We start from the raw sequence: 72089 nt of genomic DNA, 5'->3' as shown, positions 1-72089 counted from the left end.
CTCTAATAGTAACACACGACGATGTCACTGAATCGAACCCAGACAATGCGACGCGCAACTTCAATTGTCACACGCTTTTCCCTGCGTTCGTACAGGGCCAACAATCCCGTCTTTCCCGAGAGCAGCACTCACTTCCCTCTGCCCTACTACGGAACCGTCACCGACTCCCTACGTCCCAGAAGCCGTACACACTACATATAACTCAATACGACAACTTCAATATTTAGTGTTAGTACATGTATCAACATCAATCAATAAATCCAAAAGCCTATGTACAAGCAATTTATCAGATCAAGACAATAATCAAAACCATCATACTGCTACCAGGAAACTGCTGCAGATCAGAGCTTATAAATTCTCCCTACTTCCAGGGACAGAGTAATTTCACAGTCATACGCACATACACTCATCATACGCTGGTGGGGCCCATAACACCAACATTCATTCCATTACTCTATTCACACTGAAAATAAGAAAGAATCCCTAAATCAATCTGCACCTAATTGGAGGTCAATGCAATCAAATTGAATTGTCTCGAGTCATGATTTAAACAATTTAAACACATTTGAGATCTCAATAATATGACAAAGAAATAACCACCCAACACTGGAATTCAAACATAAATTATTTTATCTAAATTAGTTTAAATGGAAAGTCATTCAATTGCAAAATCATTATTCTCATATTTACCTATTCTAGCTAAATGTCATATTCTAGGTCAGGACAGGTCTCTCAGTAAAGAATCAAAGTCTCTCGAGTCGCCGTCCCCTCAATCAGCATCGATCCTCTTGAGCATAAGTTCAGGAAGAAGTGGACTTAGACCCTCTCTAGTCTAGAAATATTTATACTAAAATTTACATACTAAAAGTCACAAACAACCTCTAAAACGTCCGTTGTCCGTTGAGCAGAGCGAGCAGGAAAGGATGTTAGCTTGCAACATTTAGAAAAATCTCCGCTCTCGGATATCTCAAAAATAAAAACACGGAAATAGGAAATCCAAATCCAATTTGAAACATCTATGGATGCTCTTCTCCGGAATTGTTTCACTCGCAGTGAAGCCACCGCAAGTTTATCAAAAATGTTCATTTGTGACAAATGTTCTCCACCAAGGATATTTGGCGACCATCCCAGAGTTGTCGTTTTTTCATAACTTTTAGCTCAGACAGAGGCCGAGGTCATATTCAACCATATTCAGCGAGGCCTCTCTTCATATTTCATCTACTCAAATGCAGGCTGTAGATGTCGGCCATTTTCTCAACAGGCCAAAATGGACAACTTAATTAAAAAGAAACAAAAAACAACGTTACTACATTATATTGATTATACAGTGTTAATTCCCACTAATACCCTTATGTGTATGTATGTATCTAGCCATTGGCGACATAAAGAAGCATTAAAGCATATAATTTAAAAACGCAATCACATAACAAATAGCACATTAGCCACACTTATTTAATTATTTTGCTCACCAACTTAGTTCACTTATTAGTTTAGCCATGCAATTGCATTCCCACGTGTAATTCTTTCATTAGTAAGGATGATTAAAAAAAAAACTCGACAAAACTTTAGTACTTAATAATTAATTATTAGTAATTTTAATTATGACATATAAAAAAATATAAGCTGATGTTTGGGTTTAAATAGAAAACCCTGCTCCAGCATAGGCCTGGGCAGATTCACTAAAGTGAAGTTACCAAAAGACTTTGCCACACTGTGCGGAGTCCTGCAAGCACCGGAGTGCGATACATAGCGCTGCTCATGCTGAGTTTTTAGGAATAGGACACGTTACAATGCAAACTTTTGGAATGCATGCCTTTACAACGCGTTTTTTTTTGTCGCAATATCCATTACAACAAAGGATTTTACAACGCATGCCATCACAACGCATTTTTAGAAACTACACTTACAACGCATTCCATTACAATGCATACCATTACAACACATACCATTACAACGCATAATACTTTTAGGGCAACAGTAGTGTAAGTGTTGGATAGTGTAGAGGTACACATTTCTATTCCCACTCCAGTGAGTGCAACAGTAGGGTAAGTGTTGGATAGTGTAGAGGTAAAAATTACTATTCCCACTCCAGTGAGTGCAACAGTAGGGTAAGTGCTGGATAGTGTAGGGGTAAACATGACTAGTTCCCATTACTTACCTTATAATGCATTGTAATGGCATGTGTTGTAGTAACATGCGTTGTAATGGCTGCATTGTAATGGCATGCGATGTAAAGGATGTAGCGTTGTAATGACTGCATTGTAAAGGTAGTGCGTTTTAATGACTGCATTGTAATGGTTGTTTCCCAGTTTTTAGCAACAGATATTTATCCTGTGCTATAAAATCAGCACGAATGGCACTACGCTCAGCACAAGAGGGTGTTGCTTCTCTCTGCCACTCAAGTAGATGTTCTACTCGAGCAGCAGCTTCCTCAATGCGACTGGAATGTTTCTCAAAGAGAGAAGTAGCGACCAGCTACGATTGCCCACGTTGAGAAATCTTGCTAGGAGGTTGTTTGGAGTAAGATTTTCCTCACTTGCACTCACCAACTTAACATTGGAGAGCCACAGGAGAGGAAAAATTCCACTCTATAGCACTATGCATAGTTTTTCAGAACTCCACAGAGCAAGAAAAACTCTTCAGACTCTGCGAGCGGAGCTGAATTTCTCACCCAGGTCTACTGACAAGGTCATGCATGCAGCCTGGTCGTGTTGTCAAGGGGAAGCTTAGTTGCCACGGTTGCCATGGTAATGCCTAAGGAGGGCTTCTCTCAGTTCTATGGCATCAGCTGAAGCTTTGTCGGTGGTGGTTGTAGTCAGCGCATAGAGCTAAAGTTTGCAGGTCACAGGACTCGAGAGAGCACCAAGTGCTGGCAAAATGTAGTGTTCCATCTTGGGGGACAAAGTCCTTCCCTTCTGCTGAGCGAAGCACTGAGATTGTGCTGGCCCAGAAGGACATCTCTTGTGCAAAAGATATATGTAAAGCACAGAAATTAATTCTTTGATGGTCTTTGGGAACAGGAGGCAAGCCAACAAGCCCTTGGAGAATACTTAAAGTCACAAAGGGAGTGGTAACAGGCAGCAGACCAGTACGGAAATGCAGGTAGCAAAGTGGCAGTCCCGCCTGCAGCTCAACAAGCAGCAGGTCAACACAGCAGACACTTGGCAAAGTGGCAGTTTTTCCTGGCAGCACAGCAGTCCTTCTGGCAATGTGCAGATGAAGAACCAGAAACTTCGGATTACAATTCTTAAAGTGTCTGACTTGATGGGGTCAAAGGCACAATGCTTATCCCCAAAAGTGCTTTTGATGTTGGGTTGACTCTAAAACAAATCCTCTGAAGTGCACAAAGATCCCTTTCAGCCCAGTCCTGTCTGCCAGCCTAGCTGTGGGGGTTGATCAGTGTATTGTGTGTGGACAGGGCCTATTGAAGTGTAAGTGTCAGCCTCCCATTTCTCTCTGCCCAGGAACACCCATCAGTATGCATGTAGATCAACCAGTTATACTTTTCAAACATTGCATTATAATGCATGGAAGTTGGCAACTGCAACTCAGATTAGAGGTTGGTAGCAGAACTTGTGGAAAAGAGCAGCGGCAGAAGCCAAACTACTTCATTGTGCAGGCAAAGAAGAGCTACAATGGGATCAATATGGAACACATTTATTGTGAAATTGGTTTCTAAATCAGATGATAGGCAACCCTGAATGAATTGACGTGAGCCAGATACTCTGTTGATATAACATTGGGGACCAGATGTGTTTGGGTGATGATTGGCAACTATATGTGAGGTAATGGCCATGCACTAATGAAACATAATATGTTGGGAGACATCAGTTGGGTGTTGATTATTCAACATGTTCCTGCAGTTGGTTATTCTTGCAGACAGGGCCTGCCCTGTGCTGCCAGGATATCAATTTCTAATGCCTGGGGTCGATTTTTGCTGCTATTGAATCTTCTTTTGTTTACATCGTAGTTATGCAATTATGCACTTATGTCATATGCATTTCCTGTCTTTGTTGGAAGATACTGTCTTTACTCTGTGCTTGGTCGGCTTACCTGTTTCGTCTTTTCTTGAATGACTTGCTGATGATTAGCAGGGTTCTAGATGGATAACTCTAGCGTGTGATAACATTGTTAGGCTAAAATCAAACATTAAATAAAGAAATATTTTAATTTTAAAAAAATGGCATAGGAATAACCAATAAGCAATCCCTTGTTAAAAAGGTTTTCATAGAAATTCTTTAGGTAACCATCTCCCCATCCCTCAATTCTTCAGTATTTGGTGCTAAACTCTCCTCTTAAAGAGTGCAGCCATTCACTGGGGAGATAGCTTCACAACCTTCATCTTTTGCCAAGACAAACCAAAGGCATTTCAAAATAGATCCCATTGGCTTCACTATTCATATACATAGAGTCCTGCTCTAATTCACTATACTTACAAACACATTTGACATACAAGCATAGATGTAAGTGCGGAGTCTTAGCACCTTATGTAAGCTGAACTTTACATGCATGTGGGCATAGGCTTCACGCTCTCCCCTTGAACAGATGGGCAGGGAAAAGGGTGTGGCTGGACACTACATTATATCCCAGAAAAGATTGCTCCTTTGTATCATGGTACATGCAGTCCATGATTTGCGCTGTCCTGAGTGTTGACTGTATTATCACACTACTGTCAACACTGAGTGGAGCGCAAATCATGTATTGGTCCAAACTGAGGAGAGCGCAAATCATAGATTGCATACCCACTTTCTGTCAAAAGATCTGGATAGAGGGACACTACCAAAACATGTGAACTTCGTTTGGATTGACCTTGTCGCACTTGAGAAACCTCTTCACCGCCTGGGTTCCCAGATTCGAAAGTCGCTGTGGCGTCCAATAGGCCTTATGGACAGTAAAGACATGATTCTTCCTAAGTGGAGCAGACTTTACATCTAGCCATAGCTAAGACATAGATACTTGCCATATCTGGTCGAAAGCCGGCGGTTCCCTCCTCTAGATCGCTACCGGTGAAGCTTGCACCTCCTCAGATACCTGAATCATCATCCAGTACCACTCTGATACCTCTTTCCACAAAAGGGGACGGGAACATATCTTTCACTCCCAAAATTGATTCCCCTTTCGGTCTTTGCTCAGCGTTTTTGCCCAGCTCATTAGCTGGTAGTATTTAAATTTTGGTACTGTCCCTTCCAATATATCCTGCATACGCTGCCAAGAAATTAGATCAGTATCATCTAGGAGTTGACCCATCTGAGGATGCCGCACTCCTTTAGGGAAATTGCTAGAGATCTAGAAGGCAAGCTGGCATACCTGCTAAATTCCAGATAGGTGCGTTATGACTAAAGTAGGGTATTTGTAAAGATAGTCTTATTTGGTGCCAAACCTTGCACACACTCAAAAGGACCTTTAGCCTGACTTTTGTTTTAAAACAAGGGGAGACCAAATTTAAAGAGAGAAAAACCATTGAGGTCTGGGGGACCTGGAAAAGTGGTGACATCTCTGAGCTGTCTCTCAACAGCTTTCTAAAAATCTTCAAATGGAAAGCCTGTCAATACTTAAGGAGGGCTGGGCGGGCTATGCCACTCCGTGCCTTTTTCACTCTGAGTTTCCTCCAAGCGATTCTGGGCCTTTTATTTCCCCAAATAAAACCAGTGCAGTCCCCTTGCACCTTGTTAAGCCACTCTTTCTTAAATTCCAGCGGGATGGTGTTAAACAAAAAAGTGAATTCGGGAAGAACGGACATCTTTATCAAATTGGAGTTTGATCAAGTTGTTTCCGCACGCTAGATCATCGAAATTCGCTTTTGCTTTATAGCACAATTTGGATGCCTAGATTTCTCGTGTTGTGTCTGGTTAAGTCAGTTGGGTAATGAGTATTCCACTGCATTATCTCAGTTTTTGTTGATTTATGGCATAACCCGATGCCTTCCCCAAAACCTTCAAGTGTTTCCCGGATTGCTGGAAGTGACGGAGCTAAGTGACCTGTAAAAAGTCATTAGGTCATCCTCATACAACCCAATGTTTTTCTCCTAACCATTGCATACAAAGGGGGAAATATTCCCACATGATCTTAGTTTAACTGCCAGAGGCTCAATATATAGATTAAAAAGAAGCGGCGATAAGGGACAACCTTGTCTTGTCCCCCTGCCAATGTGTACGTTTTTAGACAAATTCCCATTGACTAACACTGTGGCAGATGGGTTCTTATACAGAGCTTTAACAGCTGCCAGAAAGGTCTCTCCTAAGTTAAAACATTGGATCGCCTCATACAAAAAAGCCCAGACAACCCTGTCAAACGCCTTTGCGGCATCTAAGGTCATAAACTTCAATGGGCTACCAAACTCTTTAGCCAAGTCAATTGCACCGATTTACTCATGGGTCAGTTCATGCAGCTAGTTCCCTTTTATAAAGCCGTTCTGGTCAGTGGCGATCCGAGTTCCCACTAACTTACCTAGGCACTTAGTTAGTATCTGGGAGAAAATCTTATAATCACTATTGAGCAGTGAAATGGGTCTATACGACTCACATGCCCTTGGATTTATGTTTGGTTTAAGAAGGGTGGTTATGATGTCAGAGTCCCACGAAGATGGAAGATCATGGCCAGAGATAAAAATAGAATTACAAAGTTGCAGCAAAATAGGAGCTAAATCTTCTTTTAGTATTGTATATATTTCATTTTGGAGAACATCCGGGCCTGCAGCTTTCCCCTTCTTTAAGCTGCTCATAGCTTTATTAACCTCCTCCAAAAAATAGGACTATTCATTTTTTTCCCTTTAAGCACCCTGGAGGTGTGGGAGGTCTAATTCTTGAAAAACGCTTCAATTTGTTCCTTGCTTGGTGTCATCTCTTCCGTATAAACGTCTTGAAAAAAAAGGCGTTTTCAATTTCGCAGGCTTCTGAAATTATGTTGCCTGAATTCTGGCATTTTAGGTCTTTTATTAAGTTCCTGGACTGATTAGCTTTGATTTTCCAATCTAACAATTTTTCGCACCCCTCCCCATAGTCGTAATGGGATAGCCTGCTGGCCTCCCATTTCTGCCTTACTATAACCTCCAGAAATTCAGCCAGCTTATATTTTGCTAGTCGCAATTCCTGCTCGATTTGGTCTATACTTTAAGGGGCAGGGGCCTTTGCCAGAGTACTTTGAAGATTTTTTATGGAGCCTTCAAGAGTATTAATTTCCTCCCTGATCTTCTTGCTATGAGCAGAACATAAACTGGATAAGATTACTCTAAGGAACGCCTTATATGTGTCCCAATCAATTTTTAAAGGAGCTGAATCGAGGTTAAAAAGAAAAAATTCCTTTGTGGCCGCTCTGAGATTTTCCACAACCAAAGGATCCAAAAGCAACATACGATTTAGTGTCCACATCGCAGAGGAGCTTTATCTCTGAACGTGATCTCGAGAGAAACTGCAGAATGATCCGATAAATGTTCAGGAACATGCAAGACTTTCCTGATGTTTTTACTGATAGTTGAGTCTACCAGAAATCAACCCTTAATGCATGTGGAGTCGAAGCATAGGTCCAGCCGCTGTGAAGGGGTTCGAAAACTAAAGCATTTACAGAAAATTTACATGTTGTTGGTCGAAAACAGGTTGGTCAGGCCATACATAAAGGTACTGTGTTACTACGCAACATAGAGCCACATCTAGTGCGGAGTGATAACTTTGTAATTATAGGTGCTGCCAAGTAGAGCTTAACCTGGTGTCCAAAAGTACAAAGCGACAGCCAAGTACAAGATAATGCTAGAGTTATAAATGCTACAAGGGAGAGATCAACCAGGTGTAAGGAAGTGCATAGAGACGCCAGAATAAAAGTGGCTTAGATGCAAAAAATGGTTATCTGCTTACCAGAAGTAATTAAAGAGAGTCTTCATACTCCAGCACTGAGCACAGCAGCCTAAGGAGAAGTGCCTGTGGTTAACCTTACTGAGCCATCCATGCTTGAAGAGGTGAGACTACAAATCTACTGAGTGGGGCTCAGAACATCTCCATGGTTCTTTGAAGAGTGAAAGTCAGTGAGGGGTTCAGGATAGTGGCAGGCTGTTGTTCCGATGGAGACCAAGAAGAAAATTAAGTTTAGCTCAGTTATCATCATGAAAGATCCAGAGGCCAATAAGTCACAAGGTATCAGAAAGGATAAGCTATAAACCAGGCCAAAAGAACACCATGTCCCACCTCATTAAATTTCAGAATATTCTACAGTGCTGCCCCTTTCGTGAAACTGCCATCATCATTCAATACTGCCACAAAGCAGAAATATTGGTGAACGATGGACTACATGGATGGAGACATTATAAGATTTCAGTGATGCACTTGAAGAGACTGATAACAAAAAAATGATCAAATACCTGAAAAATCTTGCAAGTGATGGCGTAAAATATGTCTTAAAGAAAATGACAAGAACTGATGAAGAAATCATTTATTGTCAAATTTAACAAACCTTGAATCTCTAGTTCAATCCAATGCCAGATTCTGACTATGAAAGATATATTTTTAGACACAAATGACAGAAAGTTAGGAAAACAATTGATACATTTGCAGAAGGACTTGACACACTCATCAAACACGGTAAGTTTAATGCATTTATTTATGAAGAAGCAAGACATCCAAGGGTCATTGTTGGATGCTTGTCTTATTCATTCAGACGGCAAATGCTGAGAGAAACTCTGAGTGTGGAATGAGTGTTAATGGCTGCTAGAGCTGAAGAGCATGCCAATTGACAAGCTGGTGACATGTAGCCTGGGTGTGCCCAGAATGAATCAGCCATGAGTAGGAAAAGCCAGGCTAAGCAAAAGACTGGAGAACGCAAGGTGATGTCTACACGTAAAAAGAAGTTATGTTTTAGATGTGGATTTTTGTTTCCACGCGACGACAAGTGTCCCGCCATTGGAGAGATATGTAAGGGTTGTGGGAAGGGGAACCATTTCAGGGCAGTGTACAAAGCAAATGGAAAACAAGTGCATTGAGGCGCTAAGACAAAATGCCTGCCAGAATGTTCCAGAAGAAACATTTGACATGAACCGACAAGGCCAAGTGGAGACATAAGGAACAACAAAATGACACTAAACGAAGTTGATTGTCATCTAAATCATTGTTAAACAATTCCTCCATATCAGTATCATGTTAAAGTTAAGAAGATGTTTGTGCTATGTTGATGTTTACTTTAGAAAAGCAGGCACATGTTGCACTGGCCGCATGTGAAGAAAAATGTCAGTCAAGTAAAAGTCAACATGCCAAGACACCAAAGTAAATCAAACATTGTCTGAAAATGACACTGAAAGTAAATGGGCTCTGACACATTTCATAGACATTGGTGCATCAATAAATATTATGCTTTAGGTGAAATATAATGAATTGCATCCTTACCACAACCTATGCAGTCGCAAACCAAAGTCTACATGGGTTGCATTGACAAACTTGAAAAGCCAAGGTTCATTTGTAGCAGCAATGAAACACAAGAAAATGAAGGTGCAAGCACCCATCAATGTGCTTCAAGGGACAGTGTCAAGTGCCTATCTACTCAGCTTCAGCACAGCTGCTGATATGGGACTGATTTTAGCAAACTACAACATGAATGTTCACTATGAAATAGTAAGTAAGTTGCCTTTGTTGTTTCATGGTTAGGGAAACCTTAAGACTATGAAAGTAAAGTTGCACATACATAAGGGCTTCCATCCTGTTGTTCAAAGACATAGGTGAATTGCTTTTTGTTTGGAAGATGCTGTTGAAAAAGAACTTGAATTGTTACTTATGCATGATCTTCTTGAGCATTCTACTGGTCCAATGCCATGGGTTTCTCTCATCATGGTAGTGCCCAAAAAAGACAGTGAAGAAGCTCCATGCATATGTGTTGACATATGTCAGGCAAGCAAGGCAATTGAGTGCGGACAACATCCAGGTCCACACATTGCTGATATAATAACAAAATTAAATGGTGCAAAGTTTTTCTCTCGCCTTGAGTTGAATTAAGAAAATCATCAGTTGAAACTCAAAGAAAACTGCAGGTATGTTACAACCTTTTCCACACATGTTGGTCTGTTTCACTACAAAGGGTAAGTGTTGGTGTAGTGCTAGGAGCCTAATATGCTAGAACTAGAACACTAGAACAGCATGTAGACTCCATACTATCAACAGAATAGACCAAAGAACTATTTAAGGTCCTAAATGAGCACACTAAACCACGTGCCTGTACCTCAAAGATTGCTGCCTCTCAATAATTCTGTGAAACTCTCGCTACGGACTTCGAAACTAAAATAGAGAATATCTATGGTAACTTCCACAAGAATTCTAGTTCACCGATATATCTCTGTCCTGCTAACTCTTCTTAGAACAACACTCCAACAGTGTTGGAGATGTTTATGCCTATTGCACAAACTCATTGCTAGATTTACTAGCAAAAAATAAATCTGGCTCTCCTTCTGACCAGTGTCCCCCTCATATCATAGCTATTCTTTCCACCCTTCTTGCTCCGTCAGTTACATCTTTCTGCAACCTATCCCTGTCTTTAGCTGCAGTTCCTCGTTAATGGAAAGCCATCCATGTTATACCTATCCTAAAAAAAACTCATGCTGATCCTATAGATCCTGAAAATTATTGTCCTATCTCTCTCCACGTCCTTCAATAGGCAAGGTGCTTGAGTCTTATGTTAACAAACAGCTTTCCTCCTATTTGGAGAGTCATCATCTGCTGGACGCTTCCCAATCGGTGTTTCAACCCTTCCCTAGCACTGAAACCACCCTCCTAGTGAAAGTAGGCTCACTTAGCCTATCCCTGGGCGTTGGTATGCCAGCTATGCTGGTTCTTCTTGACCTGTCAGCTGTGTTTGATACCCTGTCACATTCCATCTTGATTCAATGCCTCTATGAGATAGGGATCCAGGGCACCACCTGAAACTGGCTCAGAGACTTTCTTAAAGACAGGACTCAAAGGATCATTCTTGGCCTTTTTCAATCTAAGACTTTGTTTCTAAGCAAGGGAGTTCCTCAGGACTCAGCTTTGAGCCCTACCCCTTTTAACATCTATGTTGCTCCCCTAGCTTGCTCAGCTAGTCAAGTCCTGTGGCTTTGAAATATTCTCCTATGCAGATAATACTCAATTAGTCATATCCTTTGGGCAGGACACCCAGAGTGTTAAACATCGTTTTATCGCTTGCTTGAGGAAAATTGGCAAGTGGATGTCCCTGAACTGTCTTCAGCTAAATGGGGACAAAACAGAGATTCTACTGTTCGGCAAAGCACAGCTCCACTGGACAGATACATGGGACCTGCCAAACTTGGTCCTGCTCCTTCTCCCAGGAACACAGAAAGAAAGTTGGGTATCCTGTTAAATAATAAGTAGTCTATGAAGGACCAGGTGACAACCACCTGCAGCATGAGCTTCGGGACAATGCGCCGTCTCAGGAGGATCTTTCAGTGGCTTCCGCAGACCTCTGGGAAAACCCTTATCCAAGCTCTGATAATCAGTCGCCTTGACTATGGAAATGCACTTGTTGTAGGATCCAATGACTCTCTTCTTTCTAAAATGCAGGTGGTACAAAATACTGCAGCTCAATTGGTTAACAAACAGCTGCCTGGCACATCCTCAGTCCCTCTGCTCAAAGCCCTTCATCGGCTCCTCATAAAGAAAAGAGCAGTATTCAAACTGCTCTGCCTGATGCAAAGCTTTGTCAGGCTATGGACCCAAATACCTGCAATACAAACTGGTTCCTTATCTTCCTAGAGTCAACTTCTTTGTCCCTGGTGTATTCGTATGTCTAAGTATGGTGGAGGAGCGTTCTCTTATCTTACTCCTTACCACTGGAACATGCTTCCCTTGTTCATTATGGCATGCACTCAGTTCTCAGGCTTTAAAAAATATCTTAAGACCTGGTTGTTCTAATGACTGCTTTTCTACTTGTTGGTTGCTTCAGCACCGAGATGCCCCTCTGGGGGTGAGTTGTTGCAATATTCCAAGTATCCATTAACATAACATAACATTGGTGTGTCTCCAGCTGCAGAACTTTTTCAAGACATCATCCTACAGCCTATCATGAATGCTTTCAATTATAGTAATAACATATTGGTTTTCGGAGTTACCCAAAAGGAGCACAATAAGGCTTTTCCGCGAAGTATGTTGTTTACTGACTAATGCAGGTTAGAATTTGAATGCAGATAAATGTATGTTCCATAAGACAAATTAAAATGTTTTGGCCATATCCTTTCTGATCGGAGTATGACACCTGATCCTGCTAAACTACAAGCTCTGCCTACAGCTGACCCCCCACAAGATGTTTCAATGGTGCGTTCATTTTTTGGTATGGCCAGCTACTGTTCAAGATATATACAAGACTTTTCCACCGTAAGTTCTCTATTGAGAGAGTTGACGAAAAAGAATGTTACATTTTAGTAGCCACAGTTTTAAGAAATAAAACAAATCATTAAAATGCTACTTATTTCAATCTGGAACTTTGCACAGAGGTTGTTGTGGATGCTAACCTAGTTGGGGTGGGTGGTATCCTTGCAAAGCAGAGCCAACACCTGAATGCTCTAAAGCATATTGTGGCATATGCAAGTAGGAGTTTTCCCAACTAAAGCGTGGTAAATAACAACTTGAGAAAGAAAGTTTAGCTGTGGTATAGGCGTGTTAACACTTCCATGTATTCCTGTACGGAAAGTCTTTTAGGCTGGTAACTGATCATCAAGCTTCACTAATAATATTTGGAAATCCAAAGGCCAAGATGTCTCCTTGCATTGAATGTTGGGGACTACGACTACAAGAGTACAAATATAATATTGTGCATAGTCCAGGAAAGGATCAGAACCCTGATAACTACTTTTCCTGAGTGCCCATTCAAGGTCATGGCACTCCATCTATGCCAGCTGAAGCTAATATCAACTTAATCGTAAAATCAACCAATCGGTCTGCCATTTTGTTAGTCGAGATCGTCACTGCCATGAGTCACGATAGTGACATGCTAAAGTTGAAAGATATGATTACACATCAGCCAAGGAACCAGCTCACTGGCCCTTTCACCAATGAGGGTGAATATGTAAAATACAGAAATGTAAAAAATGAAATCTACATAACTCAAGAGCGAGGTTATATTGTGCAGGTGGAGAATCTTGATTCCGGAGAGTCTATGGCAGAAAATGATTGAAATGGCCAACAAAGGACATAGGGGAATCATTGCCATAAAATGAGCTCTATGGGACCGAGTCCGGTTTCCATATTTCGTCAAGCAAGTTGAGAGTTAATTAAAGGCTTGTCATCTATGCAACTGCACTCTACAAAAGTTACTTAACACACCCTAAACATGTCAGAACTCCCGAAGCATGCCTATAGCCTTTGGCTTTTTTTATCCTCTCAACAACGAACATCACCTAATTTTGATTGTGTTTGAATACTTTTGATTTCCATTAATTGAGGATCTCTCATCCACAACTCAAGAACGAGTAATAGAGAGTTGATGGCATCTTTGCGACATGGGGTGCGCCAGCCATCCTAAAATCTGACAATGGAGCACCTTTCGATAGTCAGGATTTCAAAGTCATTCCAAAACATCTGAGTATAAAGCATCAAAAGAGCACTCCTCTGTGGCTGCAGGCAACTGAATGGTTGAGAGATTTATGATACACTAAAGAAAGCTGTGCAGCGTGCCACACTTAAGATGCTCAACTTACAACCTGTGTTAAACTCTGCACTGAGAGCTTACAGTCCAACCCCTCACTCTAGAACTGCTGAAAGTCGGAAAACATTGTTGTTTGGGAGAGCAATGATACCACAGTGGACCAATCAGGGAGAATGAAATGAGATTCCAGCTAGTACAAGGGTCTTGGTTCAGAAACAAAAGATGAAAACATATTCTCACCAAAGATGACATGCAGAAAATATTGTCTTTCAGAGACAAGACAGAGCTCTCACAGGTCAGATGCGGAAAAGAAAATCTGATGCTCCCTTTGATGCAGAACCTTTCCATGTGGTGTTAACCAAAGGACACATAGTGACTGCCCAGCACCCTGGGAAGTCTATTACCAGAGACTCTTCCTACTTTCAGCATTTGATTCCTAGTTCACAAGATCTCCATGGTGAAGGAGAGACTGATTCTGAAGCACGAGTGACTGCTGATGCCTTTTCACCATCCCAACAGATCTTGAATCATGACGGTGGCAGGTCTGAGCTCCACATGACACGTTCAGGTCAAAAAATTACAGCGCCAAAGAGATTAGTTGAAAAGATTTAAATGTTTATGATCCTTATTATGAGTACAGCGGTTCTAGAACTGCCACACTCGTGGTGGGGGTCTGACCACCACCACCATTGCAGGTCTGCCTGCCATATTTCGAGTGTGGCAGTCGGCCCGCCAGAGGACCGACTGCTGACAGGATCCCGTGGTGGTGACACAGCGGAAAGGGGTAGGAATATGTTATAGGTGCCTCTGCAGCACCGCTGAGCATATTCTGAGTTGCATTTTCACCACCCATTTCATGTCGGTGAGCCCGTCATGAAAAAGGTGGTGGACATGCAACCAACGGAGCCCCAACAGGCCCCCCTGCCGCTTCTGGGCCTGGGGAGGCATGTGTGGGAGCACATGTTGTGCCTCCCTAGAATTGCACCCATGGTCCTGCATGGTGCAGCATGCATGACATTGTGCATACCACACAGTGCATGAACGTGTTGCATGTGCTGTGAAGGCGACGGTGTGCTGCCAAGGCTCTCCTATGAGCCTAACACAGTTGCTGGCGTGGGACAGCTGCAGCACTGTCTGCTCTCCCTGCTTGGATTCAACTCAGAATCTGGCAGCCCAGCGCACCACTGGCTCGACAGTCCTCCTGCAAACTCAGCAGTGTCGGGGATGCAGGAGGACCTCCAAACCTGTAATAAGGCCCTATGTGTGTATATATTTTGTAAAATTTGTAATTTTCATTCAACAGAGGGAGGATGTAGTTACTTGAAATTTAACAATGACTGAACCCTTTTGACTCCTGATGAACTCAGTAGAGCTATGACAAAAATGATTGAGTGTATTTCCGCGAAGGTTGCTTTAGAATGTTGAGTTTGCAGTTACACACAGACAAATAAAGATGTGTGATGCCAAGCTCTGTATGCGGCATAGTCATTGTTGGGTACCCCTGCTGGAAAGATGCTACAACCAGTACTGAAGCTCGGCTTCACTAAGGCCTCAGAGATACTCGCCAGACATGCAGGGATCTCGAAATAGGGCAGATGGTCATCAGCCAGACAAGCAGACGTGATGGCCTCCGGTGACTTGACAAACTGGCAGGTGATCAACCACTGTGTTAGAAATGGGATTTCTGGTTGGCAAGGGCTTGCGCCCAAGCCAGGCACAAACCACCACTCTAGTCAGGGCTGGGGAGTTACACGCCAAAGATATCCCCTGCTCACCCCCTTGGTAGCTTGGCACGAGCAGTCAGGCTTATCCCGGAGGCAATGTGTAAAGCGTTTGTGCGTGCACCCAGCAACAACACCCAAGGCCCACCAAAAAGGAAACTCCACACAAGGTATTATATAAAAATAGCCTTTGTATTATACCAAAACACATTAGATAAAAACACACACTTCACAATGTGCCAACAGGCACGGGCAGAATTTACAAGGGATTATATGTACAAGGGACAGGGCCACATGGACCACTGTCAGGAATTAGCACTTTGTAGAAATTAGCACTTAGAACATAGGATATGAAATTACTGTAGCACAAAATAACACATGTAGCACACAACCAGTAACTACTGGTAACAGGTAAGTATCACCTACGCAACCCTAACCACCTTAGGAAAGTATTGCGCAGGGAACCAGGCCCACACTAGCATAATTACTACTACTAAAACAATCTCCAATGCATAAACACAGTTTAGGAAGGAAAATATCATGAAGACATTGCGCAGGCGCAAAAGTACATATATAAAAAAAATCACCAGGTACCCTAGGCGAGGGCACAATACAAGATAACTGTCCCCAGGCCAACTGGCCTCTCAGGGGTGCAGAAATGCCCAATATCCAGCAATGTCAGGGCGCGACTGCGCAGGCTGTGCAAGCCAAAACGCGGAGGGCCACAACCTAAACGTTGCAGCTGCCCACTAAGTGCTGGGCATCTGTGGGGACTGAGCGGGGGCACCACTGTACCTTGTAAAACAAATATAGCCGTTGTTGGAGCCACTCCGGGACTCTAGACAAATGAAATGCCCCCCAGAGCCTTCGTGGCTCAAGAGCAATGTGCCTCCGTCGTTGGAGCCTCGTGGGCTCTGGAAGCAACCCTGTACAACGGGGGAGCCGCACAAGGGCTTTCAAACAACCCGGCTCCTCTTGGGTAAGGGGCGGCCCACTGCCAGACGGGGCCGCCCTGACTCCGTGCCTCCGCTACCACAGAGCTCAAGCCCCACTCACCTGGGCTCTTCAGCAGGACTTCTCCGGTAGCGGTGGGGCTCTCTCCCTTGCCGGCGGCATTTCTCTCTCAGCGCGGGGCTTCCCTCGATCTGGAAGTCCCGCCCACGGAGTCCCTGCCTTCTGGGTCGCGCTGGTCAGTGGCCCGGAGGGGAATCCTATGCGCGGCTCGGGCCGCGGCGGTGACTCCTTCACGGCTCAGGTGCGGGGTGGGCTCCCGCAATGAAAAGCAGGGCAATAAGCGGGGTGGGCACCCGCGATGACACCAATGAGCGGGGTGGGAACCAGCGATCGAGCACAATACGGGGTAGGCTCCCGTGATTTGATTAAAGGCAAAATCCAGCGGGGTAGGCACCCGCGAGGGTCGCAAAGCGGGGGAATCCCTACGTCGGGGTTCCCCTGTAAAGGATCGCAGCTCAGCGCTGCTGGTCACAATTAAGGCGCTCCTTAGTCCAGACAAGGCACTTCTCCCCCACGGAAAGAAGGGCAAGTAACAGCGCTTCTTCTACTCACTAGTTTTTTACTGGCACATTTTTCCACAATCTTGACCGGGTACAGACGTTGAGAGATTGTGCGGTAGTTACTAGGGTCATTAACATTGGCCAGAGGTTTTTCTAATAAAGGTGTAACTAGTGCTTTACTCAAGGCAGATGGTACCTTACCGTACCAGGGCTTAATTAAAGATTTTCGGTAGGTCTCAGTAGAGTTCGGTTGATCTATCTTTCCAAAGCCTAGAAGGAGCTGAATCCAATAAGGAGACTGAAGAAATTGACATAGCAAGCATTCTGAACTTTTCTTCTTTTATCACTTCCATTTTGTTTAGTTTCCTGTGGGTCCCCTCCCGTTGCCTGCTACCACTAGGTATTGAGGTGAGACTCATAAGTATACCATTGCTCTTAGATTTCTTTCCCTGCTGAGGACTGTTATCCTTTTTTATGACATTTATGATCAAATCAATATTGTTTTGGAACAATAAGGATAAATTATTCCTCAGTTCTTGTGATTGATCTACCGTTTGCTTTATGCAGTCCGGGTTTGCTAATTCTTTCACTATATCAAATACTTTTTTTATCTGTAACTGCTTCAGTGATGTTTCTCGTAGAGAAGCTTTCTTTAGCTATCCTTTTCTGTTTTCAATTGTGACTTATCTTTATCTGAATAGGATCTATGCAATTGCCTCTCCAGCTTCCTACAGTCGTTTTTTCTTTCCTCCTGAATTTCAGTAAACAATGGAACAAAAGGTCTTGATTTCGGCGTCAACAAATTCACTGAGATTAGTTAATCTAGGGTGTCTGAATTTGACTTTTGTAGGTGTTTATAATTTGCGTCCACTGTATCGCCCTCATGATATAAATGTGAGATAATTAATATCTTTCTCACTTCCAAGTTTTTTAGTGTATCCCAGGCTCTTCCATGTATTGTTTTATTTGATGTTTTTGTATCTATCTTTAATTTGGGCCTTATCAGTTAGAATGTCACTAATAGGTGATCAGAGCAGCTTACTGGGCTCAAGTCCCCGACTACGAACATATCTGGTGGTGCAAGTAGTAAATCAAGAGTGTTACTTCCTTGATGTGTGGAACCCTTAACCTGTTGCTGTATAACTATAGTTTCACAAGAGCTTAACATGTCTCTCTTTGGCTATGTGAACTATCCTTGGCCCAGATGTTAAAATCTTCTCATGCCATATTATTTTAATGGGTCAGGGCCAGCTTTAAGACCAATTTCAGAAATAGTTGCAAAAAGTCCTGTAGGGTTCCTGATGGCCTATAGCATCAAATCCCCGACAGGGCTGTCCCTCTCCACTCCTTTACGGAGAATCCTAGCAATTCTGCTCCCTGAAGTTTCTCAACTTGGAGAGTCACGAGTCCCTACTCTTTCTTGAAAATAATTGCAACCCTTCCTTCTCTTTTATCTGTTCTGGGTTATTTTATTACTTTATACTCAGATGGACAGGTGAAGCCCAAGTCTATCCCTGAATCTGGGGATCCAGGTCTCTGTTTTAAAAAAAAAAATCATAGTCCTTGGACTCCAACAGTAAGTTTAGTTCTGGAGCATGTTTCAACAGCGAGCATGCATTGAATAGCCCATATTTAAGTGCTTTAGCATCTGTCCTCCCATCCTCATCTCCCTCCCTAGGGGTAGCTGGTCAACTCCCATATTTTCCTCTTGATAACCAAGCCTAGTTCCAGAAGCTCCTTACTGAATCGTTATTCTATTAATTTGTTGCTTCCCGTCTGGCTCAAAATAGGCAGCATTACTGGCACTGAACACTTTCGGGATGCTGACAGGCACAGATGGGCTTGCCTTCGGCGTGTCTTTGGCGCACCAGCTGCACAGTCGTGCAAGGTTGCTACTTAAGATGCCCTCCCTGCCTCTGACAAAAAACACTAGCCCGCTCACTTTATTGCCGAAGAATGGCTATAGTTTAACAATGATAAGAAGCACTCTGAGCAACGATTAGTATTCACGATAAACACGGTAAACACATTAAAAAACTTCAAAAAACAACGCCCCCATAAAAAAAAACAATTTGGTGCAAATTGCCAACTTAATAGCATTGTTTATAGTACTTGCATGGTTGTAAGAGGTCCCTGCATAAGTAGCCCTAACTGCCACTGACAATACCAAATAGTGCCACTCACTTCAGTGCTGAAAGTGGCGGCTGTCAAACGATTTTGCAAAAATAGAATGACAATAGTTTAATGTCAACTGATCACTCTATTCAATGCATTTTTTATTAGTAGAAAGCATTTTTACAACAATTTCCCCATTCAACTGTCTGCCTTTCACATACACAGCACTAAGGGGCATATTAACAAGCCAGGCGATAAAGGGCTTGATAATATGGTCTATGAAATTCCAATTGAAGCTCAGGTTAGACACCCTTCACATGTAACATGGGCTTCAATTGGAATTCCATAGAGCATATTATCAAGCCCATTATCGCCGTTTTAGCGGCAGTTTTCTGCCGCTAAATCGGCGATAATTTTATCGCCTGGCTTGTTAAAATGCCCCCAAATGAGATGTGCCTGGTGTGGCCTTTTTGTGCTTCCACAACACATCCGGTCATGCTGGAGAAGTAAATTATAACGCTCATTGCCCGGGTTTTGACTGCAAAAGTGAGTCTGTGACCACTGAAGAGGTTTGATTACATGTTACAACACTTTCATATCTTTATCAGCTATGCTGTTGCTTGTCTCTTTGTGGTCAAGCTAATGTGTAAGAATAAGTACACATTAGAATTCGGTGCTATCGATTCTTTGAAAAATAGCGGGAAACAAATTATTTTGTCACAGATTTTGTTATCCTCTACAGAGGCAAGGGGTTGAACTGTGTCCTTCCAGCCTCTTGGGTGTCCTCACGTATGGATTTCACCATAAAATTAACTCTTTTTCAGATATCTGGTTTTTGCTATTTTTTTACTATGTTGTTTTTTTATTGTTTTTATAGCCATTTATTAGTGTTACATGCTCTATTGTACATAGTAGAAGAAACACCTTATTCTCCTGCCTAGCTTTTAGAGTTATTTTAAGACACATTCAGAGAAAGAGGATTTTGCAGGAATGGCAAGCATTTGAACTTTTAACCAGCTCAGTTGGAAATAGCAATTCAGATGCCTATGTTGATTGTTTTGGTTTGTTCCCTTTTACTGTCCAGGGAAGTTGATTGAATATTGTGCAAAGAAAAGTCGTAAGAGGCCAGGCATTTGAAATCTTATTGTGCAGGCCATTCTTGCTTCGAGAGGGTCTTAAGAGACGGTAATCCGGAAGTCCTCTGCACAAGTACATGCTGACCTTTGGCGGCATGTTTTCATTATAACACAGCTGAAAAATGGGGAAAAAGTCTCCTTGGATGTCTTGCGTGAATGTGTGCTGTTCCGAACTATGACCCCCTGTACACTTTCATCTGTACAATGTAACGCAGGTGCAGTTTCCCTCGCGCTCTGTGCCCTTCTTCCAGGGCGTCTGTCACCTGTTTTCCTTCACGCATCAACCTGGATGCTTTGGCATTAACGAATACATCTACGCCGTCAAATGTGCTGCAGAGTTCAGCCTTTCTGGAATGTTGTGGATCAATTTAGTAACATTTTCATCTCGGCTGCTTACAGAAAATATCAAAAAAACAACTGAGAAGGATGGAAAATTCATGGTCCGAGAAAGCAAAGGCCGATATTCTGCACTCGTTTTGCAAATGAGATTTTGCAAATGAAACGTGGCGCCCAGATGCATTTGTGAATAATTTTCTGCAAAAGCGCTATAAACCTTGGGACTTATCTGCAAGTGGCCTGTGCCACAGGAGCGTCACTTTTTTTGACTCTCCGCTGACGTAGGCCTCTGAATCATATCTATGAGGGGACGCAAAGCCACCCTGCATGGCTTTGCCTGGCCTCATGGATATGGAAGGCAAGGTAGCGCATAGCGCTGCGTTGCCTCACTCTGTGTGAAGGAGGCATACCATGGGCATTGCAGAGGATGTTCCCACACAACACCCATGGATGTTGACCCTGCCCCAGATTTACAAAATAAGGTAGACCTGGGGCAAGGCCAAACCCTTACGCCTCCCAGAGCAGGCGTAACAAGGATTTCTCCTCATTTTTCCCTCTTTCCATAGAACAGGGAAAACGCCTCTCAGGATTGCTTTTGTGCAGGACGGTCTCCCTTCCTGTACAAAAACAATCCTGTCTGCAATGGACGCACCCTTGCACCATGGAAGGTGCCTAGGTCGGCGCTAAGCAGCAAATTGTGCACCAGTGCAGGGAGAAAGGACAGGAATTCACCATATTTCAGCAAGAAGACTTCGGTGGTGCCCTATGCCAATTCCTCATGAATGAGGCCCCTTGGATTCAAACCCTTGAGTTGTTTATAATCATTGTCAGTTAAGCCAAGTAAAATATATAGCATTGTGCATTGTGAGGTTGCCTTTGTACACGGTACAGATGTATTTTATTCTCGAAGTCAATTTCATACTGCACCCTTGTAAACATCGTTCTTCAACTTTCTCCTATTTGTGTCAGTAGTACCTATCCTAGATATCACTTTTTTGTCACAGGGATTTCTTGATAAACTTTCTTTCTCCCTGCGCTTACTTCGGTATTGGCATGGGATATAGGAGATGTGTTTTGGGTTTGAACAAGTTGGATCAACTAGATATAGACCTTGCTATTTCCATTACTTCTCTCCAGCAGGTCTCCAGCAATAGTCAGGTCCATATCATGTGAAAAAACATGTCATCCGTACCACATCTAGGACATTGCCTGATGTATTAGGGAACATTTTTTGATGTTATTATAGGTTGGGTAGTATTAGAGGTTAAAAATAGGCTGTAGATTCTTACAGTGAACCTTTATAGTTATTCTTGTTGCATAAAATTGATCTGATCTTAGGTGTTACTGGGGAGTTTTGATTCTAGCCCTGTACAGAATCATCTGCTGCTTTCAAAATTGCTTATACTTGTGTTATGGCCTTCCTTCCCTTTCATACAGTTATATTTAGTGGTAGCATTACATGGACTAGAGCCTCATTATTGTTGCTGTTTCAGGAGTGGGGCAACACAGCGGCAAGATGAATAAAAGTCTTGGATGCTTCAAGCAGGAGACCATATACCTGGGTAAATTTTTCCAACATAATCTGGGAAACACTTTCTTGCAAGTCTCCTAAATAGTTAATCCACATTCTTGATAAAATGTCCTGTTCAACTTTAGAGCAGCCTGGCTCAACCATGGAAGTGACCATAGTGGAATAGTTGGAGCTGGTGCATGTTTGCAGCCTAAATGCACAAGATATCTTTTCAATCAATTTCAAGCAGTGAACATAAGCAAAGAAATGGGACATCAACCCATGTGGCATCCGGCATAGTAAGTGGACTTAAGTCCCTCTGTAAATTTCTCATATCATCGTTCCAATCCTCAGCCAACCAATGTGCAAATCACTGCATTGGTACAAAATAATTCTATTTCAATGCAGTTATTTCTAACACGCATTTTGATAATGGTATCATTAGCTTTTTCAAAAGCTATTCTTCTCCTCTCACCATCAGAAATCAGTTCTGAAATTCAGGATAATCTGAAAAAACTGCTGAACAAATTGCTGATAATCTGAAAAAAAAACACCCAGACACAGTACAAATTGAAGATTGGCAAATAATAAATTAGGCATGTGAGTGTAATCATTTTGCCTAATGCCATTTGTCCCATAACAGAGTATCGTTAAACAATGGTAGAAGGCTATGCTATCTCTAACCAGTGATATGGGTTGGTAACAGGTTCCACTCCTAAACTTATTTCTCTGATAGCTGAATAATCCCATTGGCGCCCACTGAAATGGAATATTAAGTGGTTAACAAGTAATCCATCAAAACCCAGGTAAAGTGAAAACGAGTAGAATTTGCCTCAGTTGATCCTAAATCTGAAAGGCCCCCAAAGCATTCAAAAAGCCATTTTATCAAGGGCAGATCTGGAAGAGGATTATTCACGTAAAGGAGCATGTCTTGGGCATTGAGTGGAATTACATGAGTCATTCGATGTACCACAAATCCCTTAAATCTATAATGAAAGACTCCACAGCAAGTGCAACTAACAGCAGTGGAAGCAAGCAACTGTGCCATATGGCCACTGCACCTGCCAGTTGCAACAAATCACCCGACTCATACAGACACCTGCCACAGAGATGCTGCACAATAATTTAAACCAAATAAATGTTTGCACTCTAAGATGCAGAGTCTGTTATACATCATACAGATACTTCCATATTAAGGTGTTAAACGTTTTTTCAATATCCAAGGATGCCACATAAGCCGTGCATCCTTATCGGTCAAACTCTCAGTGACATTGATAAATTATGTAATAATAGGGGATGTACTATGGCTATTTCAGTGTAGATTCTGCACAGAAGAGTCTTCACATGATATACTGAGAAGCTGTATTGATTTGTGGAAATAAACTCTAGTAAAGCACCGCCCACATCTGCCCTTGTTTGCTTTCTGTCCAACACTCATATTCTTCATGTCACAACATTTCAAGAATGTGGTGACACAATAGAATGTGATGACATGAAATAATATGCACAACATATCTCCCTCCTTAACAATGCCCAAAACAAACACAGAGACCATTACATCCATCTACCATGTACAAAACAAATCACCAGTGAGTATATAAAGAATAACACCAAAAAACAATAATACCTAGAACAACTCATAAAATATTATAAATACTGAGTGAAATAAAATATTACTTTAAGGGCTTTTGTAGGATGACGAACGGGCCGTCAACAAGCCGTTGGAGGTGGTCCGCCCAACATCCAAGGCATCGGTCAGACTGCCAGATAATGATGCTGGTAGTCGGAGCAATGTCATCGGGGGACCGGCTGCTGCCTCTGACAGGATCAAGGATCCTGTTGGAGGCCTAATCCCTTCAATCGAGGGGGTGCCTGCATAGGCACTGCCGTTGGGATTTGGATGTACCTTTCCGACAGCCTTTCCATGCCGGCCTTTCCGACATGGAAAGGCTGTCAGAAAGTGACTTGGGGGCCCATAGCAGGGCCCCTGTACCCTCTAGGCCTCTGCTGTGTAGCCTGGGAGCACTTGTGGGGCCACCAAACATCTATGCACCATGTGTGGGCATCACATTTTGCATGGAACACGGTCCTCAGATGTTTAGAAACATACCCTTTACCATTGCAGCTTGTGCTGCGGCCCTTTTCTGGGCCGCAGTACAAGCTGCAATGGTAAAGGCTATTGTTCTGACTGGTGTGCTGGCGGTCAAATCAGAATATTGGGAGTGGAACCGCCAACTACTTGTCGGGCAGTACCACATCCGTAACGATGTCGGTCGGATGCTCGTCTCACTGGCATTGTAATCAGACCCTAAATAACTAGAAAATCAATAGTGAAGACGACCCACAGGTTTACCTCACAACATAATCCTTCCATTTGTGAGAAGTGTGAACCAGGCGCTTCCCTCTAGTGGAATGCACTGATTTACCTGCCATACCCTATAAACCTGAGAGAGAGGTACTTGTTACACCATCATTTTCTCCAATTCCAGATACACTGCATTGATACTCTTCCCTACTTTCAATATTCACGTTCATCACCCAAGGATTGCATACTCTGCCATACAGTCTTTAACAGCCAATTGAATATTATCCATTAATTCTCTATTAAAACGCTCCTCGACACCTTTGCTGGAAGGATACATACTGAGATGAGCTTCCACAAATTTTATTTATGGCTACAAATGTTTGCAATACATTTGAAATAAATTGAGGACCACATGGTGCCTGGCACACAGTGCAGGGATGTTTTTAAACATGTGTATACATAGAAAACAATGGCATATATACATTTTGGAAAAACTGCCCACACTCACAAAATTGTGACATGCTTCATCATAGGGCATGCCCTATGATGAAGCATGTCACAATTTTGTGAGTGAGTTTTTCCACAATGTACATGTGCCAATGTTTTCTATGTATTCACATTTATGTACACTTCGTGCTCTCCCTGAAACCTCTGTGCAATATTCAGTGATTGGACGGGGAGGCTGGAGTAGGGAGATATCCTCTCCCATTTTCTTATTGTGGACATTATGGTGCCGATTAGGATCCTGGAAAAAAAATTTGTAAAATGTGTAAGTTTTCATTTTACAGAGGGAGGATGTAGTTACTTGCGAGTTAACAATGACGGAACCCTTTTGGCTCCTGATGAACCCGGTAGAGCTATGACATAAAGGATAGAGTGTATTTCCGCGAAGGTTGCTTTAGAAGGTTGAGTTTCCAGTTACACACAGACAAATAAAGATGTGTGATGCCAAGCTCTGTATGTGGCATAGTCATTGTTGGGTACCCTGGCTGGAAAAATGCTACAACCAGCACTGAAGCTCGACTTCACTAAGGCTTCAGAGATACTTGCCAGACATGCAGGGATCTCGAAATAGGGCAGATGGTCATCATTCAGACAAGCAGACCTGATGGCCTCCGGTGACTTGACAAACTGACAGGTGATCAACCACTGCCATTTAAATATATTCAAACACCACCAGGCAGTCCAGTTACCTAAAAGATCTTCCGTCTGAGTAATGTCTCTGCTACTAAGCCCCTCCCCCGCCCTGCCTCACTGCCCCAGCGAACTCCCTCCATGGACCGCTACTGCTGGTGGTGCAAGTGGTAAATCAAGAGTGTTACTTCCTTGATGTGTGGAACCCTTAACCTGTTGCTGTATAACTATAGTTTCACAAGAGCTTAAGATGTCTCTGCTTTGGCTATGTGAGCTATCCTTGGCCCAGATGTTAAAATGTTCTCATCACATATTATTTTAATGGGTCAGGGCCAGCTTTAAGGCCAATTTCAGAAATAGTTGCAAAAAGTCCAGTAGGGTTCCTGGTGGCCTATAGCATGAAATCCCCGACAGGGCTGTCCCTCTCCTTTCCTTTAGGGAGAATCCAAGCAATTCCGCTCCCTGAAGTTTCTCAACTTGGAGAGTCACGAGTCCCTACTCTTTCTTGAAAATAATTGCAACCCTTCCTCCTCTTTTATCTGTTCTGGGTTATTGTATTACTTTATACTCAAATGGACAGGTGAAGCCCAAGTCTATCCCTGAATCCGGGGATCCAGGTCTCTGTTTTAAAAAAAAAATCATAGTCCTTGGACTCCAACAGTAAGTTTAGTTCTGGAGCATGTTTCAACAGCGAGCATGCATTGAATAGCCCATATTTAAGTGCTTTAGCATCTGTCCTCCCATCCTCATCTCCCTCCCTAGGGGTAGCTGGTCAACTCCCATATTTTCCTCTTGATAACCAAGCCTAGTTCCAGAAGCTCCTTACTGAATCGTTATTCCATGAATTTGTTGCTTCCCGTCTGGCTCAAAACAGGCAGCATTACTGGCACTGAACACTTCCGGGATGCTGACAGGCACAGATGGGCTTGCCTTCGGCGTGTCTTTGGCGCACCAGCTGCACAGTCGTGCAAGGTTGCTACTTAAGATGCCCTCCCTGCCTCTGACAAAAAACACTAGCCCGCTCACTTTATTGCCAAAGAATGGCTATAGTTTAACAATGATAAGAAGCACTCTGAGCAACAATTAGTATTCACGATAAACACGGTAAACACATTAAAAAACTTCAAAAAACAACGCCCCCATAAAAAAAAAAACAATTTGGTGCAAATTGCCAACTTAATAGCATTGTTTATAGTACTTGCATGGTTGTAAGAGGTCTCTGCATAAGTAGCCCTAACTGCCACTGACAATACCAAATAGTGCCACTCACTTCAGTGCTGAAAGTGGCGGCTGTCAAACGATTTTGCAAAAATAGAATGACAATAGTTTAATGTCAACTGATCACTCTATTCAATGCATTTTTTATTAGTAGAAAGCATTTTTACAACAATTTCCCCATTCAACTGTCTGCCTTTCACATACACAGCACTAAGGGGCATATTAACAAGCCAGGCGATAAAATTATCGCCGCTTTAGCGGCAGAAAACTGCTGCTAAAACGGCGATAATGGGCTTGATAATATGGTCTATGAAATTCCAATTGAAGCTCAGGTTAGACACCCTTCACATGTAACATGGGCTTCAATTGGAATTCCATAGAGCATATTATCAAGCCCATTATCGCCGTTTTAGCGGCAGTTTTCTGCCGCTAAATCGGCGATAATTTTATCGCCTGGCTTGTTAAAATGCCCCCAAATGAGATGTGCCTGGTGTGGCCTTTTTGTGCTTCCACAACACATCCGGTCATGCTGGAGAAGTAAATTATAACGCTCATTGCCCGGGTTTTGACTGCAAAAGTGAGTCTGTGACCACTGAACAGGTTTGATTACATGTTACAACACTTTCATATCTTTATCAGCTATGCTGTTGCTTGTCTCTTTGTGGTCAAGCTAATGTGTAAGAATAAGTACACATTAGAATTCGGTGCTATTGATTCTTTGAAAAATAGCGGGAAACAAATTATTTTGTCACAGATTTTGTTATCCTCTACAGAGGCAAGGGGTTGAACTGTGTCCTTCCAGCCTCTTGGGTGTCCTCACGTATGGATTTCACCATAAAATTAACTCTTTTTCAGATATCTGGTTTTTGCTGTTTTTTTACTATGTTTTTTTAAAATTGTTTTTATAGCCATTTATTAGTGTTACATGCTCTATTGTACATAGTAGAAGAAACACCTTATTCTCCAGTTATTTTAAGACACATTCAGAGAAAGAGGATTTTGCAGGAATCGCAAGCATTTGAACTTTTAACCAGCTGAGTTGGAAATACCAATTCAGATGCCTATGTTGATTGTTTTGGTTTGTTCCCTTTTACTGTCCAGGGAAGTTGATTGAATATTGTGCAAAGAAAAGTCGTAAAAGGCTAGGCATTTGAAATCTTATTGTGCTGGCCATTCTTGCTTCGAGAGGGTCTTAAGAGACGGTAATCCGGAAGTCTTTCTCTGCACAGCTCTATAAGTACATGCTGACCTTTGGCGGCATGTTTTCATTATGACACAGCTGAAAAATGGGGAAAAAGTCTCCTTGGATGTCTTGCGTGAATGTGTGCTGTTCCGAACTATGACCCTCTGTACACTTTCATCTGTACAATGTAACGCAGGTGCAGTTTCCCTCGCGCTCTGTGCCCTTCTTCCAGGGCGTCTGTCACCTGTTTTCCTTCACGCATCAACCTGGATGCTTTGGCATTAACGAATACATCTACGCCGTCAAATGTGCTGCAGAGTTCAGCCTTTCTGGAATGTTGTGGATCAATTTAGTAACATTTTCATCCCGGCTGCTTACAGAAAATATCAAAAAAACAACTGAGAAGGATGGAAAATTCATGGTCCGAGAAAGCAAAGGCCTATATTCTGCACCCTGAGTTTTGCAAATGAGATTTTGCAAATGGAACGTGGCGCCCAGATGCATTTGTGAATAATGTTCTGCAAAAGCGCTGTAAACCTTGGGACTTATCTGCAAGGGGCCTGTGCCGCAGGAGCGTCACTTTTTTTGACTCTCCGCTGACGTAGGCCTCTGAATCATATCTATGAGGGGACGCAAAGCCACCCTGCATGGCCTCATGGGTATGGAGTAAGGCAAGGTAGCGCATAGCGCTGCGTTGCCTCACTCTGTGTGAAGTAGGCATTCTATGGGCATTGCAGAGGATGTTCCCACACAACACCCATGGATTTTGACCCTGCCCCAGATTTACAAAATAAGGTAAACCTGGGGCAAGGCCAAACCCTTACGCCTCCCAGAGCAGGCGTAACAAGGATTTCTCCTCATTTTTCCCTCTTTCCATAGAACAGGGAAAACGCCTCTCAGGATTGCTCACCCCAAACCCCCCCAGCGCTGCGGCGGAATTCGCGCCGCAGCGATGGGGTTAAACATAAACACTATAACAAATAAACTGGAAAAAACAACGTTCCCAATTTAATTATACATAAAAAGAAAACAATAGAAAAATATGTTTTTTCTAAAAATACCATATATAAGATACATTTCTTAATAAAAAAATATAAAATTACATACACAAACACATAATAATAATAATACATATTAAAACAATATAGGCAAAACGATTACATTTTAGAAATAATAAATATAATATTCCCACTCCAGCCGGTGCAACAGTAGGGAAAGCATTGGAATCAGGAGGGGTCAAATTTACTAATCCAACTCACTTGGTGCATCAGTAGGGAAAGCGTTGGATGGGAGGGGGGAAATTTACTATTCCTACTCCAATCGGTGCAATAGGAGGAAAAGCATTGGACTCAAGAGGGGTAAAACTTACTATTCCCACTCCAGTCAGTGCAACGGTAGGTAAAGCGTTGGACTCCAGAGGTGTAAAATGTACTATTCCCACTCCAGTCAGTGCAACAGTAGGGAAAAATTTGGACTCGAGAGAGGCAAAATTTACTATTTCCACTCCAGTCTGTGCAGCAGTAGTGAAAGCGTTGGACTGGGGAGGGGTAACATTTGTTATTCCCACTCCACTTGGTGCAACAGTGGAGAAAGTGTTGAGCTTGGAGGGGTAAAATTTACTATCCCACTCCCATTTGTGCAACAGTAGGGAAACCGTTGGACTAAGGAGGGGTAAAATTTACTATTCCCTCCACAGTCAGTGAAATAGTAGGGAAAGTGTTGGACTTGAGAGGGGTAAAAGTTACTATTCCCAATCCAGTCTGTGCAGCAGTAGGTAAAGTACTTCACTTTAGGGCTGGGCCCAAAAGTTGTGGATCTGTTCTACAGACACAATTAAAGGATTCTTTTTAGCAGCATGAAAGCATTGAGGCGAGAAAAATTGTCATTATGCCAATGAATTACCCAAGAATCTTCTCAATGCATTAGATCACAAAATGTGCCTCGTTATGCAGCATAATTTGCCTTTTTTATAACCATATTTAGCCAACTCTCCGCATAATTTGGTTCCCCCTGTGGCTTAATTTTAAGTGACTCTGAGTATAAATAACACCAACAATCAAATAGCACATGGTAAAACAGCTGAGTAGGTTAACCGTTTGCTGCAGAGATCTGCAGTGTCACAAATTGAGATATTTGCACAGTCTACTCAGCCTATCTTTCCAAGTTAAAAAGGAGTGTTTATTTGACCTATTATGTAAGCCCCGAGGCATAATTTAATTAACGATGTATATTTTGTAAGTGGGCGTATAGAGCACAAACGCAGCCGTAGAACATCACAGCACGGTACAATATTTGCCTGGGTACATTTGAGTGGTAAATCATATAGAGCTGCCAAACTGACTCTAGAACCAGGTGGACTGGAGAGTCTCGCTATATGATTTTATTCATACAGGTCAAATATCACATGCTTCATATCTAGCTGCCGCTGATATGTCTCGCATAAATAGTGACAAACAACCCCAAAAGCTAAAGCGCAGGAGGCAGAGCACAATGTGAACTTGTTTTTATTGCAGGTTAGAAAATAAATTATGGCTATTCATCTTTTTTTTTCACTATTTCCAGACCATAATAAGACCGGAACCTGTATTTTGGGGTGAATAAACTAATTTCAGATTAACATGATGGAAAAAATAAGCCTCTTGGGCCTCATATATGTTTTTATGTGTGGCGTGCTATTAGCCACCTGTTTGCACTGCTTAGAAACAAATCAAATTCGTGAATTATAAACCAATTACCTGACACAGTTATTTTATTTCCCAGGCACCAGAGCAGCCGACACAAACAGTCTGCCCCCCCGCGCCGAGAGAGAGGGTGGTGTGACGTGCGAGACGCAGTCACCATCACTGGCTGCTGCATAAAGCACCGCTCAGGGACTGGCCAAAAAATTATGCCCAGGGCCGTCATTGGTAGCGCTTTCCCGCGCTACAAGATTGACGGCCCTGGGGACCCACACACTGGTACCGCCGGCCCGCTCCACGCACCACTATGCTAGGGTGCGCTGTGCAGCATGTACAGGTAGGTGCACTTGCACGCTCATACAGGTGCTGCTGCCTGACCACGAGGCAAAAAAGTTGCATAGTGCAGTACTACAAGGTTTTTATGATGCAGCCCATCTCTGAATGACTTTTTGTGAATCTAGGCCCAGATTCCCTACTGCTCATACAGATTGAGTCTCCCAATAAGTTGCAGTGATCTACGACATGGATTCTGGGAAGAAATTCAGTTTGACACTTTAAGAAAGAGCTTATTGTGCTGTATGATGTGCACCTTTTCACTTTGTTATCTCTTATGACCCCCTTTATCTCCACTTCACCACATTTTTCTCTCTATTTTACTTTCCCATTTGTCACTTGAAACACTGCAAACAATTTATAACACAATTTACATAATTGTATTTTTTAATAATAAATATCAAATACAAAATGCCAGTAAACGATTATTTAGTTAAATTCCCGCATTATACTTCAAAATATCTAGCAGCCCAAATTTAAAATACAATTAAAATAAAAAATTCTAACACAATTAACATATTAAGTAATAAATAAAATAATTAATAATACATAAATAAATAATTGTTAATTATTTATACCTAAATAATTTCCCACCCTACCCCCTAAAACAGAACACACACCTAGTATATAACAAAACAATTTTTTTTACATAATTATAAATAAATTACATATTTTAATTAATAATTAATTAACATTTAATATTTACTTGATTAACATCCCACCCTGTATCCCATAAACCAAACAATCCACATCTAAAATGTAACTTAAAAAATATAGTATTTACACAATTTACATAATTAATTATCAATTAACCAATTCATAAAAAATAATTAATGACCAATTAATTATTGCATAACTAACTTACCACCCTATGCCTCTACAAGCCCAAAATTCTGCGCCTAAAATACAAATTTAAAAAACCAATAATTACACGTTACATAATTAGTTATCAATTAGATAATTTAAATTAATTGCAATATAAATTATTATTAACAATGACATTAAAATTATAAATACCTTAAAATTACAAAGTATATTTAAAAAAGATACAAAGTATATTTAAAAAACATTAACAATTATACACACAATATTTCTAATACACAGTTACAAGAGTATTTAAAACACATAAGATAATTAAAAAACAATATTTTTGAAAATATTATGGTAAACAATGTTCACAATGATTTTCTTGAAAATGATATTACTAACCTTAAGAAAGTGATATTCTTGTTCCAATATTTCTGCATCATGATATTTCTGTGACACAATATTAAAAACTCAATAATGGGGGCTGATTGCGATAGTGGTCAGACACTCATCCAACCACCAGTGTTTCGGGATCGGGACTGCCTGACAAGTAGTTGGGGGTACCGACCGCCGAATGACGATCCAAAGGCAGTGTAGTCGGTCAGAAACATGCGTTTTTTTCATTGAGGCTTGTGCTGCAGAACATGCCTCAATGCAAAAAGGCATGTTTAGAAACATAATGTCCACAATAAGAAAATGGGAGAGGATATCTCCCTACTCCCGCCTCTCCGTCCAATCACTGAATATCGCACAGAGGTTTCAGGGAGAGCACAAAGTGTACATAAATGTGAATACATAGAAAACATTGGCACATGTACAATGTGGAAAAACTGCCCTCACTCTAGGCATGCCCTATGATGAAGCATGTCACAATTTTGTGAGTGTGGGCAGATTTTCCAAAATGTATATGTGCCATTGTTTTCTATGTATACACATGTTTAGAAACATCCCTGCACTGTGTGCCAGGCACCATGTGGTCCTCAATTTATTTCAAATGTATTGCAACCATTTGTAGCCATAAATAAAATTTGTGGAAGCTCATCTCAGTATGTATCCTTGCAGCAATGGTGTCGAGGAGCGTTTTAATAGAGAATTAATGGATAATATTCAATTGGCTGTTAAAGACTGTATGGCAGAGTATGCAATCCTTGGTTGATGAACGTGAATATTGAAAGTAGGGAAGAGTATCAATGCAGTGTATCTGGAATTGGAGAAAATGATGGTGTAACAAGTACCTCTCTCTCAGGTTTATAGGGTATGGCAGGTAAATCAGTGCATTCCACTAGAGGGAAAGGCCTGGTTCACAAATGGAAGGATTATGTTGTGAGGTAAACCTGTTGGTCGTCTTCACTATTGTTTTTCTAGTTATTTAGGGTCTGATTACAATGCCAGTGAGACGAGCATCCGACCGACATCGTTACGGAAGTGGAACTGCCCGACAAGTAGTTGGCGGTTCCACTCCCAATATTCTGATTTGACCGCCAGCACACCAGTCAGAACAATAGCCTTTACCATTGCAGCTTGTACTGCGGCCCAGAAAAGGGCTGCAGCACAAGCTGCAATGGTAAAGGGTATGTTTCTAAACATCTGAGGACCGTGTACCATGCAAAATGTGATGCCCGCACATGGTGCATAGATGCTATGGGCCCCCAAGTCACTTTCTGACAGCCTTTCTATGTCGGAAAGGCCGGCATGGAAAGGCTGTCGGAAAGGTACATCCAAATCCCAACGGCAGTGCCTATGCAGGCACCCCCTCGATTGAAGGGATTAGGCCTCCAACAGGATCCTTGATCCTGTCAGAGGCAGCAGCCGGTCCCCCGATGAGATTGCTCCGACTACCAGCATCATTATCTGGCAGTCTGACCGATGCCTTGGATGTTGGATGGACCACCTCCAACGGCTTGTTGACGGCCCGTCCGACATCCTACAAAAGCCCTTAAAGTAATATTTTATTTCACTCAGTATTTATAATATTTTATGAGTTGTTCTAGGTATTATTGTTTTTTGGTGTTATTCTTTATATACTCACTGGTGATTTGTTTTGTACATGGTAGATAGATGTAATGGTCTCTGTGTTTGTTTTGGGCATTGTTAAGGAGGGAGATATGTTGTGCATATTATTTCATGTCATCACATTCTATTGTGTCACCACATTCTTGAAATGTTGTGACATGAAGAATATGAGTGTTGGACAGAAAGCAAACAAGGGCAGATGTGGGCGGTGCTTTACTAGAGTTTATTTCCACAAATAAATACAGCTTGTCAGCATATCATGTGAAGAATCTACACTGAAATAGCCATAGTACATCCCCTATTATTACATAATTTATCAATGTCACTGAGAGTTTGACCGATAAGGATGCACGGCTTATGTGGCATCCTTGGATATTGAAAAAACGTTTAACACCTTAATATGGAAGTATCTGTATGATGTACACCTGACTCTGCATCTTAGAGTGCAAATATTTAGTTGGTTTAAATTATTGTGCAGCATCTCTGTGGCAGGTGTCTGTATGAGTCGGGTGATTTGTTGCAACTGGCAGTTGCTGTGGCCATATGGCAGAGTTGCTTGCTTCCACTGCTGTTAGTTGCCCTTGCTATGGAGTCTTTCATTATAGATTTAAGGGATTTGTGGTACATCGAATGACTCATGTAATTCCACTCAATGCCCAAGACATGCTCCTTTACGTGAATAATCCTCTTCCAGATCTGCCCTTGATAAAGTGGCTTTTTGAATGCTTTGGGGGGCCTTTCAGATTTAGGATCAACTGAGGCAAATTCTACTCGTTTTCACTTTATCTGGGCTTTGATGGATTACTTTGTAAATCACTTAATATTCCATTTCAGTGGGCGCCAATGGGATTATTCAGCTATCAGAGAAATAAATTTAGGAGTGGAACCTGTTACCAACCCATATCACTGGTTAGAGATAGCATAGCCTTCTACCATTGTTTAACGATACTCTGTTATGGGACAAATGGCATTAGGCAAAATGATTACACTCACATGTAAGGGTGGGCGTAGTTCGCGAAGTAGCACTTCGCGAAGCTACGCAAAGTGAAGTTCGCACTACGCGAGCTACGCGTAGCACTTCGCGAACTGCGAAGTAACATGTTCGCACTGTGCAAGATGTTGTTTTCAATGATTGCACAGTGCGGGCAAGCAACCGGCACTGTGCAATCATTGAAAATGGCATCTTGCACAGTGCGAGCTGTAGTTTTCTGCTGCTCGAGTAGATTTTTACTCGAGCTGCAGCTTTCTCAAAGCGAACTGGTAGTTTCTCATCGCGAGCGGTCGCGAGCATACGCGACCCCTCGCAATGAGAAACCTGACCTTCTCGCGTTGGGAATCTCGCCGGGAGGTTTATTTTCCATGCTCGCGATCGCGAACAAGGAAAAAGTCTCGCCAGGATGTCATTTTGCTTGCTCGCGGTCGCCAACTTGACGTTGAGGACCGCGAGCAAGCAAAAAATGACCGCAGCACTACACAACACTACGCTACGCGTTTTCGCACTGTGCTACGTGCAGTTCGCGTAGTGCGAAGTAGCGCGAACTTCGCAAACTACGCGAGCGTAGCGTAGTGCTTCGCCCAGGCCTACTCACATGCCTAATTTATTATTTGCCAATCTTCAGTTTGTACTGTGTCTGGGTGTTTTTTTTTCAGATTATCAGCAATTTGTTCAGCAGTTTTTTCAGCTTATCCTGAATTTCAGAACTGATTTCTGGTGGTGAGAGGAGAAGAATAGCTTTTGAAAAAGCTAATGATACCATTATCAAAATGCGTGTTAGAAATAATTGCATTGCAATAGAATTATTTTGTACCAATGCAGTGATTTGCACATTGGGTGGCTGAGGATTGGAACGATGATATGAGAAATTTACAGAGGGACTTAAGTCCACTTACTATGCCGGATGCCACATGGGTTGATGTCCCATTTCTTTGCTTATGCTCACTGCTTGCAATTGATTGAAAATATATCTTGTGCAGATAGGCTGCAAACATGCACCAGCTCCAACTATTCCACTATGGTCACTTCCATGGTTGAGCCAGGCTGCTCTAAAGCTGAACAGGACATTTTATCAAGAATGTGGATTAACTATTTAGGAGACTTGCAAGAAAGTGTTTCGCAGATTATGTTGGAAAAATTTACCCAGGTATATGGTCTCCTGCTTGAAGCATCCAAGACTTTTATTCATCTTGCCGCTGTGTTGCCCCAATCCTGAAACAGCAAAAAGAATGAGGCTCTAGTCCATGTAATGCTACCACTAAATATAACTGTATGAAAGGGAAGGAAGGCCATAACACAAGTATAAGCAATTTTGAGAGCAGCAGATGATTCTGTACAGGGCTAGAATCAAAACTCCCTAGTAACACCTAAGATCAGATCAATTTTATGCAACAAGAATAACTATAAAGGTTCACTGTAAGAATCTACAGCCTATTTTTAACCTCTAATACTACCCAACCTATAATAACATCAAAAAATGTTCCCTAATACATCAGGCAATGTCCTATATGTGGTACGGATGACATGTTTTTTCACATGATATGGACTTGACTATTGCTGGGGACCTGCTGGAGAGAAGTAATGGAAATAGCAAGGTCTATATCTAGTTGATCCAACTTGTTCAAACCCAAAACACGTCTCCTATATCCCATGCCAATACCGAAGTAAGCGCAGGGAGAAAGAAAGTTTATCAAGAAATCCCTGTGACAAAAAAGTGATATCTAGGATAGGTACTACTGACACAAATAGGAGAAAGTTGAAGAAAGATGTTTACAAGGGTGCAGTATGAAATTAACTTCGAGAATAAAATACATCTGTACCATGTACAAAGGCAACCTCACAATGCACAATGCTATATATTTTACTTGGCTTAACTGACAATGATTATAAACAACTCAAGGGTTTGAATCCAAGGGGCCTCATTTATGAGGAATTGGCATAGGACACCACCGAAGTCTTCTTGCTGAAATATGGTGAATTCCTGTCCTTTCTCTCTGCACTGGTGCACAATTTGCTGCTTAGCGCCGACCTAGGCACCTTCCATGGTGCAAGGGTGCGTCCATTGCAGACAGGATTGTTTTTGTACAGGAAGGATTCCCCCGTTATAGTTAGTTCAGATAACTATAACTCACGCGCCCGCAATCCACTGCTCATGACGTCACATATTACATCACTCATGACATGGTCAGTGGCATCACTCATGACATCACTGATGACATCATCCTTGTGATAGAGTGGCGGTCGCGCGAGTTATAGTTATCTGAACTAACTATAACGGGGGAATTTCAATGGTTTTTTACGAGTGAAATGTCCAGCTAACTATAACATGTGTGAAACCTATGGTTTTTTAAGTGAATTTGCAAGGTTTTTTAAATGCTAATTCCTAACTGTAACGTGTGTGAAACATATGGTTTTTTAAGTGAAATTTGCAAGGTTTTTTAAATGCTAATTCCTAACTGTAACGTGTGTGAAACCTATGGTTTTTTAAGTGAATTTGTAAGGTTTTTTTAAATGCTAAGTTATGTATGTATTAGTATATATTTTATATATTTATTTTACAATAAACTACCTATGTATATAGTTATAGATTGAGTGTATCCTGCAATATAGAATGGCTTGTTTAAAATGTTTTTTTTTTTTTAGGTTTTTCACCGTGCGCGCACCCCGCGATTTTTTGAAAAAAAAAATCAAATGTTTTTTTCACCCTTCGGGGTCCTACAGGGACCCCTGACAAAGGCTAGGGGGTCAGGAACTCTCCACCCTGCCCCCTTTTCACGTTCTCCACCTTTGTTTTTCTCTGTCACACTGCAAACATACAAAATGGCGGCCGACACTTCCTGATTTCTACCGATTCTAATGTTGACTGACATGTAACCACCAATCAGAATTACGCTCGCGCACGTTAGGGTGCGCGCACGGTGCGCGCACGGTGCGCGCCTATAGATATTTATGTACTTTTATCTGCAATTTTCTCAGGAACTACTGAACAAATTGACACCATATATGCAAAAGGCACATGCCTGACCTGAGGACTACCTCTTTTCCAAATTTCAAGTAATTCTGTTCAGCCGTTCGGGCTGTACTTTCGACTAAAGGTCCTATGGGAAAATGCATGGGGAAAACGTGTTTGGGACCCCCCTTTTTTCTCAGCCCCCGCTTGACAAATCACCCCCAGACTTTCTGGATAGGAGCTGAGCGGAGAGCCCCATTAGTTTTGAAAATTTCACGAGTATTCGTCCACCGGCGCCAAAGTTATTCAAAATAGAATTTTCAGATTTCCTATGGAAACTCGGTCCTAACTATAACTATCTACTGGCGACCGCCAGTAGATAATATGTATATATATATGTATATATATGCATGGGGAAAACGCGTTTTGGGCCCCCCCCTTTTTTCTCAGCCCCCGCTTGACGAATCACCCCGAGACTTTCAGGGTAGGAGCTGAGCGGAGCGCCCCATTAGTTTTGAATATTTCACGAAGATAAGTCAACCGGCGCCAAAGTTATTCAAAATAGAATTTTCAGATTTCCTATGGGAACTCGGTCCTAACTATAACTATCTACTGGCGACCGCCAGTAGATAATATGTATTTATATATCTGAAAATTCTATTTTCTATTCTATTTTTGGAGCAGGGTTTTTACTTTTGAACCAAATACCTGTTTTATTTTCGTATGTCATTATTAAAAGTACTACTGATTAATTAGTAATTACTAAAGAATTGTCGAGTCTTGTCTAACCAACCTTATTAACAGAAGAATTACACGTGGGAATGCTATTGCATGGCTAAAATAATAAGTGAACTAAGTTGGTGACCGTATTGACAGTATAGATGTTGCTTATGTAATGTTATTGTGTTTTGCGCTTTTGATTAAAATGCATTAATGGCTTTTGATGTCGCAAATGGCTAGATAAATACATAAACATAAGGGTATTAGCAGGGGAATAACACTGTATAATCATTTCCATGTAGTAATTGTGATTTTGTGTTTCCTTCGCTTAAAGTTGACCATTGTGGCCTGCTGTAAAATGGCCACCACCCGCAGCCTGCATTCGAGTAGATGGAAATATGAATAGAGGCTTTGCGCTGACTGCGACCCTGTCCTCTGATTGAACTGAAAAGCCATGAACATGACGACAAATCTGGGAGTATTGCCAGATGCACCTGAACGTGAAGAATTGTTTCAACTTTAAATCCGACCTGATGAACTTATAATGGTCCCATGAATGAGATACATTTTATCCTAAAGAGACATCCGTAGAAGTAACAAATTAGTTATGGACTTCTAATTTCTATTCAGAATTTGAAACTATCAATACATGAGAAAATTCATCGTTGTAACCTAATGTACCAAGACGACATAATTTCCGCCATTCGACTGTTTTGAAAGATATGTTTGCAACATTTGGAATGTAAATTTTGGTATAAAAGTAGACTAGAGAGGTCTAGCGCCACTTCTTCCCGAACCAATGATCAGAGGTCCCGTTGCTGACGGAGAGGACGGTGATTCTACATGACGGCTAGAGAACTTTAACTATTTGCTGAGGACCAGTTCTGACTTAGAAAACGACTTTTAGCCAGAATAGGTAAATATGGAGAAAAATGATCCTGCATTTAATTGGCTTTTCTAATAATTTTAGATAAACAAATATTCTGTTTGAATTACTGTGTTGGGTGGTTATTTCATTGTCATGTTTATTGAATACTTAGAGTGTTAAGATGTATCACCAAATCTATAGCAACTAGTTGATGCCATTGACCTCAGGGTACATGCAGACTGGTTAGGTATTGAAAAGTGTTTCCCCTTATACATGGCACGGATAGAGTGGTAGGATGAATGTTGGTGTTATGGGCCCCACCAGCGTGTGATGTGTGTGTGCCCGTGTGACTGTGAAATCCCTCCGTCCGTGGAAGTAGAGGGTATTCGGAAGCTCCGATCTGCACCAGTTTCTTGGTAGCAGAATGATGGTTAACTATTGTCTTGATCTGGTGAATTTGCATGTATATAAGCTTATTGATTATTGATTGATATTGATATATGTACTAACACTATATGTTGAAGTCGTATTGAGTTTTATGTAGTGTGTACGGCTTCTGGGACGTAGGAAGTCGGTGACAGTTCCGTGGTAGGGCAGAGGGAAGCGCTGCTCTCGGAAGAGGCGGGATTGTTGGCCCTGTATGTAGACAGGGGAAAACGTGTGGCAATTGAAGTTGCGCGTCGCATTGTCTGGGTTCGATGAGGTAGCATCACCGTGTGTTGCCATTAGAGAATGTATTTTCTGTGTCAGAGAAGTGTATATGATAGCGAAGGTTACCTGTGAAGTTCTGGTCTTAGGTATCAGGGATCCTTATGGCATTCCGATAACGCTTATCACTAGAGAGGTAATAGGTATTCTCTGAGCTTGTTAGAAGGACAGAGCAGAGGTAAGCGCTGCTTTGTTAACGTGTGATATAATTCTGTAGTAGGACAGACTGTTCGCTGTTCTCGAGAAAGTCAGGATTCTATGTGAATGTACTACATTTTCTGGTGTGAAAGTGCGTGAATGAGAAGGCATTCTGGTTAATTGTGAAACTCTTAGGAGCACTCCGGAGAAAACAGTTAATTGATGCTTGCTAGAAGGGTAGAGTAGAGAGACGTGCTACTTTATCAACTCAAGTAACGATTCCGTAGTAGGGCAGAGGTAAGCGCTGCTCTCGGGAAAGGCGGAATTATCATGGGAAAGGTCTTTTGCTGTTCTGTGGTTAGCGAAGCAGACAATGGAGATGTTTGTATGTTGTAACTAACAGACTCGTAGAAGTTGAAACTAAGTCTACTGAGTAGTTTTGTAAAGGAGGGGTAGACGAGAGACAGGAGCTGCTGCAGCGCTGCTGACGTCAGGAAAACCGCGCTGTGATTGGACAGTGGGTTAGAACGGTGGAAGCACGGTAATTGGTGTGCTAGTGTACGCCGTGCAAGGATTGGGAGACATACAGGGTGACGTAGACGCTCCAGGATTGGTGCGTTAGTGTGAGTCGCGCTGGTATTCGTGGACTGAGACAGTGACGTAAACGCTCCAGATTGGTGCGTTAGTGTGAGTCGCGCTGCAATTGGACAGGAGATCGTACAGTTGTAGAAAAGACTAAAGGATTGTGGAAAACAAGAAAATGTATTACCACGCTGAGGAAAAGAAAAAGAAATCCTAGTTTAGTAAGATTAAGACCTGGTTTGAGAAGGATAAGGATATTGTAACTAGGGAAGGACAGTTACTTCCTCCGATAAGAACCCCTGCATCCTTCATGGTTGCAAAATATGGGTATCATACATGTATTTGGTTAGACAACTGGGCAAAGTACACCAAAGAGGATGGAGTTTTAGCTTTCCCAGAACATGGCTCATTTAATCTGGCCATATTGAGAAATTTACGGGAGAGGATGATGAGTCTAGAGCCTCGGCCTAGGCCGACGCAGTTTGAGGCGTTGACTGAATGGGAAGATGAAATGCATGAGCGAGAAAAGCAGAGGAGTGGAGAAAACTACCGTTATATGTTCGGGCGAAAGTATGATCCCGAAACTCATCATGATCGGATGAGAAGATGGCGAGATGCCAGTATGACTGAAGGATTATATCCTGTAAGAACTGCAGAACAAACAGAAGGGAAAAAGTGTACAGAGAAAGAACATAATGTAGAAACAAGGAGGTATGGGGCGAATGAGTCTGAAGACGATGTCTTAGATGACATGTTCTACAAAACACCACCCCCGTATAGACAGGAACCAGAGGTAGGAACACCAGTTACCCCAATGAGAGACACCCTGCGGATTATAAAGACAGAGGTTACGACCCCGGAGTTGAAAAGCAGTAGTTCTCTTGTGGAAAGAGAGAGAGAGAGAGAGAAAGGGAGAATGAAATTGAGGATGAAAAGACAAGAGAACTAGCAAGAACCACATTTGAATTGACAGAGAAAATCAGAGAACTGACTAAAAATCTTGAAGCAGTTACGGTGCCTGTAACAATAGGTCCGGTTATGCCTATTTTTGAGAAGCAGAGGACTGGTGAAGGTGGTTTGACAGTTCCATATGTAGGCAACAGACTGGTTGTTCCTCCAGAACAGATAGAAATGAGATCGGGAGAAAATCAGTGGAGATCAGGAGAAAATCAGTGGAGACATACCATATGTGGAGGAGAGTTGAATGTGCAGACTAACTCGGTTTTGAATTCTGGTTGTGTGGAAGGGAGCAGAATGATTGGAGGATCGATCTTAGAACCACAAAGAATGACAGAACCAGTGGGTGCGGAAAAATCTACGGGGATAACTGCTGAAGATTTGAATGATTGGCTGAAAGTTTTCCAGAGGAAAGAAAAGGAATCCCAGGCAATTGATGTAGCTAGACTACGTATGGAAATGGAGGAGCTGATTGTAGGGACAATTCCTACAGAAACGCTGAAAAATTATCAGGATGGGGAAATACTATTTTTGTGCAAGAGCGTCACATGGAGAGCAAAGAACATACATGACAGGTTGAAAGGTATAGCCAGTGAAATGGGAGTTGACATGGACAAGGTAAAAGCTTTACAAAAGCCTTACCGGGTGTATTTTACAGATAAGGACATCAAGAATCCGAATAATGCAGGCCGAGCAGGGCAGATTAAGGAGATGATTGCTTTGCTGCGAAAATGGGGAGATGTGGAGAGATGAAAAGATAGATGGTATAGAAAACGAGAGGATGCAGCAGACAGGACTTACTCAACATTCCCTATGAAAGAAAAGGAGAAAACAGTGACAGCTTATCCCATGAGGGAGATTCAAGGAGGAGGATATGTACATGTCCCAGACAAGATATTTTGTCATTTACAAATGATTTCCCTCGACTGAGAGAGAAGCCCGTCGAGTGGTATAGACAGGTTGACAGATTTGTGAAGTTGTCAAAAGTGCTGTGGATTGACCTGAATAGTCTGTTTGATATAATTGTACCAGCAGACTTGTGGGCAGAATGTAAGATAGTCATCGACTGGCCCACTAAAGAATACCCAAGAGATCCCAAGACAGGAGCTCCAGACCCGGAGGTCATGAAAAAGTATGAGCAGGTTATGGTTTTCCTGAAAAATAAGGTACCCCCCAAGGAAACAGACTGAGTTAAGATAGATCGAACACATCAAGAAGTGAAAGAATCAGTCCATGCTTACTATGAAAGACTAATACTGGCTTTCAAACAGTTCAGTGGAGATGAACATCTGGGTGACAAGGATCTGAGCCATTTTGTATATAGATTTGTGTATGGTTTGCGACCTGAAATCAGTGAAATGATAAGGCAGCATACCGTGGACTGGCAGAGCAAAAAGATTGATGAGATCCTGAGACATGCAAAATACTTCAGTGATGAGATTGAGGCAAAGCAGAGAAAACTGAAAGAAAAGGCAATGTGGGCACAGGTGAAAGTTGCAGAAAGACAGGAAGCTCAGTTAGTTGAACAAGTAAATAACCCAGGAAATAAACCCAGAATTGGCCCAGGAAAAGGGAAAGGCAATATTGAGGAAGCAAAGAAAAGGTTTCCCTGCCACAACTGTGGAAAATTAGGGCACTGGAAATCCGAGTGTAAGAATCCACCGTCTGCTAACAATGATAATCCATCATTGAATTCACAGGTGCAGAGTGAAGAGTGTGGTCAGCAGCAGCAACAGCAGAAGGCTGTTAAGCAGCAGAATCAGGTGCCAAAACCGCCCTTGCCGCAAAACAGAGGATCCCAGAAGTACAGCCAAGATTTGGGGTTCTACAATGAAGAACAGGTAAACAAGCCAAAACACGCAAGCACTGTGTCACAATATTGGCTACGGAATGAGGGAAGTGATTCTGAGGGAGACTTCTGACGGTGCCGAAGAGAGGAGGAAGAGTGCGTACTTGGCGCAACTCTAGAAATAGACCAGGCAGGACCTTTTGTAGATGGTAAAATCAATGGTGAAAGTGTTACTTTTCTAGTTGACACAGGAGCTACGAGATCAACTGTCAGGTCAGCTGATATAAAGAATCTTCCTCTCTCGGATGAATCAATCCAAGTAGTTGATGTGTCTAACACACAGATCAAAACTCTTCTTACTGAACCAGTAATGGTTAGAATAGGGAAATTCTCAGACATGCACCGATTTGTGGTGTGTGACACCAGTCCTGGGAACCTGTTAGGCAGGGATTTGCTGTGCAAAATGAATTGCACTATTTTCTGTACTCCAGATGGAATAACCTTTGAGACACCAGATGAGGATGTCCTATACAGAATGACCCTAGATAACAGGGAAAGTGAGGCTATTGAAACATATGCTGTGTTCAATCCAGATGAATTACCCCCAGAATTAAAACAGACAGTAAAACCAGCAGTTTGGGATTTCACTGGAGAAGATGTGGGCCTGATGAGAAATGTAGATCCAGTAAAAATTACTGTAAAAGATGGAGTAGTTTACCTAAATATCCCACAATACAGACTGACACCTGAAATAATTGAAGGAATAACACCCATAATTGAGAAAATGATCCAGCAGGGGGTGTTAAGGGAAATTTTGAGCAGCCCATGTAATTCACCTATAATGGGACTGAAGAAACCCAATGGGAAGTTCAGAATAGTACAGGATTTGAGAAAAATCAACAAGATTGTTGTGTCATGCTGTCCCATTGTGCCAAATCCATCAGTGATTTTGTATCAGATTCCCCATGATGCAGAATGGTACACAGTAATTGATTTGTGCCATGCTTTCTTTTCAATCCCGTTGCATCATGACAGCCAGCCGATTTTTGCATTTAGATTTGGAGAGCGAATTTTGGCATGGTGCCGAATTCCACAGGGGTATACAGAGAGCCCTTCGATATTTAATCAATTGCTGAAGAAATCTCTGGAGAGTTTAACAATGCCTGAAAATTCAGTTTTGGTCCAGTACATTGATGACCTGCTTGTGGCATCAAAAACACGTGAAGCTTGTGAAGTAGACACCATTGCTCTACTGAATCACTTGGCAGATGGAGGATTAAAAGTATCTCCAGCCAAATTGCAATTCTGCAAGAGAGAAGTCCAGTATCTGGGACATAATATTGAGAAAGGCCTGAGGAAAGTGACCACTGACAGGATCAAAATCATCAGAGGGATGAGAACCCCAATGACACAAAGAGAAGTGAGAATGTTCCTGGGAATGGTTGGTTACTGTCGTCAGTGGATAAGTAACTTTTCCTTAATTGCCAAGCCACTGATTAAATTGACAAAAAGTGAGGTGAAAGACCCATTGGAATTAAACCCAGAAGAAATGGCAGCATTCAAAGAATTAAAGAACAGGCTATGTGAAGCTCCAGCCCAAGGAATGCCAGATTACGAAAAAGAATTTGAACTGTACTGTAGTGAGAGGAATGGATGTGCACTTTCAGTGTTAATCCAGAAACATGGACGTCTGAGGAGGCCAATTGCGTACTTCTCATCAACACTTGACCCAGTAGCTGTGGGTTTACCAGGTTGCCTGAAAGCAGTAGCTGCTACATGTAGAAGTCTGGAACAAAGTGAGGGAATTATAATGGGATATCCTGTACGGGTATTCATACCTCATGATGTGGCAATCCTTTTAACAAGGAGCCGGACACAGTTTATGTCTCATAGTCGGCTGACTAAATATGAGAAAGTCATTCTTGGTGCATCAAATGTGAGTCTTGAGAGATGTGTGAATGTGAATCCAGCAACACTGTTGCCTGATGCTGAAAGTGTGGGAGTGAGAGATGATGTTGATCATGATTGCCTGGATGTGCTTGATTACTGTACAAAACCAAGGCCAGACATAAGAGATCTGCCACTGCCTGAGAGTGATTATGTGTTGTTTGTGGATGGATCTTGTCTGAGAACGGATGAAGGAATGCTGAGTGCTGCATATGCTGTGTGTACAGTTTCAGGAGTTGTGGAAGCATCACCCTTGAAAGGAGTTACATCCGCTCAAGTGGCAGAATTAGTGGCACTAACGAAGGCTTGCAAGATTGGAAGGAATGTGAGAGTGACTGTGATGACTGACAGCCAGTATGGCTTCGGAGTTGTCCATGATTTTGGCCAGTTATGGCTACAAAGAGGTTTCCTGACCTCAAGTGGAACTCCCATAAAGAATGCTGAAGTGGTTGGAAAATTGCTTGAGGCGATACAGCTGCCTAAAGAACTTGCAGTTGTAAAATCTGCTGCTCATAGTCAAGGTGATGATTTTGTCACCCTTGGGAACAAATTTGCCAATGGCATAGCACAGTACTGTGCAAGGAATAATCACTCCATTAACTGGAGTAAGGAAAGGGAAATGTCTTCTTGTTTCTTAATGTTTACTAATGTGGTGGGAACATGGGAGGAAGTGAAGCAGTTGCAGGATGAAGCAGAAGATGAGGAAATGAAAGATTGGGTGAAAGCACGTTGTGCACCAAGGGAGAAAGACCACGTGTGGATCTATAGCATGTTGTCAACAATGGCACGGATGTATCATGGCCAGGGACACCTGGGGAGGGATGCTATGATAAGGGCCTTTAAGCAAACCTGGTACAATGCAAAATTCAGACTGATAGCAGAGAGTCTCTGTCAGAGATGCATGATATGTCAGCAATTCAATCCTGGAAAGAAAACAGTGGTGAGCCTAGGTACAATAGGCAGAGAGGGAGGACCCTTCACAAGAATGCAGATAGACTTCATCGAAATGCCCCAAGTCAATAGATTAAGGTATGTCCTGGTGGTAGTCTGTTTGTTCTCCAGGTGGGTGGAGGCATTTCCAACAAGAAGAAATGATGGAATAACAGTGGCCAAGCTACTGTTAAGAGCATTCATCCCAAGGTATGGGTTCCCAGTGACCATTGAATCAGACAGAGGAGGACACTTTTATAATGAAATCATGGGTTTGATCTGTGAAGCATTAAGTGTACAGCAGAAGCTACATTGTGCTTACCGACCAGAGGCTTCTGGTGTGGTTGAACAAATGAATGGTACCATCAAAAACAGAATTGGCAAAATGTGCTTAGCCACAGGAATGAAATGGCCTGATGTCTTGCCTCTAGTCCTGATGACAATTAGGTCTACTTCAGACAGAACGACAGGTTTGAGTCCACATGAAATCATCATGGGACGTGCTATGAGACATGCATTTGTACCAGTCAACAAACTGATGACTATAACTGATGACATGATTTTGGATTACTGTAAAGGCCTGGCTGACACAGTCCATTCTGTGTTTCACCAGGTTGGAGAAGACGCCACCACACTTGAAAAGAAACCAGCCCATGATCTGAGCACAGGGGACTGGGTAAGAATAAAAGTCCACAGAAGAAGGAATTGCTTGGTTCCAAGGTGGGGAAGGCCAAGGCAAGTCGTTCTGACCACAACGACTGCTGTAGAGTGTGCTGGAGTGAAAAATTGGCACATACAAGTCACACTCTGAGAGTTCCAAATCCAAGCGACGGCACTGGAAAAGAATACTTTGAAGAGTCAGATTCCAGTGATGATGCAGACAGTGAAACAGTAAAAAGAAAAAGGAATCCTGAAAGGGGGAACAGTGTGTCAGGAGCAACTTTTGTCCCACCAGAAGGAAATCTGAAAAGAACATTGCAAACTTCAGAGACGAGTTCAGATTCTGAAGAAGAGCCTGAAGTCCCAACTAACAGTAACGAACACAAAAAGAAAGAAAGAAAAGAAAAGAACATTCCAACAGAAGTGACACCTGAATCAAATGAGAAAATTGGACAAGTTCCACCTGGGATAATTCTTGAAGAAGAAGGGACAGAAAAAGAAAGAGAGGGACAGATTGCGGAAAACCTCCGAGGAGGTGTAGGGAACATCGACAACAAGCTAGGTGAAGGGACAAGTAGACAGCAAGAAGATTGCGTGTCGGAGACCCGAGGAGGGACAGAAGTAGGGAAATTTCAATCGGTGGAAAAAGAGACTGTTGGAGAAAAGAAAGTTGTTGGAGAAGGGAAAATTGTTGATGAGCAAGAGGCAACTGAGACAGAATCTGATGAAAGTGAAAATGAGATACCTGAAGGTCGAGTTCTGAGAAAGAGAACTTGGATTGGAGAGAGAAACAGTAAAGAGGGAAAACAAAAGAGAAATGCTAAAGGAGATCTTTTGCCCAACAAGATAAAGAGACTGAGATATCGACTGACACGAGTTAACTCTTCGAAAGCTGAACAGGTGAACGAAGTGTCAAGTCAAAACCAAACGAAAGGAGAGGAAACAAAGATATCTGAAGGAACTAAAAGAATCAGAAAACCAAACCAGAAGTATAAGTCACCAGAATGGACGTTTGTGGCACTGCCTGAACAAGGTGAAGAGGCAGAGAGTCAAGGAAGTCCAGAGGAGGCTTTACTGAGAGTGATTGATGAAGAAGAAGCAGTTGGAATCCTGAGAGTCATCTTGTCCGACATTGGAGAAGAGACGGATGTTCAGGACCTAATACAGTTTGATGATGATGAGGAAAGAGTTAAGAGTGATGAAAATCCAAATTGAGTAAATCCAAAGAAGTCACTTGAAGAAGAAAGTGAAGAAGTAATTTAAGGACTAATAGATTGTAAGAATCTGGTGGGTACTTGCCGCCCTAAAAATTTCGGTAGTGGAGTAGAAGAGGCTAAGTCAAAAGACACGGTCAAATTAACAAGATGGCTAACACTGAGAATAATCAAAATAGATGTACCTTCATGAAAAGAGGTTGTAAGATGTGCTGCTGCTGTACAGGATTATTAATGCTACTGTGGAGCGTGCTTGCTCTACTGATCTCTGTTAGAGTAACCATAGACACTTTAGAAGGACATACTGAGAACATGACTAACATAGGGAAGAGTTCACAGAAAATAGTTCCAACTAGAACTAGCAATGTATATATACATAAGGATAGGTCTTTTAATGATTTTTGTAGCAATGTGTTTTCAAAATTATTGTATGAATATGTGAAGACAATGGATGTAAGGGATTGCTACGTCTGTATGCAATTACCTGCCTCTGTTTCGGAAGGAGTGACTTATCATCACTTTCCGGCAACGTATGGAATTACATGTAGTGTGTTGATTAGTATATTTTATCAATTAGGGAAACTAGATTATAACATGTCTAATGTAGATAATATTCTTGGGCAACTGCCTATGAATAAAGAACTGAATCCTGCTAAAGAAGCTAACACTTTAGGTGATATTTTTATTGAAACTAGAGAATTAACATTAGAATATGTTTTTAGAAACAATTTAACCTGTAGTTTGAAGGAAGAAGAGAAGACTTTCTTAGACATGGTAGAGAGAAGAAGGTTGAACATGCATAAGAAAGCAGAAGGACATAAGATGAGTGAAACAGTGTGGGACATTGAGAAAGAAAAAGAGTTGTAAAATGGAGCCAGTCCAACTATGGCTATAGATGCACCACAGAAAGGCAAATTATGCATTACCAGGAAGAAATCCCAGTATGATTATTATTTCATAGGGACTAGTGAGTGCCATGATACATACTTTATTGCAACCGGATGGGGATTTAGAGGAGGAGAAGATCCAGTCTTTCCGGGAGTGTATTATATTTGTGGGAACAAGGCTTATTACAGGTTGCCTGACCATTGGTATGGCACATGTTATGATGGCCTGGTCTTTCCAAAGATTTTTCACATGGACAGAGTAGAAAATGCTGAACAAACTAATCCATTAACACGCTATAGAAGAGAAACATGGACAGAAATTGTAGGAGATATTTTTGGAGCTTTAATACCAGAAGTGGGAATTTCATTGAATGCATATGGCATTCGGAAGCTGTCCACAGTGGTAGATCGCTTGTCAACAAGCACCGCTGGAGGCTTTCTTTTGGTGAATACTGAAATGGTTGCTTTACGCACTATGACGATGCAAAATCGACTTGCCCTTGACATTCTATTGGCAAAAGAGGGTGGAGTCTGTGGAATGCTGAAAGTTCAACATTGTTGCACTTACATTCCTGACGAAAGCAAAGATCTAAAGGTCTATATCAAAAATATTACTGATTTGCATGAAGAATTAGTACCACTGGAAGCTGAAAGTATCTGGACTAAAATTGCTAATAAAATGATTGCTATTAAGAATTGTGTAGCTAAAATAGGTAGTACCATATTTGGTAAGGTATTATTTCCATTAACGTGTATAATTGTTGCATTATTAATTCTTAGATTAGGGTGTATGTGTTGTAGATACAGAAGAAATAAAAAGAAAATAACACGAGAAAGTGTTAAAAAGAGACAAAAGAAACCTGAAAGAGATCCACAAGAAATAGAATTAGAAGAATTGAGGGAAAGTATGTATATAGAAACAAAAAGAGAAGATGATAAAGAAACAAGAGTTTAAAAAATGAACAAGAAGACATTTTGGATTTCTTCAAAAATTGATTTTTGGGTTTTGGTTTTTGTGATGATAAGATATCACCAAAGGGGGGATTGCTGGAGCAGGGTTTTTACTTTTAAACCAAATACCTGTTTCATTTTCGTATGTCATTATTAAAAGTACTACTGATTAATTAGTAATTACTAAAGAATTGTCGAGTCTTGTCTAACCAACCTTTTTAACAGAAGAATTACACGTGGGAATGCTATTGCATGGCTAAAATAATAAGTGAACTAAGTTGGTGAGCGAATTGACAGTATAGATGTTGCTTATGTGATGTTATTGTGTTTTGCGCTTTTGATTAAAATGCATTAATGGCTTTTGATGTCGCAAATGGCTAGATAAATACATACACATAAGGGTATTAGCAGGGGAATAACACTGTATACTCATTTCCATGTAGTAATTGTGATTTTGTGTTTCCTTCGCTTAAAGTTGACCATTGTGGCCAGCTGTAAAATGGCCACCACCCGCAGCCTGCATTTGAGTAGATGGAAATATGAATAGAGGCTTTGCGCTGGCTGCGACCCTGTCCTCTGATTGAACTGAAAAGCCATGAACATGATGACAAATCTGGGAGTATTGCCAGATGCCCCTGAACGTGAAGAATTGTTTCAACTTTAAATCCGACCTGATGAACTTATAAAGGTCCCATGAATGAGATACATTTTATCCTAAAGAGACATCCGTAGAAGTAACGAATTTGTTATGGACTTCTCATTTCTATTCAGAATTTGAAACTATCAATACATGAGAAAATTCATCGTTGTAACCTAATGTACCAAGACAACATAATTTCCGCCATTCGACTGTTTTGAAAGATATGTTTGCAACATTTGGAATGTAAATTTTGGTATAAATATTAGTAGACTAGAGAGGTCTAGCGCCACTTCTTCCCGAACCAATGATCAGAGGTCCCGTTGCTGACGGAGAGGACGGTGACTCTACATGACGGCTAGAGAACTTTAACTATTTGCTGAGGACCAGTTCTGACTTAGAAAACGACTTTTAGCCAGAATAGGTAAATATGGAGAAAAATGATCTTGCATTTAATTGGCTTTTCTAATAATTTTAGATAAACAAATATTTTGTTTGAATTACTGTGTCGGGTGGTTATTTCATTGTCATGTTTACTGAATACTTAGAGTATTAATATGTATCACCAAATCTATAGCAACTAGTTGATGCCATTGACCTCAGGGTACATGCAGATTGGTTAGGTATTGAAAAGTGTTTCCCCTTATACATGGCACGGATAGAGTGGTAGGATGAATGTTGGTGTTATGGGCCCCACCAGCGTGTGATGTGTGTGTGCGCGTGTGACTGTGAAATCACTCTGTCCGTGGAAGTAGAGGGGATTCGCAAGCTCCGATCTGCACCAATAGCACCTCATTAAATAGCATTGCAGCTAATAGAAGGTTTTAAGACTTTAGTTACATTATAAATCATTTGTTGATGGTACCATACTCATTTTAGGAATTGTGGTGTGTTCTAAGGTGATTTTACCATGTGAAGAAGCCTTCTGCTGTGATATCATGAATCAAGTTTGAGAGAAAACTATTTTCTCATGCTTTTCCCACAGAGGTTTGGAAGTTGATCTATAAGCTAACTGAGAGCATAATTTCTGTAAATTCACATTATCTTTCTCAGTCATGTGAGAATGAAGTCCGACATTCTCAGTAAAACATGTACATCCAACAAGGGCAGAGACTGTCAGTTGAATCCTTTGTGTTCTACTGCAGCTTCTAAAGAACAACTAGAGCGCTAACAGTCCTACTTATGACAATTGTATGGCACACCTGAAGACATCTTGAATGTAATAAAGTGGTAACACTTAAAACATTTAATTTACAAAGGAACACAATGAGGGGATTCATTTTGCCATAGAAATTATGATTAGTGCTGCAGAAAGAAAAATTAGGGCACATTTTGACTTCTCAAATCCTCTTCAATGTCATAAAAAAATTCTGACATGCAGACTGAAACATGCACTTTGAATACCAGCAGCAGACTTCCCTGGTGAGCAGTAGCTTTACTACAGTGATCTAATGAGCAACTCGAGTGCTAACATTCAGAATTTATGGCAAATGTGTAACATATCTGAATACCTTCTTGATGGAATCAAAGTAAAAAACTGAAAGCATTTCCTACTGAGGAGACTGCAGTAAATGAGGAAATTAGGAAACTTCATAACACATAAATCTCCCAAGATGGCCACCAGACACAAAAGAGCCTAAATGCAGCACACATATCACCCAGATATAGCCCACATGTAGCCCAATGACAGAAGTGTGCAAAACACTTATTTAGGTATTGGAATGCTGTACATGAGCATTGGTTACATCACACAAGATCAAATTAATTTTGGTTGTAGACATGGGGAGATTAAGTGATTTGACCACAATCACAGAATGTTGAGCTGAAGCAGAAACTGCAACCTGGTTCCCCAGTTGCAAAGTCTGCAGCTCTGGAAGTAACACCACATCCTCTCGCCAAGGTGCAACATTTAATCAAGTGGTCAACTGGATAAAAAAACATAAAGATTACAAATAATTTAAAAGTTCTTTGTCGCTATTTGAAAACTCAGAAAATATGTCCTCATTTTAGTTCTTTAGAGCACTAACCATAATTTTGATGCAAATAAGACCCTCACATATATGTAATTTCTAAAGGAATTACTCTAGGTATTACCGTTTTGATTACATCAAGATGACGTCAGGCGTTCCACACTTTTGTAATAAATATAGAATGTTAGCAATCTAGTTGTTCATTGGGATGCTGTTGAGAGGCAGAGGCCAGAGACATGGACTCTGAAAATTGAAGGCAGGTAGGAGAGTGCCGAGGCAACAATTTGACCACACTGGGCAGGCAGGAAGGGCAGTGGCAGCACAACAGACTATGGAGGGCAGTGGAAAGGGGGGCAGGGGCAACAAACCAACAATACAGGACTGGCAAGAGAGGCTGTGGCAATATAATAGACCATTGTGGGCAGAATGAAGAGGCAGTGGTAGTACAACCATACATGCCAACAGACCCGTTTCAGCCAGGCAACGTCCAATGTTTTTAAGCTTAAATGGGCTTTATTTGATCTGTCTCCTGTCTACAATCTCCTCTTTTTCAATGTAACTCAAAGGGGAAAATCAATACCCCAGTTTGTTTTCAAAATCTCCCTCTTACCAAGTTCAAAAAGTTTGCAAGTATGGTACATTGAACCATGGTAGGCAGGAGGAATTGGGGTAGGGACATGGACTCGGATAACAGAGGACAGGAGGGACATGGAGAGGTGCACCAAACTGACCCTACAGGGCAGGCATCAGGGTTTGCAGCAGCACAATACACCACACAGCGCATGCGGGACGGGAGTGCAGCACAACAATCCATAGAAAGCAATAGGGAGGGGACAGGACCATGCACATGGACAACAGAGAACAGATGGGAAAGAGGCAATGGTAGCTAGCTGACCATAATGGACAGACAGGAGAGAAAGCTGCAGCATAACAGACCATAAAGGGCAGGAGGGATGGATCAGGGGCATTACAATGGAACAGACAAGCCAGGAGGGAGGGAATAGGGGGTCTGCACATGGAAACAGAGGGCTGGGGGCAAGGTGGCAGGGCAGGAGCAGCAAGATGACCATGGAGGTCAGGCAGGATGGGCACTAGAAACAAGACACACCATGGAGAGCAACAATGAGACTATGGTGGCATATACACAGACAATGGAGGGAAGGTGGGAGGGGGTCAGGGGCAGCTAGCTGACCACACAGGGAAGGTGGGAGGGGCCATGGCAGCACAGAAGACCATGCATGGCAAGCGGGAGGGTAAGTGGCAGCACAATGGCTATGATGGGCAAGAAGGAGGGTGCAGGGGCATGCACAAAGGACCATGGAGGATAGAAGGGAGGGTCAGGACCTGGGCACAGACAAGAGAGTTCAGGGGAAGGGGCATCACAACAGACCGCGCGGGGCAGGCAGGAGGAGCAGTTGCAGCACAACAGATCAGGGAGGGCAGAAGGGTGTGGCAGTAAAATGGACGATGGAGGACAGGAGGAAGGGGATAGGGGCATGACATGTGGACAGGCAGGGTGGAGGTGGCAGGGACAGGTTACAGTCATCTGACAATGCTAGGCAGGTGGGAGGGGAGTGGCAGCTCAACAGAACACTCAGAGTAGATAGGAGTGGCAGGTCCATGGAACATAGTGGGCAAAAAGGATGGAGCAGGGGCATGCACAAAGACATTGGAGGGCAGGGGGAAGGAGAATAGGGGCAGCAAGCTAAGCCCAGAGGCTAAGCAGGAGGTCAATGATGGCCCATAGAATTGGGCAATGGAGGGCCGGAGGAGTGGACTGGTACATCATGCTAAATGGAGGGCAGTGGCAGCACATCCGACCATGCATGGCAGGAGGGAGGAGGCTAGTCCATGGATTAAGACAACAGAGGATAGGGAGGAGGTGGATGGGGCAGCAAGCTAACTGTTCAGAGAAGGTGGGTATTAGAACTTTATTGTTTTTAAAATGTTTGTCTGTGCGAACTACTTAAAATATGAACAAGTATGCAGCATAATCTCACTTTTATTCAGGAAGAAGAGGACGTTTGGGACTGTGACTCCGGGCTCACTTGGCAGAAACATCCCCTGACCCTCCACCTCCACCCCCATCGCAAAATGTAATGCCCGTGAAAAGGGTAGGTGGACGCAGTGTTAAATAGAACATAGTCCTGAGAGCACGATTGAAATTGAAAACTAGATGTAGTATATGACAGAAACTATGCACCAAAAAGTGTGATATAAGATGAACCGGGGCGTGAAATATAATATGCAATACATTGTGCGCAATGACAGATTCATTGGAGAGCGCGAGATAGCACAGGCACTAGCGCGTGCTATGCGATATGCGCCTTGGAGTGTAATATGCACAGGGCAGTGTTGTGTAACATAACTAGTCTCTAAAGTTGTAATATAAAATATGTGCTGGGGAGTGTAACGTTGCATATGCACTGTGACAAAGATATGGATCCCAGATTGTAATATGTATGGCATAGCGCTGTGCGTTATAAGATAGGCATCGGGGAAGGCACGTTAGATGGGGCAATATAACCCGTGCGAAGGCAAGTGTGGCATGACATATTCACGGGGTGGTGTTACAGTGCACATGGGCTAGAGAGTGTCATAGCATACGCACTAGCTGGTGGAATACAACACAGAGGTGTGAGGCAATCGGCGGGCACTGGTGGGTGTAACACAGCATTGGGCTCAGCCAGGAGCACGTTGTGACTCTCAAGTGAGGTTCGTCTCCTTTCCAGAGAGTAAAATAAAAAGTATTACACATCCGACGGTGGATGTGGTTTTTTTTAACCGTGAGGGGGGTTTCTTGCATAGTTTGGTCGAATTTTTGTCGAATCCCCTGTGAATGGCTTGGTGTGCGTGTATATTAAATGTGCCCGTCAATAGCTACCCATGTTTGTATAAATAAACGACAAGGGTGTCTACTTGGAGAGTACCCACCGGCAGGGGCGCCGGGATTAGGCATGGTAGGGCGTCAGACACGTCAGAGCTTCACTATACATTCCATGTGGATTTATTCTTTGCATAGTCGCCTTTTAATGAATATCACGCAAATCGAAATGGTGATAGGTACATACGGTCTGTCCAGCAAGTCCTAGGTGTTTCTATAAATATATATATTTTTAAAGTAACAAAAAACAAAGGCCGGCTCCGGGGGACGGGGTCCCCTGAGCCATAAGCGGCCTGAGGAGGGGGGCAACGCAGCCCCCTCCTAAAGAACTTAAATAAAAAAAAGGCCATGACCCGGGGGTTGGGGTCCCCGGGGCCGATTAAGGCATTGGGAGGGCCAAATTTATTTTTTTCAACAAAAAAAATTAGGGTGAAGGCCCTGGGGGATGGGGTCCCCAGGGCCAGTAAATTAGAAAAAGAAGGGGGGCCACACAGCCCTCCTTCTTAAAAAATAAAAATAAATAAAAGACCGGCATCGCGCTGGAGGCCACGCCCCCTCCTTGCAGCACTCTGCAAACGCGCCCCCTGGCCAGTTGTAAGTTGGGGAATTAATTCCCCTTCAATACCCTGAGGGCCAACTAGCCCACCAGGTATCTCCAGTGTGCGCCAGGGAGCTGCGTTGCAGACAGGTGTTCTGAGGCCACGCCCCTTTTTACACCTCTATGCAACGCAGCTCTGTGGCGCTTACTGGAGGTACCTAGTGGGCTAGTTTGACCCTAGGGACCCTTAGGATTCAAGGGGACTTAATCTCTCAACTTAGAACGGCCACAGGGCGCGTTTACACAGTGGTGAAGGGAGGGGATGGGGCCTGAGGTGACGTGTGCAAACACGCCCTGTGGCACGTTTTAAGTTGGGGAAATAATTCTCTTTCAATCCTGAGGGACCCTGGGGGCCAACTAGCCCACCAGGTGCTTCCAGTAAGTGCCACTGCTCTGCGTTGCAGAGAGGTGGTGCAGGCCGTGCCCCTTTTTACACCTCTCTGCAATGGCGCTTACTGGATGTACCTAGTGGGCTATTTTGCCCCTAGGGATCCTCAGGATTCAAGGGGACTTAATGTCCCAACTTAAAAAACGGCCACAGGGCATGTTTACACAGTGGGGAAGGAAGGGGACGGGGCCTGAGGTGACGAGTGCAAACACGCCCTATGGCGCGTTTTAAGTTGGGGAAATAATTCCCCTTCAATCCTGAGGGCCCCTGGGGGCTAACTAGCCCACCAGGTGCTTCCAGTAAGCGCCACTGAGCTGCATTGCAGAGAGGTGGTCCAGGCCATGCCACTTTTTACACCTCTCTGCAACGCAGCTCTGTGGCGCATACTGGAGGTACCTAGTGGGCTAGTTGGACCCTAGGGACCCTAATGATTCATATTAACTTAATCTCCCAACTAAAAACGGCCACAAGGCGTGTTTACACAGTGGTGAAGGGAGGGGACGGGGCCTGAGTTAACGTGTGCAAACAAGCCCTGTGGCACGTTTAAAGAGGGGGAATTTCAATGGTTTTGTACGAGTGAAAAGTCCAGCTAACTATAACGCCCCTGAAACCTATGGTTTTTTCAGTGAATTTCTAAGGTTTTTTAAATGCTAATTCCTAACTATAACGTGCCTGAAACCTATGGTTTTTTCAGTGAATATATATATATATTATCTACTGGCGGATGCCAGTAGATAGTTATAGTTAGGACCTATTTTCTATAGGAAATCCGCAACATTCTATTGGGAATATCTTTGGCGCCGGTTGACGAATCCTCGCAAAATTCTCCAAACTTTTGGCCAGCTCCGCTCTGCTCCTACCCTGAAAGTTTCGCAGTGATTCATCAAGCAGGGGGCCAAGAAAAAGGGGGGTCCCAAAACGCGTTTTCCCCATGCAATTTCCCATAGGATCTGTTGTCGCAGCTACAGCCCGAACCGCTGAACGGAATGACACCAAATTTGGCAAAGAGGTAGTCCTCAGTTCGGACTCATGCCTTTTGCATATTTGGTGTGAATCTGTTCAGTAGTTCCTGAGAAAATTAGGGTAAAAAGTCAGTGATATCTATGGCCGCGGAGGATCCGCGGACCCTACCCGCACCGTACGCGAACCCTCCCCGAACCGAGCGCGCACCCTCCCGATCGCGCGCTGAATACTAATTGGCTGTCGAGCGTCTCTCTACATTCGAAACCAGGAACTGTTGGCGGCCATTTTCTGCCTCGGTAGAAGCGAGGCTGAAGATGGAAGGGGAATAAGTGTGTAAAAGATATAAAGGGGGCAGAGTGGAAAGGCTCTGACCCTCTAGATCTGCTCAGGGGGTCCCAGAAGGACCCCCTGTGGCCCCCCTTTTTAAAAAAAAAAAGCGGCGAAATGCGCGCACGGTGCGTGCATCCTATCACGTTGGATGCACGGATTCTCTCGCGGTGGGTGCGCGGATCCACGGCAATGTTTTTTGAAAAACGACAAGAAATCATTGGTTGTATAACAACTTTCTACACTGAAAGGTAGGGTGTATATTTTTGTTTTTTAAAGGTATGATTGTTATTGGTTAACAAAAACAGATTGTAAGGAACATTATATATGATAAGCTGATATGTTGAAAAGTCAAGCACACTTCCTGCCTTGTGTAGGAACATTGTGTGCTGAACTTGTGACCTGTGAGCTCAGTGCAGTGTTCCATGAGCTGTTTCTATGGTAACAGGCAGAAGGCAGTTGGAAAGGGTTGAAATGTTTAACCAATATAAATGTGTGTTTGCTTTTGAGTTTATGTGCGAAGGATTGTGATTTGATGTTTACATGTATATGTGTGGAAAATGAAAGGGAAACTTTTTCATTCTTTGATTTTGCTGAGAGGTGCACAGTGCAGAGATTCTGTAAAAGAAAATATGATGAGTGATTGATATACTCCTTAATCTACAAAAGAACTTGAAAAATGAGTTATTTAATTGTGTGGGGATGTATGTAGACTATTTTGATTTTAATCAGAGTGTGACGGGGCAGGGGCGGCAGAGACGACAAACAAGAGAATGGAGGTTGGTCGAGCACTTTATTCTCAACCTGTTATAGGGTTCGGTACAATAATGGTGTTTCTCCAGCTCTTCAAGTGTGGAACTGCCTGGTTGGCACTCAGGGCGTCCTGTTCCTGTTTGCTTCAGGTCGGATGCTGTTGACTCCTCTCTGGTTCGCCTCGGAATCTTCCCTCCGCCGTATGGAACAAAAGAGACGAAAAGTGCTGGTTAGGTCGGGGAACTGGAGTGCCGGAACACACGTAGGGGCCGGGAGTGAGGGAAACCAAGTGCTTTCAGTGCTCCCACTCTCTCTCGTGACTGTGAAGGGGGGTGCACGTGCGAGGCGATACTAGGGCAGGGTACTGGATGCGGTCTCGACGTTACGGGTCTGGGTTTAACAATGGCGGTGAGCTGGCTTTCCCCAACCAACCCGCTACCCTCCCACGTACCTGCTCGAGCCACGCTCCTCCCCTGGGAACGTGGCCGGGCGACTCGCGGTACCGTTGGCCTCCTGGCTTGTCGTCTTCCTCCGGTCTCGCTTCCTCCGTAGTGCTACCTCCGCTTCTCCGCTCTCGAATCGTCCTCCACACTGAATCACCTTCCGCCTCCTGGAAAACGCCGTCCGTCCTCTTCCGGCATCCTACCGCTTTTGTGTAACCTAGTAACGTGACGTCAGCGGTGGGAGTGGCCTCGTCATTCTGGAAGGCGAAATTAAAGGAGCCCTGTCCAGATTCCACGGGCCAGTCCTGCGTGTAATAGGGATATGCCTCCTCCAGTGGTCCTGTCACGTCGGGTTGCTGCAGGGGGAGAGAAGGGGTCAACGAGACATCTGGTGTACAACAGTTCTGGTTATAGGAGGGCGGACCTACAGTATCACACGCCCTGTCACACACCTCCCCCCCTGGATTCTCCCGTTCGGGGAGAGGGAAGACCCTTGAGAGAAAATCAGCGTTACCATTATCCCTGCCCTTCCTATGTCTGATGGTAAAGGCATATGGCTGCAAGGTGAGGAACCATCGTAGGATTCTGGGGTTTTGGCTCCTATGTTTATACATCCACTGCAGGGGCGCGTGGTCAGTATATAAGATAAATGGTTTGCCTTCCAGGTAATATTGAAGCTTCTCTATGGCCCATTTTATGGCTAGGCACTCTCTCTCAATAGTTGGGTACTTGGCTTCCCTCGGGAATAGTTTTCGGCTAACAAATAGAATGGGGTGTTCTAGCCCATCCCCCCCCTCCTGAGACAACACCGCTCCTAGGCCCATGTCCGAGGCGTCTGTGGCTAAGATAAAGGGCTTGGAGAAGTTCGGGGATAACAACACCGGTTGGCTTGTTATGATATCTTTCAAATTTGAGAAGGCGCGCAGGGCACTGGGACTGGGCTGCAGGAATTCCCTTTGTTTACTCCCCTTGCGTAGTAGATCTGTAAGAGGGGCAGCGGTGTCTGCAAAGTTGGGGATGAATCTGCGATAATACCCGATAAGGCCTAGGAATGCCCTCAGTTCTCTTTTATTGCAGGGAAAGGGGGTAGCCTGTATAGCTCGGACTTTGGAAGTTTGTGGGGTGATAGAGCCCTCCCCCAAGACAAAGCCGAGGTAATTGACCCTCGTAAACGCCGCTCTGGATTTCTTGGCGTTTATGTGCAGTCCGGCTTCTTGCAAGGCGGTGAGGATCGATTTCAAATGCCCCAGATGTTCCTCCCACGTGTCACTGTATATGACGATGTCGTCCAAGTAAGCTGAGCTGAATGACGGGAAGGGTTGTAGGATCGCATTCATGAGTCTTTGAAAAGTGGCCGGGGCCCCATGAAGGCCAAACGGAAGCACGGTAAACTCGAATAATCCTTCGTCCGTGATGAAGGCCGTTTTCTTTTTATCGGCCTCCCTGAGGGGCACCTGCCAATAGCCCTTTGTCAGGTCTAGTGTTGTTATGAAGGCGGCTTCTCCGAGTCTTTCAATCAGCTCGTCTACGCGCGGTATGGGGTAGGCGTCGAATGTAGAGATGGCATTTAGTGCACGAAAGTCCATGCAGAACCGTCGAGAACCGTCTGGTTTAGGCACCATGACAATCGGCGAGGCCCAGTCACTATTCGAGGGCCGAATCACCCCGAGGTCCAGCATTTCTCTGACCTCCTTCTTGATGGCCTCTCTCCGTGCTGCCGGTATGCGGTATGGTTTCAGCTTTATCTTCTGTCCCGTCGGAGTCTCAATGTGATGTTCCACTAACGATGTTCTCCCGGGTCTATTTGAAAAGATCTCCTGAAAGGGACGGAGGACATCGCGTAACTGTTGCTGTCGGTCTCGTGGAAGTTCTTCACATATGACCAGGTCGTTCAGGGTGGAGGGTTCCTTATGGGGTTGAGGTAGAAGCAAGTGGGCACTTGTTGGGGGAGGCCCTATCCACTTCTTCAATAAGTTTATGTGGTACATTTGGGTTTTCGACGATGAGAGACGTAATCGGTAGGTGGTATCTCCGATCTTCTCAACCACCTCGTAAGGTCCCTTCCACTCACTCCTTTCTTTGCTGGCGCAGGCCGGGAGCATAATCAAAGCCCAATCGCCGACCGCTAAGGTCCGGAGTTTTTTTCCTTTATCATAGCATCGTTTTTGTTTCTGTTTTTGTAACTCCAAATTGGTGTAGGCCAGGTTCCGTAGTTTACCCATTTTAGACCGGAGTTGTTGTGTGTAGTCTAGGAGGGCTCTTTGTTCGTGTTCGCCTTCCATCTCCCACGCATCCTTGGTCATTTCCAGCAGGGATCTCGGATGTCTGCCATACAGAAGTTCGAAGGCTGAGCACCCTAGACTGCTCTGTTTCTGTGCTCTCAAGACGTAGAGGGCTAACGGGAGGAGGCGATCCCACTCGGGTCCTTCCGCCGACAGCATCTTCTTTAGGGTGGTCTTCAGTGACTGGTTATATCGCTCGACGAGACCGTCCGTCTGCGGGTGGTACACCGATGTCCGTAGATGTTTTATATCTAGGGTTTTACAGACCTCCTGCATCAATTTCGAAGTGAACGGGGTACCTTGGTCCGTTAATATCTCCTTCGGAAATCCAACCCGGGAGCATAGCTCAATCAACCTTTCCGCTATGTTAGCTGTTGTGGGTGCTCTGAGGGGAAATGCCTCGATAAATCTGGTGGCGTAATCAACCAGTACCAGCGCATATACATTGCCTTTAGATGAACGGGGTAGTGGTCCGATCAAATCCATGCCAATTCTATCGAATGGTCGTCCTATGATTGGTAACGGGACCAGTGGTGCGGCTGGGGGGGCGATGGAGGTTCCTTCTCTGACATATTTCACACGTCATACAATAGTCCTTCACCTGTTTATAAATCCCGGGCCAGTAGAAATACCGTAGTATACTGTCCGTGGTTTTCTCGGTCCCACTGTGTCCGGCTGTGAGATGGGTGTGGGCGAAGAAGAGTACCTGGTCTCGGAAAGAGAGAGGCACCACTAACTGGGGGTCCCCACCCTGAACCCCCTCCCGGTATAGGAGATCCTTGGAGATGATGAACCTGGGATATTTCGGGGTGTCTATGCTCTGGGACATGTGTGCGCTCTCCCAAGCGTTCAATAAAGTGGAGTCATTGGCTTGTGCAAAACGAAAACTGCGGTCCGTGACCCATGGTTCAGGAGAGATAAGCGTTGTTACTATCTTAGGGGCTGTTGTGGTGGCTATTGATCTATGGAAGAGGGCCAAGAACTCCGGGTTATCTACCCCCAAAATCACATCCTCCGGCAGAGAGTCAACCACCCCAACCCGTACGGTGCATGGCTTTTTTTCATGGGGTTTTATTGTGACCTGAGCAAGCGGGTAGGGCTTAACGTCCCCATGAACGCATTTTATGTGTACCAGAACGTCCCGTACATATTGGTTTGGACGTATCAGTTTTTTCTGGACCACCGACTGTCGGCAACCCGAATCTAAGAGGGCCTTTACAATTTTACCATTCAGGGACACACTCACATAAAACGAGGGACCTGTTTCAGCCGCATACATTATGGTCTTAGGGAGATACCCAACCTCCATGGGCTCCTCGGTCGCTCGTTTCTTGGGACACAGGCGGGCTATATGGCCCCACTCCCCACAGTCGAAGCACTGCGGGCCTCGAAGCGGTGTTCCCTCAATTCTTAGGGGCCTAGGTTTTGGATTGTCTGGTGCTGGTTTCTTTCTCTCGGGCTTGACGGGGGTCTGTATCTTTGTCCCCTTCTCGTAGTCCCACCCTGTGACCCTAGGTTGTGCACGGGCATAATTAGCAGCCATTTCGATGGCTTGTTCCAAGGTCAGTCCCTGGTGTTGTTTCAGCCACCTCTGAGAAGCGTACGGCAAGGCCTCCATAAACTGTTCTAAGTATATCTTAGTCATTACTTCCTCCGTCGTGCTGGTGGCCGGCCGTAGCCACTTGTCCGCAGCAAATTTTAATCGGAAGAACAAAGTTTTGGGGTTCTCTCCCGGTATACCCCTCTCTTTTCTGAAGCGGAGCCTGTATGCCTCTCCATCAAGCCCCAAATGGTCCAGGATAACCTCTTTTATGGTTGGATAGGGCGTGGTGCCCATGGGGTTGGCCACCTGATATGCAAATTGTGCCTCCCCTGACAGGAGCGGTGCCAAAAAGAATGGCCACTTTTCCTCCGGCCATCCCATCGCTCTGGCCGCCCTCTCAAAGTTCATCAAGAACATGTCCGGGTCCTCCCCCGGCGTATATTTCTGTAAGGCCAGTCCTGAGGGGTGAGGAGCGGGAAGGGGTCGCGCCTCCGGGGATGTTTGTACTAGTGCGACCGGAGGGTTTTTCTGCAGACTCTCCATGTGGGCCGCGATAGTATTTTGGAAAATGTCCCGGTCGGCCTGCGCTGACGTCATCTGCCTCTGTACTGCCCATTCTAACTTTTCTTGTCCTTTTACGAGATGTTGAATGAGGGCCTCCATCTTGTCGTACAGACGGACTGGATCCCACTTCTGACACCAGTGTGACGGGGCAGGGGCGGCAGAGACGACAAACAAGAGAATGGAGGTTGGTCGAGCACTTTATTCTCAACCTGTTATAGGGTTCGGTACAATAATGGTGTTTCTCCAGCTCTTCAAGTGTGGAACTGCCTGGTTGGCACTCAGGGCGTCCTGTTCCTGTTTGCTTCAGGTCGGATGCTGTTGACTCCTCTCTGGTTCGCCTCGGAATCTTCCCTCCGCCGTATGGAACAAAAGAGACGAAAAGTGCTGGTTAGGTCGGGGAACTGGAGTGCCGGAACACACGTAGGGGCCGGGAGTGAGGGAAACCAAGTGCTTTCAGTGCTCCCACTCTCTCTCGTGACTGTGAAGGGGGGTGCACGTGCGAGGCGATACTAGGGCAGGGTACTGGATGCGGTCTCGACGTTACGGGTCTGGGTTTAACAATGGCGGTGAGCTGGCTTTCCCCAACCAACCCGCTACCCTCCCACGTACCTGCTCGAGCCACGCTCCTCCCCTGGGAACGTGGCCGGGCGACTCGCGGTACCGTTGGCCTCCTGGCTTGTCGTCTTCCTCCGGTCTCGCTTCCTCCGTAGTGCTACCTCCGCTTCTCCGCTCTCGAATCGTCCTCCACACTGAATCACCTTCCGCCTCCTGGAAAACGCCGTCCGTCCTCTTCCGGCATCCTACCGCTTTTGTGTAACCTAGTAACGTGACGTCAGCGGTGGGAGTGGCCTCGTCATTCTGGAAGGCGAAATTAAAGGAGCCCTGTCCAGATTCCACGGGCCAGTCCTGCGTGTAATAGGGATATGCCTCCTCCAGTGGTCCTGTCACGTCGGGTTGCTGCAGGGGGAGAGAAGGGGTCAACGAGACATCTGGTGTACAACAGTTCTGGTTATAGGAGGGCGGACCTACAGTATCACACGCCCTGTCACACAGAGTAATGTATTTTTCCTGCTAAAGTGTAGGGAGTAGTTTTTTTCTCTACAATGTGTGTGCATGTCGAAGCCATTCTGTGATAGGCATTTTTGTTTTTCATGTGTTTGTAGACAGATAACTGTGCAGTTTTTTATATTTTGGTAGAATTAGAAACCAGTCATTGTTTATGAATTTGTGAAATGAGTTATGTTGTGTTTCTATACTAAAATGTAGTACTACTTCTAGATGAAGAAATGTGTTTTGATATAGTTCAAGGGATAGTGTTGTTTGTCTAGAATCACACAGTGAGTCTGTGTGCATTTGGGACCCACTGTGAGAGAAGCATTTGGTAATATCGTGTATTTGCTGACAGATAACTGTTTTAAAACCAGTCAGGTTGTCAAGTTTTAGTAGCATTAGAAGACAGTTATGGCTTATGCTTTCATTAAATGAGTGAGGCATTGACAGTAAATTGCAGTCGTGAAATATGTAGATTGTGTGCAGTTCCCTTACCACTTGCACTATAGTGAATGAGTTTTGGTAAGCTCATAGGGATAGTGGTGCTTGTCTAGAATCACACTGTGAGTTAGAATGTATTTGGGATCAATGTGAGAGAATCATTTGGTAACATCATGTATTTGCTGACAGATAACTGTTTTAAAATCTGTCATGTTGTGAAGTTTTAGTAGCATTAGAATCCAGTCTTTGCTTATATGTTGATTAAATGAGTCATGCTTTGACACTGATGTGCTGTACTTAAATATGTAGATTGTGTGCAGTGCCATTAACTGTTCCAGACTAGTGAATGAGTTTTAGTAAACTCCTAGGATAGTGTTGCTTGCCTAAAATCACACTGTGAGTCTGTGTGCATTTGGGTAAGGATTGTGAGAGAAGCATTTGGTAACATTGTGTATTTGCTGACATATAACTGTTTTAAAACCTATCATGTTGTCAAGTTTTAGTAGCATTAGAAGACAGTTATGGCTTATGCTTTCATTATATGAGTCAGGCATTGACAGTAAATTGCAGTTGTGAAATATGTAGATTGTGCGCAGTTCCCTTACCACTTGCACTGTAGTGAATGAGTTTTGGTACACTCCTAGGGATAGTGGTGCTTGTCTAGAATCACACTGTGAGTCTTTGTGCATTTGGGAACCACTGTGAAAGAAGCGTTTGGTAACATCGTGTATTTGCTGACAGAAAACTGTTTTAAAACTTGTCATGTTGTCAAGTTTTAGTAGCATTAGAAGCCAGTCTTTGCTTATGTGATGATTAAATGAGTCAGGCATTGACACTAAAGTGCAGTCGTGAAATATGTAGATTGTGTGCAGTTCCCTTATCACTTCCAGTGTAGTGAATGAGTTTTGGTAAACTCCTAGGAATACTGGTGCTTGTCTAGAATCACACTGTGAGTCTGTGTGCATTTGGGAACCACTGTGAGAGAAGCGTTTGGTAACTTTGTGTATTTGCTGAGAGAAAACTGTTTTAAAACCTGTCATGTTGTCAAGTTTTAGTAGCATTAGAAGCCAGTCTTTGCTTATGTGTTGATTAAATGAGTCAGGCATTGACACTAAAGAGCAGTCGTGAAATATGTAGATTGTGTGCAGTTCCCTTATCACTTCCAGTGTAGTGAATGAGTTTTGGTAAACTCCTAGGGATACTGGTGCTTGTCTAGAATCACACTCTGAGTCTTTGTGCATTTGGGAACCACTGTGAAAGAAGAGTTTGGTAACATTGTGTATTTGCTGACAGAAAACTGTTTTACAAATTGTCATGTTGTCAAGATTTAGTAGCATTAGAAGCCAGTCTTTGCTTATGTGTTGATTAAATGAGTCAGGCATTGACACTAAAGAGCAGTCGTGAAATATGTAGATTGTGTGCAGTTCCCTTACCACTTCCACTGTAGTGAATGAGTTTTGGTAAGCTGCTAGGGATAGTGTTTTTTATCTAGAATCACACTGTGAGTCTGTGTGCATTTAGGAACCACTGTGAGAGAAGTGTTTGGTAACATCGTGTATTTGCTGACAGATAAGTGTTGTAAAACATGTCATGTTGTCAAGTTTTAGTAGCATTAGAAGACAGTTATGGCTTATGCTTTCATTATATGAGTCAGGCATTGACAGTAAATTGCAGTTGTGAAATATGTAGATTGTGTGCAGTTCCCTTACCACTTGCACTGTAGTGAATGAGTTTTGGTAAACTCATAGGGATAGTGGTGCTTGTCTAGAATCACACTGTGTGTTAGTGTGTATTTGGGATCACTGTGAGAGAAGCATTTGGTAACATCATGTATTTGCTAACAGATAACTGTTTTAAAACCTGTCATGTTGTGAAGTTTGAATAGGATTAGAATCCAGTCTTTGCTTATGCGTTGATTAAATGAGTCATGCTTTGACACTGATGTGGTGTACTTAAATATGTAGATTGTGTGCAGTACCATTAACTCTTCCAGAGTAGTGAATGAGCATGTGTGCATTTGGATAAGGATTGTGAGAGAAGCATTTGGTAACATTGTGTATTTGCTGACATATACCTGTTTTAAAACCGGTCATGTTGTGAAATTTTAGTAGCATTAGAAGCCAGTCGTTGCTTATGCTTTGATTAAATGAGTCAGGCTTTGACACAAAAGTGCAGTCCTGAAATATGAAGATTGTGTGCAGTTCGCTTACCACTTCCATAGTAGTGAATGATTTTTGGTAAACTCCTAGGTATAGTGGTTGTTGTCTAGAATTACACTGTGAGTCTGTGTGCATTTGAGAACCACTGTGAGAGAAGCATTTGGTAACATCGTGTATTTGCTGACTGAAAACTAATTTAAAACCCCTCATGTTGTCAAGTTTTAGTAGCATTAGAAGCTAGTCTTTGCTTATGTATTGATAAAATGAGTCAGGGTTTGACACTAAGGTGCAGTACCATGTACTGTTCTGTTCACTGTGGCAGAACTGAAAATGTAAAAGTTTTACCTAAGCACTGTCCTAGAAGTAGTCTGATTATTTAGTCAGTTTCTAAGTACCATATAGATTGCTTCAAATAAAAGTGTTCTGACATACTATACACTTGTCTTTTACACCTTCAATTCCCTAGTCAGTCTCCATACACTTCCAGGAAACATCCTGTCACTTCCTTTGCAGTCCTCTAGAGACCCATTCAACAGCATGTAGTAATCCATTGACTGTGCCAAAACTGAAACACTTCTAAATTCACCTAGACACTCTCTTTCCAGTACTCTAATGATTCAGTCACTGCCTAAGTATTCATGCACTGATCCAGGTCTCAGCACATGGACTACATCAAACCCGTATCCACTATGCATGCAGTCCTCTAAACACCTACACACTTGTCTTTCACACCTTCATTTCCCCAGTCAGTATCCGTTCACTTCCAGCAAACACCCTGTCACTGCCGTTGCACTCCTCTAGTGACCCATTCAGCATCATGTACTAATCCATTCACAGCGCCAAACCCTAATAAATTCACCCAGGCACTCTCCTTGCAGTACTCCAATCATTCAGTCAGTACCCAAGTACTCATACAGTGACCCAGGCCTTAGTATATGGACTGCTTCAAACCCTTATCCACTATGCATGCAGTCCTCTAACCACCTACACAATTGTCTTTCTCACCTTCACTTCCCTAGTCAATATCCATACACTTTCAGGAAATACCCCGTCACTCTCTTTGCAGTCCTCTAATGACCCATTCAGCACCATGTACTAATCCATTCACTGTGCTAAAACCCAAACACTTATAAATTCACCAAGATACTATCTTTGCAGTACTCTAATCCAAACCAAACCAAACCAAAAATTATTTGTTTTGACCATTATAGGTCATAAAAGATACAGCAATAAAATCATTAACAATATGTGCAATAAATGTAAAATCACGTCAAAAAAGTCCATTGGGTTGCAATTTACAAATAACCATAGTGTCCATATTTGTGGTTAGAAAAATTATAAACATGAGAATACAGTTTTCCCCAATTTGCCTTAGCTAGATATTAGTTTACGCCTTCTAATCCACATGGCTGTCAAGAACTTGCTTACCGCAAACACCACTGAATTTAAGGTACTAGTCTTTAAAATTCTAAATGATTGTAGGCAGTTTTTAAAACCTAAATTTCTGCATAGCGGGATCAGCCAATACTTCCTATGTTTACTATAGGCGGGACAAAAAAAAAAAGAGCACATGCATTTTATCTTCCGTGCTACAATTGCAACCTGGGCAAATCTTATCTAGAGAAGCTGACCATTTACTTGTGAACACTTTAAGAGGGAGAGTACCATATCTCCATTGAATAAAACGTTTTCTCAATAAAATTGGAAAAACAATATCCATAAAATCCAAAAAATTATATGAACTTTTGGAGGCCAAAAATAAAGCAGTAATAGTGCCGACTTTAGAAGTACATAGTGCCGAGTTCAAGCTCTTCTCTTTGAAGAGTCCTGCCAGAGTCCTACGGGATAGCGCTGAGCATCCCCTCTCTGGATCACTCCACATATCGCACAAACCCAAGCATTGGAGTTCTCGTTTTACAAAAGCCAACCAAGGTATTTTATCTGCATTGCAGAGGCTCATTACCTGCTCCAGCTCCTGTCTATAATGTGACAGATCCGGGGTGGTCCATAGCCTATGCCTAAACCTTAGAGGTTTCAATGCTAATTCATCTCCTATAGGTAGGAGTCCCAGATCTTGTCTTAATGGGAGGAGTGGGGTACTTTGTGGGAGTGACAACAGCCTTCTGACAAAATTAGATTCCAATTTGGAAATTTCAGAACAGGCAGAATGACCCCACAGCTCTCCCCCATATAGTGCTGCAGCCCTGGCTTGAGTTTTATAAATCTCCAAGGCTGGGCTAACTGGCTTAAATGTAGATGAATTGGAGAGCTTCAAAATCCCACCCACCCGTTGGGACAACTTTAAGCGAGATTTTACTTGTTGTGGTCCCCAGGAAAGATTTTCATGTAGTGTTACCCCGAGATACTGGAACGTATTAACCCTTTCCAACCTTATAGGCCCCAAGGTCGGGTTTAGACGGGTGGAGGCCGTAGGATTAATTATCATAAACTTTGTTTTGTCTGCATTAATCTCGAGGCCCCTAGATCTGCAGAAATCCCCAAACCCATCCAATATCCGCCGTATCCCCATAGGGGATTTGGAGAGCAGGAGGGTGTCATCTGCAAACATAATTTCTGGCATCCTCCTGCCCGCCAACCTTGGTGCATCATTATTTGGGACACTGTCAAGGTGCGAAATTACACCATTGACATAGAGGCAAAACAGGGTCGGTGCGAGCACACAGCCCTGTCTCACCCCCCTGCCAATTGGAAACCTGGATGACAGTGCCCCATTCCTTCCACATCTGACCTGGGCAAAGTTCCCCTCATGCAGCCTTATCAATAGGTGCAAAATTTGTGGTGGGACACCCAACTCCTGAAGTACCCACCACAATTTCTTCCTGGGTACTAAGTCGAACGCGGACCTGCGGTCCACAAATACCATATAGAGGCTGCCACCCTCTATCTTTGCCGTTTTCCAGTAGAGGAGAACAAGGCGAAAGACCTGGTCCATGGTAGATGTGTTCCTCCTAAACCCTGCTTGCAGTGGACTGAGGACCTTACTCTAATCATTCAGTCAGTACCTAAGTATTCATACACTGAGCCAGGCCTTAGCACATGGACTGCTTCAAACCCCTATGCACTATGCATGCAGTCTTCCAACCACCTAGACACTTGTCTTTTACACTTTCAATTGCCTAGTCAGTATCCATACAGTCCAGCACTTGTCACTGCCTTTGCACTCCTATAGTGATCCATTCAGTAGTACCAAGTACTAATCTATTCCCTGTGCGAAAAGCCTAGCACTTATAAATTCACCTAGGCACTCTCCTTGCTGAACGATAATCATTCAGTCAGTACCCAAGTAGTCATGCAGTGAGCCAGGCCTTAGCACATGGACTGCCTTAAATGCCTATGCAGTATGGATGCAGTCCTCTAATCACCTACACAGTTGTGTTTCACACCTTCTATTCCCTAGTTAGTATTCTTACTCTTCTAGCAAACACCCTGTGCGTCACCCAGTGTGTCTCATTATAGTACTGTAATCATTTAGTCAGTTAGCATGTAGTCTTTTAGTGAGGTAGGCTTTAGGGCATGAACTGCTTCAAAGTAGTAGGCACTATGCATGTAGTGTTTTAATGATCGTCACACTTGTGGTGCAGGGCTATAGTTTCATAGTCAGTTTTTATATAAAATGTGTTTGTACAGTAATGGAATAGTATACATTTGAAAGTTATTAATATACATTTATTTGTGATTCTTTTTTATAGATACAGAACAGGAGTGTTTCTCATCTTTTTGCACTCTTCTCGTGCAAGATTGTTTGGATGAAGGGTCCTTAGGTGTTTCATCATACTTGCTGTGCCGCACGAGTATTTTTTGTTAGGATCTCCTCGTAACAGAACTCTTTGGCAAATCTTGCGAGTGACGAAGGTGGCATTGGTCTTTGTTTGCTCCTTGGAAAAAGTAAAAAATTTCCTCACCATTGAAGAAAAACGTTGTTGGTGTGGTGCCTTCTGCAAAACATTTTCTTCAGATTCGGTAAATATTTTAAAGCGGCAACATATACAGTTTTTGTAAGGTAAACTTATAAAATTTTGTTAGCTGCATGCATTTTATATATTTGTGATTTGTTTCTTGTGGTATTTTGTTGAGAATACCATGTTGTTTTTTTTTAACAATCTTTCTTATTTTCCAGGTCTGTCGTCGACATCCATTGTCCCCACAGTAGTGTTCCGCCTTGTTGTTTTTTATTATTGTTGTTACATTTTGTTTATTAGTTTATTGTTCATATATGTGTTAATAAAAAAATAAAGTTTTAAAATAGTTTTTCGTTTGTATATTTATTATTATAAAAAATAAAGTTTGAAAAAAAAATTAATAACGTTTTTGGTTGTTCTCTTAACTGCTGTGTGACTCTTTCTTGTTCTTATTACTGTTATTTGATGGAGTCCACCATGGTGTTAAATTTTGGGGCACTTATCGCTGGAATACTGGTGATATCTGCAGTTTGCACCAACTTCTGAATAGTGTGTTAGATTTATCTCAACTTTACTTCCGTTAAAGTGCTGATATGCAGAGTAGCCGTTCCCGTGCAAAAAGACACGAGGTGCACCTTTCCGATTTATTCTAAATACTAAAATCCTGTATTGAATTGCACTGAGGTATTGGCTGCACTTACAGTGTACACACAAAATCTATTAAGAAATCTCATTGTATTTATATTGATTGGGAATAGTGAGTCAGGTGCTGGATCTTGATGAGATACACTGCTCAGTTCGTATATTGTTCTGCACACGAAAAAAATCACATCACAACTTTCACACCAATTGCAATGCGAAACAAATTCTGGCAATAAGGCACGTTAGCACCAGGGATTTTACACCTGCTTTCTGCTGGTGTTAAGCAGGACAACTACCTGCACCATGAAAGGGAACACAGCCAAGAGCCACACCAGAACACCCACAGGTACCATAGAGTCAATGAGCATGATACAGGGATACCCATGAGGGCCAGAAGACTCATCTCAACAACTCCAGGACCGCCAATGCCCCCCAAACCCACATCTTAGTAAGTGTGTCCCTGTGGTCATTGTCTTAGCATGATAGGCACGAGCCCTGCAACATCACAGTGTGCTGTCACCTCAGCGTTGGCAGTGAGCCTGGATGTGTAGCTATGCACGCATGCACAACTGGCGTGTGCTGGTCTGAGGTTCACAGGTCAGTGCAAGGGTGTGCCTATCTG

The sequence above is a fragment of the Triturus cristatus genome, chromosome 9 (assembly GCF_964204655.1).
Source record: "Triturus cristatus chromosome 9, aTriCri1.1, whole genome shotgun sequence".
Classification (NCBI taxonomy): Eukaryota; Metazoa; Chordata; class Amphibia; order Caudata; family Salamandridae; genus Triturus; species Triturus cristatus.
Note: the sequence above shows the minus strand (reverse complement) of the source record.